We start from the raw sequence: 60,948 nt of genomic DNA on the forward strand, positions 1-60,948 counted from the left end.
CGCACAGACAGTGACCCAAGCCGGAATCGAACCTGGGACCCTGGAGCTGTGAAGCAATTGTGCTATCCACAATGCTACCGTGCTGCCCTGTGATAGATTTAAAAATGCATTAACCACATATGTGTGGTCCTAAAAGACACCCTTTATGTGGTTCCTGAACAGGACAGGAATCAGCTTATTTGTTTGTTCCGTGACAGTCATGGTCATCAGGGAATTGATCCCACTACAGTCCACCTCAGGCAGCTCTGTTGGTGGCCAAGTTTAAAAGAAGACATAACGCACTACGTTGAAAATTGCCTTATCTGTGCCCCAAACAATCTGGACAGATACGCAAAGAAAGCTCAACATCCGCCCCGTTAATGGTCCCTGGACTAACCACCAGATTGAATTTATAGGACCATTGCCCCCTTGCAGGAATGGTTACAATGACGAATTAGTCATCATAGACACTTTTACGAAATGGGTAGAGGCATTCCCATCCAGAACTAACACAGCAAAGACCACAGCCAAGTTCTTAACCCACCACATCTTTACGAGATGGGGACTCCCCCGCAGCAGTGAATCCAACCAAGGTTTCCATTTTACGGGACGTGTCATGAAGAACGTCCTCACGATATTTGGCATTACCCAAAAATTCCACATCGCATACCACCCCCAGTCAAGTGGTATCGTGGAGCGAATGAATCGGACCCTAAAAGCAACCCTCAGAAAAATGGTCCAACAAAACAAAACTGCAAGTGTTGGGCACACTGGATACGTGGAGCTTGTTCAAGGATCAGCTACTGCGTGTTCTTGATAAGTACGTACCGGTCAGGCAGGGAGGAAGGCGTCGATCGAGGGAACCGTGGTTTACCAAATAAGTGGAATCTCTTGTTAAGAGGAAGAAGGAGGCCTATGTGAAGATGAGGTGTGAAGTTTCAGTTGGGGCGCTTGATAGTTACAAGGTAGCGAGGAAGGATCTAAAGTGAGAGCTAAGACGAGCAAGGAGGGGACATGAGAAGTATTTGGCAGGTAGGATCAAGGAAAACCCAAAAGCTTTCTATAGGTATGTCAGGAATAAAAGAATGACTAGGGTAAGAGTAGGGCCAGTCAAGGACAGGGATGGGAAGTTGTGTGTGGAGTCTGACGAGATAGGCGAGATACTAAATGAATACTTTTCGTCAGTATTCACTCAGGAAAAAGAGAATGTTGTGAAGGAGAATGCTGAGACCCAGGCTATTAGAATAGATGGCATTGAGGTACGTAGGGAAGAGGTGTTGGCAATTCTAGATAGGCTGAAAATAGATAAGTCCCCGGGGCCCGATGGGATTTATCCTAGGATTCTCTGGGAAGCCAGGGAAGAGATTGCTGGGCCTTTGGCTTTGATTTTTATGTCATCATTGGCTACAGGAATAGTGCCAGAGGACTGGAGGATAGCAAATGTGGTACCTTTGTTCAAAAAGGGGAGTAGAGACAACCCCGGCAACTATAGACCGGTGAGCCTCACGTCTGTTGTGAGTAAAGTCTTGAAGGGGATTATAAGAGACAAGATTTATAATCATCTAGATAGGAATAATATGATTAGGGATAGTCAGCATGGCTTTGTGAAGGGTAGGTCATGCCTCACAAACCTTATCGAGTTCTTTGAGAAGGTGACTGAACAGGTAGACGAGGGTAGAGCAGTTGATGTGGTGTATATGGATTTCAGTAAAGTGTTTGATAAGGTTCCCCACGGTAGGCTATTGCAGAAAATACGGAGGCTGGGGATTGAGGGTGATTTAGAGATGTGGATCAGAAATTGGCTAGCTGAAAGAAGACAGAGGGGGGTGGTTGATGGGAAATGTTCAGAATGGAGTTCAGTTACAAGTGGCGTACCACAAGGATCTGTTCTGGGGCCGTTGCTGTTTGTCATTTTTATAAATGACCTAGAGGAGGGCGCAGAAGGGTGAGTGAGTAAATATGCAGACGACACTAAAGTCGGTGGTGTTGTCGACAGTGCGGAAGGATGTTGCAGGTTACAGAGGGACATAGATAAGCTGCAGAGCTGGGCTGAGAGGTGGCAAATGGAGTTTAATGTAGAGAAGTGTGAGGTGATTCACTTTGGAAGGAATAACAGGAATGCGGAATATTTGGCTCATGGTAAAATTCTTGGAAGTGTGGATGAGCAGAGGGATCTCGGTGTCCATGTACATAGATCCCTGAAAGTTGCCACCCAGGTTGACAGGGTTGTGAAGAAGGCCGATGGTGTGTTGGCCTTTATTGGTAGAGGGATTGAGTTCCGGAGTCATGAGGTCATGTTGCAGCTGTACAAAACTCTGGTACGGCCGCATTTGGAGTATTGCGTACAGTTCTGGTCACCTCATTATAGGAAGGACGTGGAAGCTTTGGAACGGGTGCAGAGGAGATTTACCAGGATGTTGCCTGGAATGGAGGGAAAATCTTATGAGGAAAGGCTGATGGACTTGAGGTTGTTTTCGTTAGAGAGAAGAAGGTTAAGAGGAGACTTAATAGAGGCATACAAAATGATTAGAGGGTTAGATAGGGTGGACAGTGAGAGCCTTCTCCCGCGGATGGAAATGGCTAGCACGAGGGGACATAGCCTTAAACTGAGGGGTAATAGATATAGGACAGAGGTCAGAGGTAGGTTCTTTACGCAAAGAGTGGTGAGGCCGTGGAATGCCCTACCTGCAACAGTAGTGAACTCGCCAACATTGAGGGCATTTAAAAGTTTATTGGATAAGCATATGGATGATAATGGCATAGTGTAGGTTAGATGGCTTTTGTTTTTTGACTTCCCATGTCGGTGCAACATCGTGGGCCGAAGGGCCTGTACTGCGCTGTATCGTTCTATGTTCGAAAACAACACCACTTGGGGTTCAGTCCTCCCTTTTGCGCTGATGTTTTTGAGAAATACTGTTTTGACATCCACAGGATACACCCCACACACTCTCATGACCGGACGCCCCATGAAAGGCACAGAATTTTCATTAGGACTTGACTTGACCAGCCTCGAAGTGACGGCCCTCACACACGAGAACGCAGAAAAACAGTTAGTCAAAAATGTAAAAATGGCTCAGCTAGCAGCCGCAGTAAGATTAGGCACTAGAAAGAAACAGAGCAAGGTCTGTTTTGACAAGACAGTGCATGCGACTGAGTTTGAGGTAGGACAGCAGGTCATGCTCCCCATCTATAACCCCAGTACATTCCTGTCACCTAAATATTCGGGTCCGTACTCCATTGCGGACAAAGTAAGCCCCTCCGTTTATAAAATTATGTACCCCAACGGAAAGACTGCGTGGTTCCATATTAACCAGCTTAAGGCATATGGCCCACAGTCCAACCACGCACACCACGTCATGCTCGACGCAGCAAACCACACCCCGCCCACAGCCAACGTATCCCTACCCTCCCCCAACACGTCCACCCCATCCACGGACTCACCCTCGACTCCACCCCCAAACTATAGACTCCGTCCCGGAACGCCCACAGACAGCAGCAGCAGAGACAGCGACTGTGACACAGACAATAGCCACAGCACACCTCCCTACTATCCCCAGGCAACAGGCCCCACACCCAGCGAATCTGAACACGATTCGAGTGATCCCTTCCTGATCACATTCCTCAACAAACCCCACCAAAGACCACCGTCCTACAATTACGACCCCGACTCCGTCCCCACAGAATTCGATACAACTTTTTGGCACCGCGATAATTCATACAGACTCGTCCGAAACGACGAGATGGACCCCAAATCGCACCATGCAGCCCTATCAGCCCTTGTACATTTGAGAGTATGGCATCCGGGAGAAGAGGATGACTTTGAGTCTGACTGCCAAAACGAGAACCCCTTTGCGACCCTGTTCGCAACTGATAACTGAGGTGTCCAGATGATGTTTTAAAAAGGAACCGCTGGAAAAAAAAAACGGTGTCCTTTCTGATGGAACCTGCAGCATGTTGTTCAATGTTGTTTGTTAGTGTTATTGTTAAGTGTTGTTTGTACGGCCCCACGCCATATTTGTCGGCAGAAACCTATGAGAACTTGCCAGCACGCTTATCGGCAGAAACCGCTGAGAGCTTGCCAGCGCCCGTTCATAACTACTCTTCTGGTTTGACGGTAGAACCTTTACAGCAACCCCCCCACGATGACTAAATTTTTGCCCGTTCTTGCCGGTTGCTCAGGCAGTGGAGAAACGGCATTGGTCTCCGCCCTGCCTGAGGACCCCCCTCTGGTCAGCTATGCTCGGGTAGAGCACATACGGCATTGGTCACCGTCCTACCCGGGGATTCCATCCAAATCTTGCCCGTCGCAGCCCATACGCACCTCATTTCGGCAAGTTTTGTTCAAAAAGTTTTGTTTTGTTTTCCGGCAACCCTTAGGTTGCTATCCCTATGCTATTTACATCCTCAAACAATTGGATGGTAAATCGCACAGCCTGCGAGACGGCTCGCACTGTTTCAGTATTTTTAAGTGTGTCTTGCCCCGAATATTCGGTTTTAAAAAAAAAATGAGGGAGTGACACATGGTGACAAATTGTAAAGGGAAATTGGCACTAAAGGACAGACATGCTAACGTACGAGATATTAACCAAGATAGTAACAGAAACTATGCTTGATCCCACAGAACTCCAGAAGCCCCAAGGAAAGAAAAGAAGAGAAGGGAAAGAAGAAGAACAATGAGGACATCCTCCATGTTGATCACCATCATTATAATGTGTATTCGGTTGCGCGAGAACGCGAACACCCTGACCCCCAACACCCCCCCCCCCGGCCGTTAATGATTCACTTCCCTATAGCACCCAGAGCCCAGTAACAGGCGGCATCACACCATCATGGTGTGATAAGCTCACAACATGGTACTCCCTATCATACGAAATTGAATCCCTTCTAGTATTGGCGATACTCTGCAGCATCGTGCAGACTATCCGCATGAGGAAATGGTGAAGGAGAGGCTACGGTATACAGGATAAGATCCCCTATGTCTCACACCCCGGTATACAGGATAAGATCCCCTATGTTTGGTCATCACCAGGACCCCGAACCCCTCGATCTATAATAAAGGACAATAAAGAAAAAAAAAAAATGTGTTTCATTTAGGACGGAAAGGTTGTACAACCCTGTGCTTGACTGCCAAGCCAGGAAAAATGGGAATGCTGCTTTTACTTTTGTATTGTTAGGAAGTTAGTATGATTTGATGTTTGAGTGAGTGTAGTTTATTGAGGATATGATGTGGAGATGCCGGCGTTGGACTGGGGTGAGCACAGTAAGAGGTCTTACAACACCAGGTTAAAGTCCAACAGGTTTGTTTCGATGTCACTAGCTTTCGGAGCGCTGCTCCTTCCTCAGGTGAATGAAGAGGTATGTTCCAGAAACACACACATAGACAAATTCAAAGATGCCAAACAATGCTTGGAATGCGACCATTAGCAGGTGATTAAATCTTTACAGATCCAGAGATGGGGTGACCCCAGGTTAAAGAGGTGTGAATTGCATCAAGCCAGGACAGTTGGTAGGATTTCGCAGGCCAGATGGTGGGGGATGAATGTAATGTGACATGAATCCCAGGTCCCGGTTGAGGCCGTTCTCATGTGTGCGGAACTTGGCTATAAGTTTCTGCTCGGCGATTCTGCGTTGTCGCGCGTCCTGAAGGCCGCCTTGGAGAACGTTTACCCGGAGATCAGAGGCTGAATGCCCTTGACTGCTGAAGTGTTCCCCGACTGGAAGGGATCATTCCTGCCTGGTGATTGTTGCGCGATGTCCGTTCATTCGTTGTCGCAGCGTCTGCATGGTCTCGCCAATGTACCACGCTTCGGGACATCCTTTCCTGCAGCGTATGAGGTAGACAACGTTGGCCGAGTCGCACGAGTATGTACCGCGTACCTGGTGGGTGGTGTTCTCACGTGTAATAGTGGTATCCATGTTGATGATCTGGCACGTCTTGCAGAGATTGCCATGGCAGGGTTGTGTGGTGTCGTGCTCACTGTTCTGAAGACTGGGTAGTTTGCTGCAAACAATGGTTCGTTTGAGGTTGCGCGGTTGTTTGAAGGCAAGTAGTGGGGGTGTGGGGATAACCTTGGCAAGATGTTCATCGTCATCAATGACGTGTTGAAGGCTGTGAAGAAGAGGTTATCCGTGGGTTTGCGGTAAAGCGAAGTGCTGAGGTGACCGTCCTTGATGGAGACCGCCAAACAGATGAGACACCAATACTATGCCACCTATATGCACACCAAGAACAGAAAGCTTGAGAAACTTGGCATCACCACCGGCAGCAACCAAGCCACCCCCGGTGCCACAGCAGAAAACAATACAGAGAAATCTATTGTCAACTTGTCAGACTACACCCTTCAACCATACGAAATCGAAGTCCTCAGCAGAGGGCTCAATTTCTGCACCACCACCAAAATGGACCCCATCAGTCTCGCGGCAGACACGGAGGAATTCATCAGGCGAATGAGGCTCCGGGAATTCTTCCACAGACCCCAAGAGGCCAACAGCGAACCCAAGCAGACTACCAATGAACCGGAACAGCAGACCGAGAGATCTGCGGTGTGGCAACCGAAGAGGAAAGAGTCGAATTCGACCCCTCCGGAAGGCCGCTGCCTTAGACTCGACATGTATGCTCAAGCCGTCAGGAGTCGCGTCAATGCCAGATTCATCAGTCGCATTCACAAGACAGCCCCGAACGTCACCCAAGCACAACGCAATGCCATCCGCGCTCTCAAGACCAACCGCAGCATCGTCATCAAACCAGCAGACAAAGGAGGGGCCACTGTCGTACTGAACAGAACGGACTACTGCAAAGAAGTATACCGACAACTGAACAACCAAGAACACTACAGGCAGTTACCCGCAGATCCGACCAAGGAACACATCCGCCAACTTAACAGACTGATCAAGACCTTGGATCCAGATCTTCAGAGCACCCTACGTGCTCTCATCCCACGTACTCCCCGCATTGGAGATCTCTACTGCCTCCCGAAAATACATAAAGCCAACACACCAGGCCGCCCTATCGTTTCAGGCAATGGGACCTTGTGTGAGAACCTTTCTGGCTACATCGAGGGCATCTTGAAACCCATCGTACAAGGTACGCCCAGCTTCTGTCGCGACACGACGGACTTCCTACAGAAACTCAGCACCCATGGGCCAGTTGAACCAGGAACATTCCTCGTCACAATGGACGTCTCGGCACTCTACACCAGCATCCCCCATGACGACGGCATTGCTGCAACAGCCTCAGTACTCAACACCGACGACTGCCAATCTCCAGTCGCAATTCTGCAACTCATCCGCTTCATTCTGGATCACAACGTCTTCACCTTCGACAACAAGTTCTTCATCCAGACGCACGGAACAGCCATGGGGACCAAATTCGCACCCCAATACGCCAACATCTTCATGCACAAGTTTGAACAGGACCTACTCACCGCACAGGACCTTCAACCGACGTTATACACCAGATACATCGATGACATTTTTTTCCTTTGGACCCACGGCGACGAATCACTGAAACGTTTACACGATGACATTAATAAGTTCCATCCAACCATCAGACTCACCATGGACTACTCTCCAAAATCAGTTGCATTCTTGGACACACTCGTCTCCATCAAGGACGGTCACCTCAGCAGTTCGCTTTACCGCAAACCTACGGATAACCTCATGATGCTCCACTTCTCCAGCTTCCACCCTGAACACATTAAAGAAGCCATCCCCTATGGACAAGCGCTCCGTATACACAGGATCTGCTCAGACGAGGAGGAGCGTAACAGCCATCTACAGACGTTGAAAGATGCCCTCGTACGAACGGGATATGGCACTCGACTCATCGATCGACAGTTCCAACGCGCCACAGCGAAAAACCGCACCGACCTCCTCAGAAGACAAACATGGGACACAACCGACAGAATACCCTTCGTCGTCCAGTACTTCCCCGGAGCGGAGAAACTACGTCATCTTCTTCACAGCCTTCAACACGTCATTGATGACGATGAACATCTTGCCAAGGTCATCCCCACACCCCCACTACTTGCCTTCAAACAACCGCGCAACCTCAAACGAACCATTGTTTGCAGCAAACTACCCAGTCTTCAGAACAGTGACCACGACACCACACAACCCTGCCATGGCAATCTCTGCAAGACGTGCCAGATCATCGACATGGATACCACTATTACACGCGAGAACACCACCCACCAGGTACGTGGTACATACCAGTGCGACTCGGCCAACGTTGTCTACCTCATACGCTGCAGGAAAGGATGTCCTGAAGCGTGGTACATTGGCGAGACCATGCAGACGCTGCGACAACGAATGAACGGACATCGCGCAACAATCACCAGGCAGGAATGTTCCCTTCCAGCCGGGGAACACTTCAGCAGTCAAGGGCAGTCAGCCTCTGCTCTACGGGTAAGCGTTCTCCAAGGCGGCCTTCAGGACGCGCGACAACGCAGAATCGCCGAGCAGAAACTTATAGCCAAGTTCCGCACACATGAGTGCGGCCTCAACCGGGACCTGGGATTCATGTCACATCACATTCATCCCCCACCATCTGGCCTGCAAAATCCTACCAACTGTCCTGGCTTGATGCAATTCACACCTCTTTAACCTGGGGTCACCCCATCTCTGGATCTGTAAAGATTTAATCACCTGCTAATGGTCGCATTCCAAGCATTGTTTGGCATCTTTGAATTTGTCTATATATGTGTTTCTGGAACATACCTCTTCATTCACCTGAGGAAGGAGCAGCGCTCCGAAAGCTAGTGACATCGAAACAAACCTGTTGGACTTTAACCTGGTGTTGTAAGGCTTCTTACTTTATTGAGGATAGTTAGAGGTACCGTTTTTTTTTTTCCAATTTTGTAATGCATGCCCCTTTATGACATTGCAACACTTAGAATGTTAGTTAAAAATTTCTTGCATAGCTATGGTCAGTGTAGAGGCCATGGAAGAGTGCTCACTGGGTCAGGGAATGAAGACAACGCAGTTATGTGATCCTTCACGCTTCGCGTTAGGGATCACAAGGAGGGAGGGTAGCCATCTGGGTTGGCCACTTCCCGACTTAAAATGGAGAACCGCAAAGACTACAGGGAAATTCAGCCAACACAGGCTAAAACTAGCAAGTGCAGAAATCCTGTGTATTAGAACTTGCAAAAGCCTAGACAGCACTGAAACCAGCAGCCATCTGCATATTAATGAGCGATCCCCAGGCACAATTGAAACACTTAAGGTGAATAAGGCCAAGCCAGACTCCTCGGCGCCAGCAGGAGCCAAGACAAAGGAAGGCCAACGGACACTTAGGGACCGCCCAGCGATCAGGGAACCGCTCCAATATTGGAGAAATCTATCCAAGTGATCGGAAAGCAGTCCAATCACTTGGAACCAGGTACGGGGTCCGCCCCAAAGGGCGGGAAGCCCCTGGGGACTATAGAATAGAGGCCCCAAGTTCAAATCGGTCTTCTTGGCAGGGTCACTCAGCAGCGAATCAACCCTTGAGAGTGAACTGCCCAAGCTGCCGCATCAACCAAGTAAGTCTCCAGTTAACGCACGCTACGAGATAGGCGCTCCTAGCTACCAGTCCATACCAGCTTTTGAATCATGCAGTTTCAGAACCCGAACGAAATGCCATTTGTTCCCCTGACCTGGTGGGCCAGTCCAAAGCTAAGTATAGGCCTGTTCGTGATAGAGATAGTTCATTAAGTAGAATTTATGCATGAGTAGCGATTGACTGTGTATAATAAATGTGTTTTGATTTGAATCTTGCTAACTGGTGTGTTGAGTTATTGATCAGTACTTGAACTTGAACCTCGTGGCGGTATCATAAAGATACCTGGCAAATCTAGAGCAAAGATTATAAAACAGAGCAAATTGAACCAACCAAAAGTTAGCAACACAGGAACCTTGGATAATGAGGGGTATTGTAAGCCTTGTCCAAAAGAAAAAGGAAGCATTTGTAAGGGCTAGAAGGTGGGAACAGACGAAGCTGATAGGAATATAAGGAAAGTAGGAAGGAACTTAAGCAAGGAGTCAGAAGGGCTTAAAGGGGTCATGAAAAGTCATTGGCCAGCAGGATTAAGGAAAATCCAAGAAAATTCAAGGACAGGGGAGGGAATCTATGAGTGGATCCAGTGGAAATGGGTGAGGTATTAAATGAGTACTTTATGGAACATCGAACAGTGCAGCACAGAACAGGCCCTTCGGCACTCGATGTTTTGCCGAGCTTTGTCCGAAACCAAGATCAAGCTATCCCACTCCCTGTCATTCTGGTGTGCTCCATGTGCCTATCCAATAACCGCTTGAAAGTTCCTAAAGTGTCCAACTCCACTGTCACAGTAGGCAGTCCATTCCACTCTCTGAGTAAAGAACCTACCTCGGACATCCCTCCTATATCTCCCACTCCGAACCTTATAGTTATGCCCCATTGTAACAGTTACATCCACCCGAGGAAATAGTCTCTGAACGTCCACTCTATCTATCCCTCTCATTATCTTATAAACCTCTATTAAGTCACCTCTCATCCTCCTTCACTCCAATGAGAAAAAAGCCCTAGCCCCCTCAACCTTTCCTCATAAGACCTACCCTCCAAATCAGGCAGCATCCTGGTGAATCTCCTTTGCACCCTTTCCAATGCTTCCACATCTTTCCTATAATGAGGTGACCAGAACTCCACACAATACTCCAAATGTGGTCTCACCAGGGTCCTGTACAGTTGCAGCATAACCCCACAGCTCTTAAACACAAGCCCCCTGGTAATAAACACTAACACACTTTTGGCTTTTGTTACGGGCGAGGCGTTTTCAGAACCCCAAAATGTATCATGGAGTTCAATCAACCTCTTTAATGGATTTGTTGCTTTTCCTAGCGCACATCTTTTTCCCGAGGTGTGGGATTACAATTATGGACAAGTGGGTCTTTAAACACAAAACACTGTTTATTCCATGAACTCAACTTAACATTTTAACTAAACATTGGATCTCTTAACACCCCTTACTTCAAAGATAACTCAGAAAATATTGCAACAGTAAATAATTCCTTAAAATGTTCCTTCAAACATCCAAGAGACTTAACACCTTTAAACAAAATCACATCAGGTTAAAGGCTTCACTATTATCAGTTTAAATCACCCAAATGATCCAGAGGTAGTCTTTCATGGCAGAGATCCAGCTCTCTGCAAAACACAGACACACACCCAGCTCTTTTCAAAACTGTCAAAACTAAACTGCAAAATGGCTGACCTGAGCTCAGCCCCACCCACTCTCTGACATCACTGTTTTCTTAAAGGTAAATTGCTTAAACATCCATGTCTTAAAGGTACTCTCACATTACACCTCCCCCCAAGAAAAAAAAAGAAACCATCAACTTCAAGATGGTTTCATTTTTCACTTTTGCACCATCCACTAAGAAATGTACACAGTAAATATACCTTTTCGTTTTTAAAAAAAAACAACCCATGCAAGCAGGTATAATAATATAGTCCATTTTTCTTTGTTCTTCTTCCTCCAACCAAAATCCTTCTTGATTGACAGTCTCTTTGAACAAAGTCTCGGCACGATCCATCCAATTCATCTACTCCTCGGCATTTCTCTTTAGAATCAGATACTTTAGTTCAATCTGACCACAGGAACATTGGTTACCACAGTTTTCAGGCAGTCAAATGTCTGTTGAAAGTCCGCTGTCCCTTGAAATTTTTGACGTTTCTTTAGCAAGTCCAACAGTGGAGTAATCACGCCACAAAACCTTTGCACAAAGGTTCGATCAAATTCATTCATGTTAAGAAATCGCATTATTTCCCTTCGTCTTGAGGGTATTGGAAACTCCTCAAGGAAAGTGATTTAGGCTTCTCCAAATTCACTTTCGACTATGTTCATCACCAAACTCGCCACCTGAAGTCGATCGAAGAACTCCATACGATGTCTAAATGTTCTTTCCATGTCTGGAAGTTGGAAATAAAAGCAGATTGTCACACTTTCTCAATGCAATCCTCCAAACGTGGGATAGGATAAGAGGCTGTTCTTGTAACTGCATTCACCTTTCGATAGTCCACAGACAACTGTTGGGTACCATCTAGTTTAGGTACCATCACTATGGGTGAGCTCCATTGGCTGCAACCCACTTCAATTATGCCATTCTTCAGCATACTCTCAATCTCTCTGTTAACCTGTGCCAATTTTAAAGGATTAAGTCTATATGGATGTTGTTTGATAGGAACAGCATTTCCCACATCTACATCATGTATAGCCATTTTGGTACTTCCCAATTTATCTCTACAAGCTTGCCCATGTGATACCATAACTCTTTCATTTTTCCTCTGGAAGGTAACTTAACAATTCATCCTGATTTTTAAGAACATCCTCAGTTTCCAATTTAATTTGAGGTATGTCAAATTCACAGTCATCTGGATTTGGTTCGTCACTTTGAGTTAGAATCATTAAAACCTCCCTTTTCTCTCCTTCCCTTTCAAAGTACCTTTTAAGCATAGTCACATGACACACTCGATGAGTCTTCCTTCTAGCTGGTGTTTCTACCACATAATTCACCTCACTTAATTTCCTTTCAATCTGATAAGGTCCACAAAACCTAGCTTTTAAAGGCTCCCCTACCACTGTTAACAACATTAAAACTTTATCCCCACTGGCAAAACTACGAACTTTGGATTTCTTGTCCGCTACCCGTTTCATCATATTTTGTGCAACTTTCAAATGCTGTCTCGCCAATTCACCTGCGATATTTAATCGTTCTCTAAAATTTGACACGTAATCCAATAGTGTAATTTCCGATTTCTCACCCACCAATTTTTCCTTAATCAATTTAAGTGGTCCTCTTACCTCATGACCAAAAATTAGTTCAAAAGGATCACATTGAGAGCAAAAAGGAGGAGGTGTTGGGCACCTTGAAAAACATTAAGGTAGATAAGTCCCCAGGGCCTGATGGGATCTACCCCAGAATACTGAGGGAGGCAAGGGAGGAAATTGCTGGTGTCTTGACAGAAGATGATTGATGAAGATGGGCAGTGGATGGTGACATGGACTTTAGTGAGCCTTTGACAAGGTCCCTCATAGCTGACTGGTACAGAAGGTGAAGTCACACAAGATCAGACGTGAGCTGGCAAATTGATACAGAACTGGTTCGGTCGTAGAAGACAGAGGGTAGCAGTGGAAGGGTGTGTTTCGGAATGGACGGTTGTGACTAGTGGCTTTCCTCAGGGATCAGTGCTGGGATCATTGCTATTTGTAATATATATAAATGATTTATAAGAAAATCGAATTGGTTTGATTAGTAAGTTTGCGGATAGCACAAAGGTTGATAGAATTGCGGATAGTGATGAGGACCGTCAGAGAATACAGCAGGATATCGATCATAGAACAGCATAGAACATACAGTGCAGAAGGAGGCCATTCGGCCCATCAAGTCTGCACCGACCCACTTAAACACTCATTTCCACCCTATCCCCGTAATCCAATAACCCCATCTAACCTTTTTGGTCACTAAGGGCAATTTATCATGGCCAATCCACCTAACCTGCACGTCTTTGGACTGTGGGAGGAAACTGGAGCACCTGGAGGAAACCCAGGCAGACACGGGGAGAACGTGCAGACTCTGCACAGACAGTAACCCAGCAGGGAATCAAACCTGGTGTAGTGATATGCATCACTGTACATACACAAGGGGTTAATGTAAATACACTACAACTAAGTAAGGATGACATCCGGGCAGCAGTAAGGGATGACATTGGTGCTATGGATGATAAGGTTGAATCCATTTGGGTGGAAATCAGGAATAGTAAGGCAAAAAAGTCACTGATAGGAGTAATCTATAGGCCACCAAATAGTAACATTATGGTGGGGCAGGCAATAAACAAAGAAATAACAGATGCATGTAGAAATGGTACAGCAGTTATCATGGGGGATTTTAATCTACATGTTGATTGGTTTAACCAGGTCGGTCAAGGCAGCCTTGAGGAGGAGTTTAGAGAATGTACAAAGAACAAAGAACAAAGAAATGTACAGCACAGGAACAGGCCCTTCGGCCCTCCAAGCCCGTGCCGACCATGCTGCCCGACTAAACTACAATCTTCTACACTTCCTGGGTCCGTATCCCTCTATTCCCATCCTATTCATGTATTTGTCAAGATGCCCCTTAAATGTCCCTATCGTCCCTGCTTCCACCACCTCCTCCGGTAGCGAGTTCCAGGCACCCACTACCCTCTGCGTAAAAAACTTGCCTCGTACATCTACTCTAAACCTTGCCCCTCTCACCTTAAACCTATGCCCCCTAGTAATTGACCCCTCTACCCTGGGGAAAAGCCTCTAACTATCCACTCTGTCTATGCCCCTCATAATTTTGTATACCTCTATCAGGTCTCCCCTCAACCTCCTTCGTTCCAGTGAGAACAAACCGAGTTTATTCAACCGCTCCTCATAGCTAATGCCCTCCATACCAGGCAACATTCTGGTAAATCTCTTCTGCACCCTCTCTAAAGCCTCCACATCCTTCTGGTAGTGTGGCGACCAGAATTGAACACAATGTATCCGCGATAGTTTCCTAGAACAGTATGAATTGGAACCTACAAGGGAACAAGCGGTCCTAGATCTGGTCCTGTGTAATGAGACAGGATTGATTCAGGATCTCATAGTTAGGGATCCTCTCGGAAGGAGCGATCACAATATGGTGGAATTTAAAATACAGATGGAGGGTGAGAAGGTAAAATCAAGCACTCGTGTTTTGTGCTTAAACAAAGGAGATTACAATGGGATGAGAGAAGAACTAGCTAAGGTAGACTGGGAGCAAAGACTTTATAGTGAAACAGTTGAGGAACAGTGGTGAACTTTCCAAGTGATTTTTCACAGTGCTCAGCAAAGGTTTATACCAACAAAAAGGAAGGACGATAAAAAGAGGGAAAATCGACCGTGGATATCTAAGGAAATAAGGGAGAGTATCAAATTGAAGGAAAAAACATACAAAGTAGCAAAGATCAGTGGGAGACTAGAGGACTGGGAAATCTTTAGGGGGCAACAGAAAGCTACTAAAAAAGCTATAAAGAAGAGTAAGATAGATTATGAGAGTAAACTTGTTCAGAATATAAAAACAGATAGTAAAAGTTTCTACAAATACATAAAACAAAAAAGAGTGGCTAAGGTAAATATTTGTCCTTTAGAGGATGAGAAGGGAGATTTAATAATGGGAGACGAGGAAGTGGCTGAGGAACTGAACAGGTTTTTTGGGTCGGTCTTCACAGTGGAAGACACAAATAACATGCCAGTGACTGATGGAAATGAGGCTTTGACAGGTGAGGACCTTGAGAGGATTGTTATCACCAAGGAGGTAGTGATGGGCAAGCTAATGGGGCTAAAGGTAGGCAAGTCTCCTGGACCTGATGGAATGCATCCCAGAGTGCTAAAAGAGATGGCTAGGGAAATTGCAAATGCACTAGTGATAATTTACCAAAATTCACTAGACTCTGGGGTGGTCCCGGCAGATTGGAAATTAGCAAACGTGACACCACTGTTTAAAAAAGGAGGTAGGCAGAAAGCGGGTAATTATAGGCCAGTGAGCTTAACTTCGGTAGTAGGGAAGATGCTGGAATCTATCATCAAGGAAGAAATAGCAAGGCTCTGGATGGAAATTGTCCCATTGGGCAGACGCAGCATGGGTTCATAAAGGGCAGGTCGTGCCTAACTAATTTAGTGGAATTTTCTGAGGACATTAACAGTGCGGTAGATAACGGGGAGCCAATGGATGTGGTATATCTGGATTTCCAGAAAGCCTTTGACAAGGTGCCACACAAAAGGTTGTTGCATAAGATAAAGATGCATGGCATTAAGGGGAAAGTAGTAGCATGGATAGAGGATTGGTTAATTAATAGAAAGCAAAGCGTGGGGATTAATGGGTGTTTCTCTGGTTGGCACTCAGTAGCTCGTGGTGTCCCTCAGGGATCAGTGTTGGGCCCACAACTGTTCACAATTTACATAGATGATTTGGAGTTGGGGACCAAAGGCAATGTGTCCAAGTTTGCAGACGACACTAAGATAAGTGGTAAAGCAAAAAGTGCAGAGGATACTGGAAGTCTGCAGAGGGATTTGGATGGGCTAAGTGAATGGGCTAGGGTCTGGCAGATGGAATACAATGTTGACAAATGTGAGGTTATCCATTTTGGTAGGAATAACAGCAAAAGGGATTATTATTTAAATGATAAAATATTAAAACATGCTGCTGTGCAGAGAGACCTGGGTGTGCTAGTGCATGAGTCGCAAAACATTGGTTTACAGGTGCAACAGGTGATTAAGAAGGCAAATGGAATTTTGTCCTTCATTGCTAGAGGGATGGAGTTTAAGACTAGGGAGGTTCTGCTGCAATTGTGTTAGTGTTAGTGAGGCCACACCTGTGTTCAGTTTTGGTCTCCTTACTTGAGAAAGGACGTACTGGCACTGGAGGGTGTGCAGAGGAGATTCACTAGGTTAATCCCAGAGCTGAAGGGGTTGGATTACGAGGAGAGGTTGAGTAGACTGGGACTGTACTCGTTGGAATTTAGAAGGATGAGGGGGGATCTTATAGAAACATATAAGATTATGAAGGGAATAGATAGGATAGATGCGGGCAGGTTGTTTCCACTGGCGGGTGAAAGCAGAACTAGGGGGCATAGCCTCAAAATAAGGGGCAGTAGATTTAGGACTGAGTTTAGGAGGAACTTCTTCACCCAAAGGGTTGTGAATCTATGGAATTCCTTGCTCAGTGAAGCAGTAGAGGCTCCTTCATTAAATGTTTTTAAGATAAAGTTAGATAGTTTTTTGAAGAATAAAGGGATTAAGGGTTATGGTGTTCAGGCCGGAAAGTGGAGCTGAGTCCACAAAAGATCAGCCATGATCTCATTGAATGGTGGAGCAGGCTTGAGGGGCCAGATGGCCTATTGTTGAGTAAGTACCACTTGATAGCACAGTTGGTGACTCCTTCCATCATTTTGCCGATGACAGAGAGTAGACTGATAGGGCTGTAATTGACTGGGTTGGATCTGTCCTGTTTTTTGTGTAGCGGAAACACCTGGGCAGTTTTCCACATTGCCAGATAAATGCCAATGTTGTAGCTGTACTGGAACATTCTGAAGCACAAATTTTCACTCCTATTATAGATACATATAGATTCATCGAAGATAGGAGCAGAAGGAGGCCTTTTGGCCCTTCGAGCCTGCTCCGCCATTCATCACGATCATGACTGATCATCCAACTCAATAGCTTAATCCTGCTTTCTCCCCACAGCCTTTGATCCCATTCTCCCCAAGTGCTATATCCAGCCGCCTCTTGAATATATTCAATGTTTTAGCAGCAACTACTTCCTGTGGTAATGAATTCCACAGGCTCACCACTCTTTGTGTGAAGAAATGTCTCCTTATCTCTGTCGGAAATGGTTTACTCTGAATCCTCAGACTGTGACTCCTGGTTCTGGACACACCCATCATTGGTAACATCTTCCCTGCATCTACCCTACCTAGTCCTGTTAATCTGCAAATCGTCTTGCCAGAATATTGTGTCCCTATGCCCCTAAATGAATAGGGGCATGGAGTACAAGAGTAAGGAGGTTATGCTGAACTTACACAATACACTAGTTAAACCTCAACTGGAATATTGTGCACAGTTCTGGGAGCTACACTATAGGAAGGATGTGAATACATTGGAGAGAGTGGGGAAGAGATTGACAAAAATGGCTCCAGGAATAAGAAACTTCAGTTCTGAGGATAGATTGGAGAGATTGGGACTGTTCTCCTTGGAGAGAAGAAGGCGAAGAGGAGATTTGATGGAGATGTTCAAAATCATGAGGGGGCTGGACAGAGTAAATGGGGAGAAACTGTTGCTGCTTGTAAAAGGATCGAGAACAAGAGGACGCAGATTTAAAGTGATTTACAAAAGAAAAAAATGTGATGTGAGAAAAAACGTTTTCACACAGCGAGTGGTTTGGGTCTGGAATGCGCTGCCTGGAAGTGTGGTGGAGGCCGGTTCAATCGAGGTATTCAAGAGGGAATTAGGCTGTCATCTGAAAAGGAAGAATGTGCAGGGATTCCTGGGAGAAGGTCAGGGAATTGCACGAAGTGTATTACTCATTCGGACAACTGCTGCAGACATGATGGGCCGAATAGACTCCTTCTGTGCTGTAACAATGCTGTGACTTTAATTTTGTTCGGGTTCCTTGATGCCGCTTTCAGTCAAATGCTGGCTGGAAGTCAAGGACAGTCACTCTCACCTTGAGTTCAGCTCATTTCTCCACATTTGGACCAAGGCAGTAGCCCGAGCAGAACTCAAACTGAGGTTATCAGTAATGGTGCTTGCCAGCACTAATTTCCATCAATTTGCTGATGATCAACGTTTTAAAGCAGCAATTTTCAGACTACAGGAAAAGTGTAGGGACGGACAGCAGGCTATCCTGATTGTTTACTCAATCTGTCCTGCCACCTTCAATGGCTTCTAAACATCTGCACCCAGGGTGTCCCGTCCCCCCTTCTTCCTGCACTCCATTTGGAATTATACCCTTTATTTTCTATTGTTTCTCCAGATTCTTTGTACCAAAATGAATAATTTCACGTTTCTCCGCATTGAGAAACTTCATTTGCCACCTATCTGCCCACTCCACCTGTCTATGTCCTTTTGAAGTTCGACACAATCCTCCTCAAAGTTCACAATGCTTCCAAATTTCATATGATCTGTAAGTTTTGAAATTGTGCCCTGTACACTATTCCGATCCCAGACCAGACCCCAACAGTGGCCAGGATACTGAACTGAAACCCCAATATTTTAGGTTATTTTTTAAGACTGTGTGGAAACATTGAGTTGCTCCAGTAATGATTGCATAAACAATAAGAATTGGTTACTCTTGAAACAAACTTCATTATGAATTAGAATAGTATGTTACAAACCCCTGGACAAGTTTGTGGTCAATTCCAGCCCCACAGACTCTGGAGTCCCCACATAAATGAATTAATCAATGATTTGTGTATTTTCCTGAGATCTTTGACCCCCTGACGGCTCCAGTGAGCTACAGGCACCTGACTTGTAAGTAAAATATTTTAAAACATTATTTATCGCAAGGAAAAAGATGAATATATCATGGTAAGAATGGAAGATGAATTTGCTAATCTAACTATTCCCCAAACCACCGTCCACCCAGACACACACAACAAACATTGGTGGGGGTAGGTAATGGATTGAAAATAACAGGGATTAAAAGGGCATAGGTTGTTTCTTTGCTGCTGAGGTAGCAGTCTTTGTAGCCAGCGACCTTCCACGGACGTGAATCGTTGCAACCAGCGGTTGGTTAGGATCTTCTAATGTCAGGCTTCAGTTGGAACCAGCAGGCTGCAGAATTCTCTCTGAGGAGTTACTTCTACTTGACTGACTTCATTCTGACGGTTCCCCTCTGGTCTTGCATCCACCAGATGGACTATCAGCCTCACAGAGTTGAAACTACAGTTCTCAGCATGAAGGTTTAAGTCGGCTTTTAAACAGCCCGTGTCCTTATTCTGAATGTTCAAGAAGAATTTAACAGGCTCCAGGGTTCTTACTCAGGATAGAAATGTTTACTTGCCCACAGCTCCTCTCATAAGTCACTTTCACAGGCCAGCTGGAAGCATTAAATCATTCAGAGTTTTACACTTTCACCAACCTAGCTAGAGACATTTAAGGCAGAAGTTACCTCCTCCAAGCTGGCTGTAAGCATTCAAATCACCAGGCCCAAAGCTGATAGAGAGAAAATCTTGCTGTGTGCAGCTTTCTGCACAGAACTGAAAGACAAAATGGAGCTGGCCTGAGTTTTCAAGATCTTCCATAAACTCACTGACAAGCCCAAAGAGAACAGACGATGTCGCAGAATCTCAGGGGCACTGATTGTCTGCTTGCCAAGCCCATCAAATGACTTTACGGGCTATGCCACAGAACATCAAGGGGAGCCCTGGCAGTACATTAGACCCGGGCTGTTTTCAGTTTGACAATGTCTGCAGTTTAAAATCTGCAATGTTGCAGGACAGGGATTCAAAAGAAAAACACAAAACAGACAAGGATTTAGTCAGTTCCTCACAATTAAATCTTTTTAACACGAAAAGAGCAGTGCACCCGCACAAGTTGAAATTACCCATCAAACTTACTGCGGGGATTCGCGGCCTAGTCTCCAGGATGCAGTCTCGGAAGGCCGAGGATTTGAGCGGTAAGTATATAAAGAAACTTACTTCGGGGATTCGCGGCCTCGTCTCCAGGGAGCAATCTTGGAGGGCCGAGGATTAGAGGTATGAGTATACAAAGAAACGTAACTCAGGGATTCGCGCCTAGTCTCCAGGGAGTAGTCTCAGAGGGCCGAGGATCAAAGTGGTGAGCATATAAAGAAACTTACCTCGAGGATTCGCGGCCTAGTCTCCAGGAACCAGTCTTGGAGGGCCAAGGATCAGAACGTTGAGTATACAAAGAAACTTACCTCGGGGATTCATGGCCTAGTCTCCAGCGGGCAGTCTCAGAGGGCAGAGGATCAGAGCGGTGAGTATATAAAGAAACTTACCTCAGGGACTCGCAGCCTTTTCTCCAGGGAGCAGTCTCAGAGGACCGAGGATCGGAACGGTGGACATATATGAAGAAACTTACTTCGGGGATTCGTGGCCTAGTCTCCAGGGAGCAGTCTCAGAGGGCCGAGGATTGGAGCGGTGAGTATACAAAGAAACTTACCTTGGGAATTCACGGCCTAGTCTCCAGGGAGCAGTCTCGCAAGGCCAAGGATCAAAGCGATGAGTACATAAAGAAACTTACCTCGGCGATTCGCAGCCTAGTCTCCAGGGAGCAGGCTCGGAGGGCCGAGGATTAAAGCGGTGAGTATATAAAGAAACATACCTCGGGGATTCGCAGTCTCCAGGGAGCAGTCTTGGAGGGCCGAGAATCAGAGCGGTGAATATATAAAGAAACTTATCTCGGGGATTCACGACAGAGTTGCCAGGGAGCAGTCTCGGAGGGTGGAGGATCAGAGCGGTGAGTATATAAAGAAACTTACCTCGGGATTCGCGGCCTAGTCTCCAGGGAGCAGTCACAGAGGGTGGAAGATCAGAGCGGTGAGTATTTAAAGAAACTTACGTCGGGGATTCGCGGCCAAGTCTCCAGGGAGCAGTCTCGGAAGGCCGAGGATCAGAGCGGTGAGTATATAAAGAAACTTACTTCGGGGATTTGTGGCCTAGTCTCCAGGGAGCAGTCTCAGAGGGCAGAGGATCAAAACGGTGAGTATATAAAGAAACTTACCTCGGGGATTCGCGGCTTAGTCTCCAGGGAGCAGTCTCGGAGGGCCGAGGATTAAAGCGGTGAGTATATAAAGAAACATACCTCGGGGATTCGCGGCCTAGTCTCCAGGGAGCAGTCTCGGAAGGTGGAGGATCAGAGCGGTGAGTATATAAAGAAACTTACCTCGGGGATTCGAGGCCCAGTCTCCAGGGAGCAGTCTCGGAAGGCCGAGGATCAGAGTGGTGAGTCTATAAAGAAACTTACCTCGGGAATTCGTACTCCAGGGAGCAGTCACAGAGGGCCGAGGGTCAAAGCGGTGAGTATATAAAGAAATTTACCTCGGGGATTCGCGACCTAGTCTCCAGGGAGCAGTCTCGGAGGGCTGAGGATCAGAATGCTGAGTATATAAAGAAACTTACCGCGGGAATTCACGGCCAAGTCTCCCGGGAGCAGTCTCAGACGGCCGAGGATCAGAGCGGTGAGTATATAAAGAAACTTACCTCGGGGAGTCGCGGTCTATTCTCCAGGGAGCAGTCGCCGAGGGTCGAGTATTGGAGCGGTGAGTATATAAAGAAACTTATCTCGGGAATTCGCGGCCCAGTTTCCAGGGAGCAGTCCCGGAAGGCCAAGGATCAGAGCGATGAGTATATAAAGAAACTTACCGTGGGGATTCGCAGCCTATTCTCCAGGGAGCAGGCTCGGAGGGCCGAGGATCAGAGCGGTGAATATAGAAAGAAACTTATCTTGGGGATTCACGGTCTAGTCTCCAGGGAGCAGTCTCAGAGGGTGGAGGATCAGAGTGGTGAGTATATAAGGAAACTTACATTGGAGATTCATGGCCTAGTCTCCAGGGAGCAGTCTCAGGGCGTGGAGGATCAGAGTGGTGAGTATATAAGGAAACTTACCTCGGGGATTCACGGCCTAGTCTCCAGGGAGCAGTCTTGAAGGGCCGAGGATCAGAACGGTGAGTATATAAAGAAACTTACCTCGGGGATTCGTGGCCTAGTCTCCAGGGAGCAGTCTCAGAGGGCCACGGATCGGAACGGTGAGTATATAAATAAACTTACCTCGGGGATTCTTGGCCTAGTCTCCAGGGAGCAGTCTCAGAGGGTGGAGGATCAGAGCGGTGAGTATGTAAAGAAACTTACCTCGGGGATTCTTGGCCTAGTCTCCAGGGAGCAGTCTTGGAGGGCCGAGATTCAGAACGGTGAGTATATAAAGAAACTTAACTCGGGGATGCTGAAAAAAATGAAAAAGTGACGTGACAGTAAAGCTGTGACCTAATTGGTGGTAGGGAACCTACACAAATTTGTAAAAAAATTGACAAACTAATTTAAACTAATTAATTCACTGAGCAGTCTGCCTCCAGCATCCTATCAGGCAGCGAAATTCCAAACTCCCACCGCCCTCTGGGTAAAAAGAATTTCCTCACATCTCCTCTAAACGTCCTTCCCCTTACCTTAAATCTATGCCTCCTGGTCATGCACACCAAGATCACTCTGATCCTTGGTGCTTCCCTGGGTCCTGTCATTTATCATGTATTCCCTTGCCTTGTTTGACCTGTCCAAGTGCATCATCTCACACTTATCTGGATTGAATTCAGCCCATCTGACCAGCCTGCCTTTATCCTCCTGTAATCAAAGGCTGTCTCCTCAATATTTACCACCTCTCCAATTTTTGTATCATCTGCAAACTTACTGATCAACCCTCCTACATTCATATCTAAATCATTTATATAAACCCCAAACAGCAAGGGCCCCAACACTGATCCCTGCGGGACACCACTGAACACAGACTTCCAGTCAGAAAAACACCCCTCAACCATCACCCTCTGCTTCCTGCCACTCAGCCAATTTTGGATCAAATTTGCCAAATTTCCTTGGATCACAGAGGCTCATTGCCTATACTAGTCCGACATCCAGGTGCACTTTCTAATCCCACCTTCTTGCACCTGGTGCATAGCCCTGTAGCTTACAGCAATCAAAGTGCAGAACCAGGTACTTTTTAAAAGAGTTTAGTGTCTCTGCCTCCACCGCTAACTTGGGCAGCGAATTTCAGACTCCCACTACCCTCTGTGTAAAAACGTTCTTCCTCACGTCCCCTCACCTTCTGCCACTTATCTTGAATCTGGTTCTAGAATTCTCCACCAAGGGGAACAATTTTATCCTCTCCACTCTATCTCTTCCCTCATAATTTTGTACACCTCAATTAATTCACCCCTCAGTCTTCTTTGTTCCAAGGTAAATAAGCCCAACCTATCCAATCTCTCCTCATAGCCACATTTTTCCAGCCCTGGCAACATTCTTGTAAACCTCCTCTGCACTCTCTCCAGAATAACGACCTTTCTGTAATGTGGTGACCGGAGCTGCACACAATGCTCCAGTTGTGGCCTCACCAGTGTCTTCATAGAATCCTTACAGTACAGAAGGACCTCATTTGGCCCACCAAGTCAGCACCGACCCTCTGAAAGAGCACCCTACCTAGGACTTTGGACTGTGTAAGGAAACCGGAGCACCTGGAGGAAACCCACGCACGCACGGGGAGAATGTGCAAACTCCACACAGACAGTGACCCAAGGTTGGAATTGAACCCGGGTCTCTGGCACTGTGAGGCAGCAGAGTTAACCAGGGTGGAAAAGTCAATTACTGGGGTAAATAGGTTTAAGGTGTGAGGGACAAAGTTTAGAGGAGATGTGCAAGGGAAGGTTTTTTACACAGAGGGTAGTAGATGTCTGGAACTCGCTGCCGCAGGAGTTGGTGGAAGCAGGTACTGTTGCTAACTTTTGGTTGGCTCTGAGTAAATGTTGCTCGTTGTGTCTTTACTTAATTTGCTCTGTTTTATAACCTTTGCTCTAGAGTCGCCAGGCATCTTTATGATACCACCACGAAGTTCAAGTTCAAGTGCTGATCAATAACTCAATACACCAGTTAGTACGTTTCAAATCAAGACACATTTTTGTACACAGTCAATCACTGCTCATGTATAAAACTCTACTTACTAGACTATCTCTAACACTATAGGCCTATACTTAGCTTTGGAACTGGTCCACCAGGTCAGGGGAACAAATGGCCTTTCGTTCGATTCTGAGTCTGCAGGCTTCAAAGCTGGTATAGACTGGTAGCTAGGAGCGCCTATCTCATAGCGGGCATTGACTGGAGACTTACTTGGTTGGTGCAGCTACTAGGCAGGTCACGGTCAAGCGTTGTTTCAAGCTGCAGAGAGACCCTGCCAAGAAGGACGAATTGAACTTGGGGACTCTATTTTATAGTCCCCAGGGGCTTCGCGCCCTTTTGGGCGGACCCCGTACCTGGTTCCAAGTGATTGGACTAAGTTCTGATCACTTGGATCGATTTCTCCAATACTGGAGCTGTTCCCTGATCGTTGGGTGGTTCCTAAGTGTCCGTTGGCCTTCCTTTGTCTTGGCTCCTGCTGGCGCCGAGGAGTCTGGCTTGGCCTTGTTTACCTTAACTGTTTCCAATTGTTCCCGGGGATCGCTCATCAGTATGTAGTTGGTTGTTAGTTTCAGTGCTGTCTGGGTTCCTGCAAGTTCTGATGACAGGAAACTTTGCACCTGCTTGTTTTTCCTGCGTTGGCTGAATTTCCCTGCATTCTTAGCGGATCTCCATTTTAAAGTCAGGAAGTGGCCAACCCAGGTGGCTACACTCCCTCCTTGTGATACCTAACGCAAAGCGTGAAGGATCACATAACTGCATCGTCTTCACTCCCTGACCCAGCGAGCACTCTTCCATGGCCTCTACACTGACCATAACTATGCAAGAAAATTTTTACTGACAATTCTAAGTGGCGCAATGTCACAACAGGGACATGCAGTACAACATATATTTTTTAAAACAGTACCTCTAACTATCTTCCATAACCTACACTCACTTAAACATCCAATCATACTAATTTCCTAACAATACAAAAATAATGGCAGCATTCACATTTTCCTCTGGCTTGGCAGTCAAGCACAGAGTTGTACAATCTTTCAGTTGCAAATGAGACATATTTCTTTATTTACAAATGACACAAAACAAATATCCTTTATTGTAGATCAAGGGGTTCGGGGGCCTGGTGAAAACCAAAAATAGGGGATCTTATCCTGTATACCGGGGTGCGAGAGCAGTAAGCTCTCCTTCACCATTTTCTCATGTGGATAGTCTGCACGATGCTGCAGAATATTGCCAATGCTAAAAGGGATTCAATGGCATATGAAAGGGAGTACCACGTTATAAACCTATCACATCATGATGGTGTGTTGTTACTTGTCACTGGGCTCTGGGTGCTATGGGGAAGTGAATCATTGACGGCCGGGGGGGGTGGTTGGGTCAGGGGGTTTGCGTTCGCGCATAACCAAATACAAATTATATTGGTAACGAAAAACACGTATGATGTCTTCATTGTTCTCTTCTCTCTTCTCTTCTCTTCCTTTTTGTCTCTTCTCTCTTCCTGGAGCTTCTGGAATTCTGTGAATTAAGCATAGTTTCTGTTACTACCTTGTTTAATATCTTGTATGTTAGCATGTCTGTCTTTTAGTGCCAATTTCCCTTTACAATTGGTCACCATGTGTGACTCCCTCATTTTTTTTTTAAACCAAATATTTGGACTAGACATCTAAGGAAATACTGCCGTACTGCGAGCCATCTCGCAGCCTGTGTGATTTACCATCCCAGTGTTTGAGGATGGAAATAGCATAGGGGAGCATCCTAAGGGTTGCCAAAACCAAACAAAAGAATTTTGAACGTAACGAGCCAAAATGGGGTGCGTATGGGCCGCAGCGGGTAAGATTTGGATGGAATCCCCGGGTAGGACGGTGATAAATGCCGTATGTGCTCTACCCGAGCGTAGCTGACCAGAGGGGGGTCTTCAGGCAGGGCGGAGACCAATGCCATTTCTCCACTGCCTGAGCAACCGGCAAGAACGGGTAAGAATGTGGTCATTGTGGGGGGCTGCCTCTCGAATTAGGAGAGCAACTATGAGTCGGGTTCTGTCGACAGACTAGTTCCTCTGAACTATTGTCTGGGACATGTACCTTTAACAATTTTCTGTCGACAGACTAGTTCTTCTGAACTATTGTCTGGGACAAACTTGTTCCATTAACAGCTATTGGGCGTCAAAGGGGGTGGTGACATGGGGCCGTGAAAAACTTTTGAGTTTACCACAACACTTAACGATAACATTAACGAACAAACATTCAACAAACATGGTGCAGGTTCCATCAGAAAGGACACCGTTTCTCCCAAGCGGTTCCGTTTAAAACATCATCTGGACACCTCAGTTATCAGTTGCGAACAGGGTCGCAAAGGGGTTCTCGTTTTGGGAGTCAGACTCAATGTCATCATCTTCTCCCGGATGCCATACTCTTGAATGGATGAGGGTTGCTAAAGCTGCATGGTGTGACTTAGGGTCCATCTCGTCATTTCGGACGAGCCTGTGCGAATTGTTACGGTGCCAAATAGTCGTGTCTAATTCTGTGGAGATGGAGTCGGGGTCGTCATCGTAGGGCGGTGGTCTTTGGTTCAGGTTTGTTAAGGAATGTGATCAGGAATGGATCACTCGAATCGTGTTCAGATTCGCTGGGTGTGGGGCCTGTTGCATGGGGATAGTAAGGAGGCGTGCTGTGGCTATCGTCTGTGTCACATTCGCTGTCGCTGCTGCTACTGTCTGTGGGCATTCCGGGGCGGAGTCTAGAGTTCGGGGGTGGAGTCGAGGTCGAGTCCCTGGATGGGGAGGACGTGTTGGGGGAGGGTAGGGATACGTTGGCTTTGGGCGGGTGAAGGAATCTTTAATTTATGGGATCTTAACCTGTCGAACTACGCCAAGTTTGGGGGAAGCTTAATTGATGAATTAAGTCCTGGCGCAATATGACAAGTTGTAAGATTTGTACTATTTCTGGACTTTGCCAAGCTGTTCGATTCCTTGTATTATTCGACTGTGTACAGTTGAAGGAATTTATATTATCTCTGCTATTCGGTTATCAGTAGCACTTTGCGAATACTGGAACTCAGCAGAAATTTGCAGTTAAAACTTCTCAGGTGCCAAAAGGAATTGTTTTATTTGTAGTCGCTTGATTACAATTTGAAAGTCATTTAAAAGGCAATTCGTAGACAATTCGAAGCTTTCAGAGAATTACAGACATTATCTTTCTTTGCTTAGGCAGACAGCTCGAAAGTAACTTTTAAAAGGTCAAAGTCTGGCAATGAAACATGAAGAGAGAGAGAAAGCTAATCTTCAGCTAAACTCAAACTCAAAGTCAAAAGTGGACTAACATCACTGACACAGACTGGTAGACTGGCAGGCTGACAGAACCCCCAAAAGACATATCCTAAACTGGAGACTATTAAGGACAAAACTGACTAAACTAACAGAAAGGGGCCTTCTGGGAGGTGAGTAGTTAGTTTAAAAGCACTTACCTTTACAGGAGCAGCCCATTGGATTTCGGCGGCAGCGGTGCGCAGGGGCCTTCTGGGAGGTGAGTAGTTAGTTTAAAAGCACTTACCTTTACAGGAGCAGCCCATTGGATTTCGGCGGCAGCGGTGCGCAGGGGCCTTCTGGGAGGTGAGTAGTGAGTTTAAAAACCTTACCTTTACAGGAGCAGCCCATTGGATTTCGGCGGCAGCGGTGCGCAGGGGCCTTCTGGGAGGTGAGTAGTGAGTTTAAAAACCTTACCTTTACAGGAGCAGCCCATTGGATTTCGGCGGCAGCGGTGCGCAGGGGCCTTCTTGGAGGTGAGTAGTGAATTTAAAAACCTTACCTTTACAGGAGCAGCCCATTGGATTTCGGCGGGAACCGGAAGTTCGACCTCTGGCAAGTCCCCCCCCCCCCCCCAATAAATTCTGGTGGAGAGGAAACCCGAGACACTACACGTGTAGTGTCTCCCACCCACCCTCCTCCTCTAACCTAATAATAAGACCCATTGGTGTAAGGTAAGTGCCATATTATATTATATATTATTAGCATTGTGCAGGCCAAGGATTGGAGGTGGAGGAGCAGTCTCTGTCAGCGAGAGAACCTGAGAACATCTCAGACGGTAAGCTAGTGATTTTTACTTTTATACCTTTTTTCAAATTGTGTGTGTCGGGGGGGACAGAAAAGCTGTGACCTGAGTGGCTGGTTGGGATTCTAACCTAAATTTTTTTGACTATTTGGGAACTAATTAAACATAATAACTTAATTATAATTTAGAGGATATCTAAGCCAGAGATCGGAGGATATTATAGTTAGCTATCGCATTTCTATTAGAAATCTAGTGCTAGGTAACAGGTAGTTGACAGTAACTTTGTAATTTAAAAAAAAGTATTTATTAAAAAAAAAAGACAAATTTTAATTTTAATTAATTGACGCAATGTCAGTTAGAGGGGTGCTGTGCTCTGACTGTGAGATGTGGCAGGTCCGGGAGGCTTCCAGCGTCCTGGATGGCTTCATCTGCAGAAAGTGCACCCAACTGCAGCTCCTCACAGACCGCATGGTTCGGTTGGAGCAGCAATTGGATGCACTTAGGAGCATGCAGGTGGCGGAAAGCGTCATAGATCGCAGTTATGTAAGTGTGGTCACACCCAAGGTGCAGGCAGAGAAATGGGTGACCACCAGAAAGGGCAGGCAGTCAGTGCAGGAATCCCCTGTGGTTGTCCCCCTCTCGAACAGATATACCCCTTTGGATACTGTCGGGGGGGATAGCCTATCAGGGGAAAACAGCAGCAGCCAGAGCAGTGGCACCACGGCTGGCTCTGATGTTCAGAAGGGAGGGTCAAAGCGCAGAAGAGTAATAGTTATAGGGGACTCTATAGTCAGGGGAACAGATAGGCGCTTCTGTGGACGTGAAAGAGACTCCAGGATGGTATGTTGCCTCCCTGGTGCCAGGGTCCAGGATGTCTCCGAACGGGTAGAGGGAATCCTGAAGGGGGAGGGCAAACAGGTAGAGGTCGTTGTACATATTGGTACTAACGACATAGGCAGGAAGAGGCATGAGGTCCTGCAGCAGGAGTTCAGGGAGCTAGGCAGAAAGTTAAAAGACAGGACCTTGAGGGTTGTAATCTCGGGATTACTCCCTGTGCCACGTGCCAGTGAGGCTAGAAATAGGAAGATAGAGCAGACAAACACGTGGCTAAACAGCTGGTGTAGGAGGGAGGGTTTCGGTTATCTGGACCACTGGGAGCTCTTCCGGGGCAGGTGTGACCTGTATAAGATGGACGGGTTGCATCTAAACCGGAGAGGCATAAATATCCTGGCCGCGAGATTTGCTAGTGTCACACGGGAGGGTTTAAACTAGTATGGCAGGGGGGTGGGCACGGGAGCAATAGGTCAGAAGGTGAGAGCGTTGAGGGAGAACTAGGGAATATGGACAGTGTGGCTCTGAGGCAGAGCAGACGGGGAGAAGTTGCTGAACACAGCGGGTCTGGTGGCCTGAAGTGCATATGTTTTAATGCAAGGAGCATTACGGGTAAGGCAGATGAACTTAGAGCTTGGATTACTACTTGGAACTATGATGTTGTTGCCATTACAGAGACCTGGTTGAGGGAAGGGCAGGATTGGCAGCTAAACGTTCCAGGTTTTAGATGTTTCAGGCGGGATAGAGGGGGATGTAAAAGGGGAGGCGGAGTTGCGCTACTTGTTCAGGAGAGTATCACCGCTATACAGCGAGAGGACACCTCAGAGGGCAGTGAGGCTATATGGGTAGAGATCAGGAATAAGAAGGGTGCAGTCACAATGTTGGGGGTATACTACAGGCCTCCCAACAGCCAGCGGGAGATAGAGGAGCAGATAGGTAGACAGATTTTGGAAAAGAGTAAAAACAACAGGGTTGTGGTGATGGGAGACTTCAACTTCCCCAATATTGACTGGGACTCACTTAGTGCCAGGGGCTTAGACGGGGCAGAGTTTGTAAGGAGCATCCAGGAGGGCTTCTTAAAACAATATGTAAACAGTCCAACTAGGGAAGAGGCGGTACTGGACCTGGTATTGGGGAATGAGCCCGGCCAGGTGGTAGATGTTTCAGTAGGGGAGCATTTCGGTAACAGTGACCACAATTCAGTAAGTTTTAAAGTACTGGTGGACAAGGATAAGAGTGGTCCGAGGATGAATGTGCTAAATTGGGGGAAGGCTAATTATAACAATATTAGGCGGGAACTGAAGAGCATAGATTGGGGGCGGATGTTTGAGGGCAAATCAACATCTGACATGTGGGAGGCTTTCAAGTGTCAGTTGATAGGAATACAGGACAGGCATGTTCCTGTGAGGAAGAAAGACAAATACGGCAATTTTCGGGAACCTTGGATGACAAATGATATTGTAGGCCTCGTCAAAAAGAAAAAGGAGGCATTTGTCAGGGCTAAAAGGCTGGGAACAGACGAAGCCTGTGTGGCATATAAGGAAAGTAGGAAGGAACTTAAGCAGGGAGTCAGGAGGGCTAGAAGGGGTCATGAAAAGTCATTGGCAAATAGGGTTAAGGAAAATCCCAAGGCTTTTTACACTTACATAAAAAGCAAGAGGGTAGCCAGGGAAAGGGTTGGCCCACTGAAGGATAGGCAAGGGAATCTATGTGTGGAGCCAGAGGAAATGGGCGAGGTACTAAATGAATACTTTGCATCAGTATTCACCAAAGAGAAGGAATTGGTAGATGTTGAGTCTGGAGAAGGGGGTGTAGATAGCCTGGGTCACATTGTGATCCAAAAAGACGAGGTGTTGGGTGTCTTAAAAAATATTAAGGTAGATAAGTCCCCAGGGCCAGATGGGATCTACCCCAGAATACTGAAGGAGGCTGGAGAGGAAATTGCTGAGGCCTTGACAGAAATCTTTGGATCCTCGCTGTCTTCAGGGGATGTCCCGGAGGACTGGAGAATAGCCAATGTTGTTCCTCTGTTTAAGAAGGGTGGCAGGGATAATCCCGGGAACTACAGGCCGGTGAGCCTTACTTCAGTGGTAGGGAAATTACTGGAGAGAATTCTTCGAGACAGGATCTACTCCCATTTGGAAGCAAATGGACGTATTAGTGAGAGGCAGCACGGTTTTGTGAAGGGGAGGTCGTGTCTCACTAACTTGATAGAGTTTTTCGAGGAGGTCACTAAGATGATTGATGCAGGTAGGGCAGTAGATGTTGTCTATATGGACTTCAGTAAGGCCTTTGACAAGGTCCCTCATGGTAGACTAGTACAAAAGGTGAAGTCACACGGGATCAGGGGTGAACTGGCAAGGTGGATACAGAACTGGCTAGGCCATAGAAGGCAGAGGGTAGCAATGGAGGGATGCTTTTCTAATTGGAGGGCTGTGACCAGTGGTGTTCCACAGGGATCAGTGCTGGGACCTTTGCTCTTTGTAGTATATATAAATGATTTGGAGGAAAATGTAACTGGTCTGATTAGTAAGTTTGCAGACGACACAAAGGTTGGTGGAATTGCGGATAGCGATGAGGACTGTCTGAGGATACAGCAGGATTTAGATTGTCTGGAGACTTGGGCGGAGAGATGGCAGATGGAGTTTAACCTGGACAAATGTGAGGTAATGCATTTTGGAAGGGCTAATGCAGGTAGGGAATATACAGTGAATAGTAGAACCCTCAAGAGTATTGAAAGTCAAAGGGATCTAGGAGTACAGGTCCACAGATCACTGAAAGGGGCTACACAGGTGGAGAAGGTAGTCAAGAAGGCATACGGCATGCTTGCCTTCATTGGCCGGGGCATTGAGTATAAGAATTGGCAAGTCATGTTGCAGCTGTATAGAACCTTAGTTAGGCCACACTTGGAGTATAGTGTTCAATTCTGGTCGCCACACTACCAGAAGGATGTGGAGGCTTTAGAGAGGGTGCAGAAGAGATTTACCAGAATGTTGCCTGGTATGGAGGGCATAAGCTATGAGGAGCGATTGAATAAACTCGGTTTGTTCTCACTGGAACGAAGGAGGTTGAGGGGCGACCTGATAGAGGTATACAAAATTATGAGGGGCATAGACAGAGTGGATAGTCAGAGGCTTTTCCCCAGGGTAGAGGGGTCAATTACTAGGGGGCATAGGTTTAAGGTGAGAGGGGCAAAGTTTAGAGTAGATGTACGAGGCAAGTTTTTTACGCAGAGGGTAGTGGGTGCCTGGAACTCACTACCGGAGGAGGTAGTGGAGGCAGGGACGATAGGGACATTTAAGGGGCATCTTGACAAATATATGAATAGGATGGGAATAGAAGGATACGGACCCAGGAAGTGTAGAAGATTGTAGTTTAGTCGGGCAGTATGGTCGGCACGGGCTTGGAGGGCCGAAGGGCCTGTTCCTGTGCTGTACATTTCTTTGTTCTTTGTTCTTTGTTCTTTGAAAGACAAACTGACAGAATCAAAGACAACGCCCAAAAATGGTGGGCGGAAACTTTTCAGTTATACACTTTCATATCTGTCTTTCGTCATCTAATCACACCCCAATATAATCCTAATTGGTTTGGGTTAGACTCAAACACATTTGATTTGATGGCAAGCCGTCCATCTTCAATGTGCAACATCAGTTTTTTAATTGTTTCATGTCTACATGTTATGGAATGTGATAGTTTGCTAATCTTTTAGCTGGCTTGGCTAATATAACAATTGAGACTTCATATCGAAAATATATATATGATTCAATGCCCTTACAAACTGCATTGGACTCTTGCCACCTAGTTGCCATGGAACTCAGTCCTTGGCCTTGACAATCAGCACAAGCAGTGTCAAATTGTTTTGCAACTGTGCTGTTTTAATGTCACACTGTCTTTGAAAATATGCATTTGCTAGAACAACGGACTTCAGTAAAAGTGAATTATGCTGTATAAATGGGTATTTAAAACTGGGGCTCAACATTTATGCTTAAACAGCTATCTTTTACCTATACTAGTTGTATTCGAAATACCTGGCTTCTACAGTCGGCCCTTTGCTAAATCGAAAAATTAAGTGAGATATATCAGGAAAGATTAAAATACATCATTAATGCGATAGGATAGGTAAAAGCGCAAAGAATCATTGCAGTTTTAAACAATAAAATGGACACTTAAAATACAAGAGGCATTTCAAAATAATTATTATAATTAATAAATTAATCAAATTTGACCCGACTGATTCAGTATTAATAAATTATACAATATGTTAATAATTGTCAAATAGTTGATTGATCCGTAATATTTGAATAATAGTATTTCAGCTCAAGTTCATCAATTACGGGTACCGTTGGGTTAGTTTGAATCATTCTGTTAGTTGGTCCCCTGCGCTTAGCGAATAGTTTTTTTATGCACTTAGCACATTGGTATGTTATGTAAATGATGAATGCAGCTACACAGGTGAATGAGATTATTCTTATTGTGGACATTCCAGTGTGTCCAAGCCACCAACAAATTTTATCCCAGAGAGAGATAAATTGGGGTGGATCAAGTTTTTTGATTTCGTTTTGGATATGTAATGCCAAATCTTTAACTTCTTTAGAGTTATCGGGAATGAAAGTGCAACACTCTGCACCAATCAGGGCGCAGGTGCCACCTTTTTCAGCTAGCACATAGTCAAGTGCCATTCGATTTTGTAATACCACGGTTCGAATTGCTTGCATTTCGTCAGAAATTTTATCTAGGGCAGTGGCGGTGTAATCTGCTACGTTTTGTATGATGGTTGTTACTTTATTCAATTTATTCTCCATCCTCATTTCCTGATAGAAAGGAATCATTCTATCAAAAATTGCATCTCTTAAGAAAATGGAACGTTTATTCCTTCGAGCAACTGCTTCTGAAGCATGAGGAAGATTAATCACATGACGAATGGCCGGTACAATGTATCCTAAATAGCAAGATCCTGACCAGGATGTTGGGAGCCAGGGATATGCTTTATTACCACAAATAAAATAAGTTCCATTATAAGCAAAAGACAAGTAAATATTTTCTAAGAACCATCGGTCTTCGAATGTTTTATTATTTTTGAGATTAGGTATACCTGTTATCTTTGAGGACCGCAGAACTCTTTGTAAGAGATCGTTTGTACATTTATAAGCTGTGTTAACATCTACATAATTAGTACAAATACTATTACCCATTTGTATCCCTTTAGGGTTCTTACTCATGAAGCAAATTGATCCGTTTTGTTTACTATTAGTTGGGAGGTTAAGATGTTGAGGTTTTTGGTCAGGGTTATATTTAAGTTGGTGCCATCCTAAAAAGGTATTTAGTGGATAACCTGCAGATTTCCATAAGTTAATATATTTTTGGATGTGAATCTGGAACCTTCCTTTTTCACATGAATATGCTCCAGAACGGATCACCACAGAGTGAGGGACACTTTGATAGATGTACCATTCTGCCGTTTCTGAAGCATTAAAGGGAATAGTTAGAAAGGGAATACCCTCCCCTGAGTTAGTAGGGGTTGCAATGCATACCCAACAATTGGAAATATTAAAGTTTTTAGCATATATCGTAGATGTGTAAAGGAATGTGTTCTTTAGCCAATCAAATAACTGAAAATTAAAATTGCGGCAAACATTTTACTTGTATGCGCGCTTCACGTGTGATGCGTGAATCCAACTTTTCTTTCCTTTTAACTTCACAGCGGATTGGGTGGTGAGAAGGATTACGAAAGGACCTTCCCACTTTGATCCTAAGGATTCCTTTTGCAGCTTTTTAACGTACACTTCTTCACCAGGCACCAGGTCATGCCCACCTTCTGGAGGATCTCCCCACGCAGCTAACACCTGTTGAGAAGCAGAGCTAACAGCATTTGTTAGATCTTGACAGTAAGACAACAAAGCATCACTCATTAAATGACAGTCTGCTTTCCGCAAGTCAATAGTTCCTGGCAGAGACATTGGTCTGCCTGTGATGATTTCAAATGGACTCAGGCCTGTTCTGCTTGGTGCAGCTCTAATACTGCATAACACTATTGGCAAAGCTTGGACCCAGTTCATGCCTTCCTGGCTGTATTTAGACAGTCTTTCTTTCAAAGTTCGATTCATGCGTTCCACTTGTCCTGACGATTGTGGATGATAAGGACAGTGTAAATTCCAGTCAATGTTTAGTAGTCCACAGACTTCCTTACAAACAGCACCTGTAAAGTGGGATCCATTGTCTGAGTCAATGCTAGCTGGAACTCCCCATCTAGGGATAAAGTCTTTGCATAGCACTTTGGCTGTGTGGGCAGCCGACCCTCTTCTAGCTGGAGCAGCTTCCACCCATTTGGAGAATTTATCCACTATTACAAGGGCGTCATTGTATTGTTGACATTTAGGAAGGCTGATGTAATCTACCTGTACATCCTGGAATGGACCTGCAGGAGCAGGAGCTCTTAATTGAGGCATTGATGTTATGGGTCCCAAGTTATTCTTTTGACAGGTTACACAGCGGTTTGCTACCAATTGTGCATGTTTTTTGAATCCATTACCACACCAACTTCTATGGAATCGATCCATCATTTGTTGAGGTGATATGTGTACCCATGAATGAATTTGTTGAGCTAAAAAAGGCATTAGCGATTGTGGTGCGACTGGTTTACAAGTTTCAACTTCTCTCCAAATTTCATCATCATACGGTTGAATACCTGATTCTAACCATGTCCATTTTTCTTCCTTTGTACAATCATTCTGCATTTCACGTAAATCATGTAATAAGGTAGTTACTCCCAATTTGTAAATGTGACTGGATTCCTGATGCCACTGAGAGGCACAAAGGGAGGCAGCTTCCCTTGCTGCTTGGTCCGCAAGAGCATTTCCTCTTGCTTCCATAGAGTCCCCATGAGTATGGGCTTTGCATTTTAGAACTGATACTTCTTTTGGTAAGACCATAGCTTCTAGAAGATCTTGTACTTCCTGTCCATTTCGGATAGGTGTACCTGCCGTTGTGAAAAATCCTCTTTTTCTCCACAGATGGCCAAAATCATGTGCTATTCCAAAACCATATCTGGAGTCATTATAGATGTTAGCAGTTTTATCTCTTGCCACATGACATGCTTCTGTTAATGCCTTTAATTTGGCCTGCTGAGCTGATGTACCTGGGGGCAAGCTTCCTTCAGCTAATACTTCGTATGGGCTTGTTACAACTTTTCTGATACCCTTGTCAATAAAAGAGGAACCATCAGTGAATAGGATTAAATCTGGGTTCTGTAGTGGCTCTTCTTCTACTAAGCGTACTTCTTCCATTTCCTCTATTATTTTCACTCAGTCATGCCCTTCTCCCTCCCCTCCCTTTTGCTCCTCGGGAAGCGGGAGCAAGGATGATGGGTTTATAGGACTAGCTTTGTGAAAATATAGGTTGGGAGCTTCCAGTACTGCTGTCCATCCAGTCCATCTAGCTGATGTAACTTGTGACACTCTGTTCATGGATAGTAGAGAATGGACTGAGTGTGGACATTTAATGGTTAATTTTTGGTCTAGAACAAGGCCTGATGTCATCATTACAGCCCGACATGTGGCTTCCATGGCTCGTAAACAACTGCCAAATGCCAGTGCCACATTGTCATGTTTAAGGGAATATTACCCAACCGGTCTTAACTGATCACCATGTTCTTGGGCTAGTACTGCAGTCATGTAACCCTCTCTTTCATGAACAAACATGGTAAAAGGTTTTCCATTGTTTGGAATACCTATGGCTGGTGCCGAACACAAGGGCCGAACACAAGGGGCGTCATTCTCCGACCCCCCGCCGGGTCGGAGAATGGCCATTGGCCGCCGTGAATCCTGCCCCCGCTCCCGCCGAAGTCTCCGGTACCGGAGATTGGGCGGGGGCGGGAATCGGGCCGCGCCGGTTGGCGGGACCCCCCGCTCAATTCTCTGGCCCGGATGGGCCGAAGTCCCGCCCAGAAATTGCCTGTCCCGCCGGCGTAAATCAAAGCTGGTATTTACCGGCGGGACCAGGCGGCGTGGAGGGGGGTCCTGGGGGGGGACACGGGGCACTCTTTCCATTCCGCCTCCGCCACGGTCTCCACCATGGCGGAGGAGGAAGTGACTCTCCCCACTGCGCATGCGCGGGAAACTGTTGGCGGCCGCTGGCGCTCCCGCGCATGCGCCGCATTTCCGCACCAGCTGGCGGGGCAACAAACGCCATTTCCGCCAGCCGGCGGGGCGGAAATACCTCCGGCGCCGGCCTAGCCCCTCAATGTTGGGGCTCGGCCCCCAAAGATGCGGAGCATTCTGCACCTTTGGGCCGGCGCGATGCCCGTCTGATTGGCGCCGTTTTTGGCGCCAGTCGGTGGACATCGCGCCGTTGGGGGAGAATTTCGCCCAAGACCTTTTTCAAATTCAGAAATGATTGTTTTTGTTCTGAATTGAGTTTAACTTGATCTTTTGATTTTCTGTTTCCTTTTAAAAGATCATTTCATGGCTGGCATAACTGAATATAAGAATAAATCCAATTTCTGTTAAAATTACAGAGTCCCAAGAAAGATCTGACTTCCTGTACAGTTGAGGGTTCTTTAGCTGCTTTGATAGCAACTGTTCTGTTCTGAGTAAGTTCCCTTTTGCCTTTGGAAATTTTCTGACCCAGGTAAACAACTTCTTCCTGGGCAATTTGTGCTTTGACAAAGCTAGCTTTGTGACCATTTGTACTGAGGTTGTTCAAGACCACCCGTAAGTCTTTTTCATGATCATCTTTATTGATGGAGGCTCTTAGAACATCATCTACATACCGAATAATGGTGGAAGGCAGATCAGGCAGTTGCCTGAGATGATTCTGCAGAGTCATGTGGTAAACAGTTGGGCTATTATGAAAACCTTGCGGTAGTCTAGTCCATGTGTACTGTTGCTGATTGACTGTAAAAGCAAACCATGGTTGTACTTGCTTAGCTAGTGGTACTGACCAGAAGCCATTTGCCATGTCAATGACTGAAAACCATTGAAGGTCAGGAGTTAAAGAGTTAAAGATTGTAGATGGATCTGCCACTAAAGGAGCTTTTCTGACAATGAATTGGTTTGCCTTTCTATAGTCAATAGTGAGGCGCCATGTGCCATTAGCCTTTTTTACAGGCCACACAGGGCTGTTTGATGAACTGTGAACGCGCACTAAAATACCCCTCTCTTCAAGTTGTTTTATTATAGGTAGAATGCATTGAATTGAAGTTTTATTAATAGGGTATTGTTTGGTACAAGGTGGAGCGGATCCCATAAAAGTGACTGGTTCCATTTTTAAAAGACCACAATCATTTTTATCTATTGCCCAAATTGGATGATTTTGTATTTCATCTTTTTTGATGTGTCTAATGGACCAGGTGATTTTTCCATTATTCAAATTGAGTGAAGAATTTAGTTGTGATAAGATGTCCATACCTAGAAGTGCTTGTGTTACCGGACCTACCCACATTGATGTCATCAGTTGATGTGGTCCAAATTCTAAAAGCAGTGGCTTAGTTTGTCGAAGAGTAATAGAATCTCCTCCTGCAGCAAAAGCTTCAATTTTTTCTACAGTTCGGGGAAAGAAAGCAACACTCTGTTCAGTAACACAGGTAAGTTCAGCTCCAGTGTCAAATAAAAAATCGATATAAATGCCTCCCACTCTTAATGAAATATATAGTCCATCATTTTTTTTGTTCCACGAGTGCATGTCGAGAAAAATGGAGAGACTCATCAAGAGTGGGTTCTAGTAGTTTTTTGAATTATCATACAGAGAACTTCTTTGAGCTGGAGGACAGCTGTTTAACATTTCATTCATAGCATTGTCATCATTGTATAGATTCCTACGTGGGTACAGCTCGTCCCTACGTGGGTACGGTTCCTCCCTACGTGGGTAAGGCTGGGAGGGTCTAGAATCCCTGTACGCAAGTCTGGGTGTGTCTTGTTGGAACGTAACCCTAGGTGCGTCTGGTTTGTGCGAGTTACGTAATTGACCACGAGGTGGATATGTATTGTAATGAATATTTTCTACTTCATTATCATCTCTTGAATCCATCCGTTGTTTTTGATAGCATTTTGCCATCCAGTGTCCTACTCTACCACAGAAAAGACATTGTGGTATTTCCTTATGTGATTTTAATGGAGCAAGGGTACATGTTTGCTCTGGCGCTGGTGGTGAAATTGTAGTTACTGCTGATATTCCTGCAGGTGCTGCAACAGCCGCCGCTGGAGCAGCAGGTAACATGGGCTGGATTTGAGCAATAGGCTGGATTTGAGCAGCTGCAGTGTTAAAAGTTGCCTGATTGTGCAAACCACAATCTATCTGAATGCATCGGTCAACCATGTCTCGGTATGTGCCAGCTGTGGCCCAAGCCGGTAAAATCAAATTCAAGGCAGCAGAAACTTCAGGTTTAACACTGGCTATAAAAGCCGTTTTTAATGGACTTAAAGTGCTTGCATCCCATGTGTCATTTTCCTGGTCGAGTGTCATCCCTGAATATTCCATCCAAGTATGTAAAAATCTTTCCTCAAAATCCTGAATATCTTCATTATTTTTTTGAATGCAAGATGTGATCTTAGACCAATTGGTCTTTGGGGGGCGAAATTTTAATAGCCAATTCTTGACTATTAGCCAACCAGCTTCTAAATTTTGCAAATCGTCTCCAAGAGCAACTTCTACTTCATTTCTAAGGGTTGAAATTACATGAGTACCTAGCATGATAGTCAGAATTTGTACTCCATCAAATGGGTGGAGACTGTAAATGGCTTGTAATCTGTGAATTCCATCCTAAAATTCCTTTTTAGGGTGTGGAAGACCTTTGGACCATTCGTCAATTTTAGAAGGATCAATTTGTTCATGAACCCATTGGTGGTCAAATATGTTTCTAGTGATAGTTTCACCATCTTCTTCTATTTTTTTGCTTCCAACTCTAACCCGTTTGCGTTTTAAAGGGGCTAGTCGAATTACTTTAGTATTTTGTATTGTAGGAACACTATCTTCGTCTGATTCATCCGACAGAGAAAATGATTTATTTTTAACAATTGATCTCGGCTGTGCAATTGCCGATTGTGCCACTAGGCGGGGTGCTTGGGCTGCTTTCTGAGTTTGTTCAATTTTTTTCCACAGAAAGCCTGTTTGTCAAAGAATTGCAGTGTTCACTTACATTGTTTATATCTCTTTCTAAAACACATCTTTCTTTCATTAACTTGCAATTTTCAAGTTCAATTCGCTCAGTTTTTAATTGCAATTGTCGGTATTTTGACTCCACTTCAAAGACTTGATTTTGGAATTCTGTTATTTGAAAAGATAACTGCTGGAGTTCAGAGGTTTTGTTTTGCAAATCTGTTTTAATTTCATCATAATGCTCAAGTTTGGATTTTGCAACTCGCAATTCTGTTTTGATTTCATCATAATGCTCAAGTTTGGATTTTGCAACTCGCAATTCTGTTTAATTTCATCATAATACTCAAGTTGGATTTTGCATCTTGCAATTCTTCAACAACTGTAACTAGTTGGTTTTTAGTGGACCTATACTCATCATCACTTCGCTCAGTATTGAATTGCAACTGTTGGTATTTTGACTCCACTTTAAAAACTTGGATTTGAAATTGCTGGAGTTCAGAGGTTTTGTTTTGCAAATCTGTTCTAATTTCATCATAATGCTCAAGTTTGGATTTTGCAACTTGCAAATCTGTTTTAATTTCATCATAATGCTCAAGTTTGGATTTTGCAACTTGCAAATCTGTTTTAATTTCATCATAATGCTCAAGTTTGGATTTTGCATCTTGCAATTCTTCCACAACTGCACTTAGTTGGTCTTTAGTGGACTGAAGCTGATGATCACTTTTATTTTTAACAATGATCTCTTGCTGACTGTGTATCTGTCCCGTAATTACCAGGGACCATTTTACACGTTCTGCACCGTGTAATCGTGTGCATTTTCCCCATGCTCTCTTGATATTATTGAAGGACCACTGTCCTCTGGGGATATCATACTTTGATTCAATTTTTTTTGAGGTTTCACATAGGTTAAAATGTCTACGAGTGAAAGATCTACAATCCCCCAACATATCTTCAACAGAAACATCTGGTATTCCAGTACCCCCCTTGGATGTAGTGGGGAGTAATTTTCTGTCTGCTAAAGGCTCTGAATCTACACTTTGATTTGGATCAGCCATAACTTTTCTTGATCGTTGACTGCCGTTTTATTTTAGTTACTGCAGTGACTAATCTTGCAGTCATGTCTATGATAGTCTGAACGACTGGCACTTGATTTATTTAACACAGTCTATAAAAAATGTTCTTTTCAAGGGTCGAAATACTGATTGATGCGGCTTTAAGACTTTTAATGGGTGAAAAAGATATTTCTTACCCGAGTCTAGCCGTGGGTTCCGGCTGTCTTCTGGGCCTCCTCCGATTATCTCCAAAGCTTCCCGAAGGTTCCGGACCTCCTCCGATTATCTTCGAAGCTTTCCGTCGTCACCTGGGCCTCTGAAGGTCATTCAGTACTCTCCCCCCCCAGCTGCTGACTACGCCAAAATTAAGGAATTTTTAATTTATGGGATCTTAACCTGTTGAACTATGCCAAGTTTGGGGGAAGCTTAGTTGATTAATTAAGTCCTGGCGCAATACGACAAGTTGTAAGATTTGTACTATTTCTGGACTATGTCAAGCTGTTCGATTCCTTGTATTATTCGACTGTGTACAGTTGAAGGAATTTATATCATCTCTGCTATTCGGTTATCAGTAGCACTTTGCGAATACTGGAACTCAGCAGAAATTTGCAGTTAAAACTTCTCAGGTGCCAAAAGGAATTGATTTATTTGTAGTCGCTTGATTACAATTTGAAAGTCATTTAAAAGGCAATTCGTAGACAATTCGAAGCTTTCAGAGAATTACAGACATTATCTTTATTTGCTTAGGCAGACAGTTCGAAAGTAACTTTTAAAAGGTCAAAGTCTGGCAATGAAACATGAAGAGGGAGAGAAAGCTAATCTTCAGCTAAACTCAAACTCAAAGTCAAAAGTGGACTAACATCACTGACACAGACTGGTAGACTGGCAGGCTGACAGAACTCCCAAAAGACATATCCAAAACTGGAGACTATTAAGGACAAAACTGACTAAACTAACAGAAAGACAAACTGACAGAATCAAAAACAACACCCAAAAATGGTGGGCGGAAACTTTTCAGTTATACACTTTCATATCTGTCTTTCGTCATCTAATCACACCCCAATATAATCCTAATTGGTTTGGGTTAGACTCAAACACATTTGATTTGATGGCAAGCCGTCCATCTTCAATGTGCAACATCAGCTTTTTAATTGTTTCATGTCTACATGTTATGGAATGTGATATTTTGCTAATCTTTTAGCTGGCTTGGGTAATGTAACAATTGAGACTTCATATTGAGAATATATATATGATTCAATGCTCTTACAAACTGCATTGGACTCTTGCCACCTAGTTGCCATGGAACTCAGTCCTTGGCCTTGACAATCAGCACAAGCAGTGTCAAATTGTTTTGCAACTGTGCTGTTTTAATGTCACACTGTCTTTGAAAATATGCATTTGCCAGAACAACGGACCTCAGTAAAAGTGAATTATGCTGTATAAATGGGTATTTAAAACTGGGGCTCAACATTTATGCTTAAACAGCTATCTTTTACCTATACTAGTTGTATTCGAAATACCTGGCTTCTACAGCGGGGCATGGTCTGCTGCGTCGAGCATGATGTGGTGTGCATGGTTGGACTGTGGGCCATATGCCTTAAGCTGGTTAATGTGGAACCACGCAGTCTTTCCGTTGGGGTACTTAATTTTATAGACGGAGGGGCTTCAATGCTGGTCGGATTCAATGCTGCGGGGGAGTCCCCATCTCGTAAAGATGTGTTGGGTTAAAATCTTAGCTGTAGTCTTTGCCGTGTTTGTTCTAGATGGGACTGCTTCTACACATTTCGTAAACGTGTCTATAACAACTAACACATACTTGTGACCATTCCTGCAAGGGGGCAATGGTCCTATAAAATCAATCTGGAGGTTAGTCCAGGGGCCATTAACGGGGCGGGTGTGGCTAAGCTGAGCTTTCTGCATATCTGTCCGGATTGTTTTGTGCACAGATAAGGCAATTTTCAACATAGTGCCACCAACAGAGCTGCCTGAGGTGGGCTGTAGTGGGGTCAATTCCCTGATGCCCATGACTATCATGGAACAAACAAATAAGCTGATTCCTGTCCTGTTCAGGAACCACATAAAGGGTGTCTTTTAGGATCACACCGTCATGTGTGGTCAGTGCATTTTTAAACCTATCGTATGGGGCTGGAAATTTTCCTTTTAAAATCTCCCTGAGATTACTACCTTGCTTCTGGGCCTGCACTAAATCTTCGATATTTGTCTGTGAGACCTGAACTGCATTCACTAGGGCGCTTTCGGGGGGGTTCCCAAAATATCCATGTCTGGAACCTGCTTTAGCCAGTGTGTCGGCTTTCACATTTCCAGGTGGGGAGGAACAGTGGTGACTTGTACTTCAGTAAAACCAAATATCCTGTCCTGTGCTTTGTCCAAAATGTGCTGGAGGTATGGGGCTGAAGGGAGGGGTTTTCCGTCCGCGGAAACAAATCCTCTTGCTTTCCACAGGGGTAGGAATTCTGTGAGGCTGTTGCAGACATAGAGGCTGTCCGAGTATATGTCTGCTGGTTTGTGGAAGGAATCTGGGTGGTCTACAATGTATGCAATGGCTGCTAGTTCTGCCGCCTGCGCACCTAAGTGCCCTGGCGGTTTTAATGAGATTTCTTATAGGGCGCGTCCCTGCGCGTCCTCAACATAGATGCCGCATCCTGTAATGCGCTTCCCGTTTAATATAGTGGAAGAACCATCCACATATATTCTCAAGGGTCGCACGTGTCTGTGTGCTGGGGGCTCTGGGTGAACTACCTATCTTTTTGGGGGGGGTTTTCGCGATAAAGGGGCCTGTGTTGTGGTGCGGTGAGATGATTTCACATTCGTGGGGGGTGCCTGGGTACTGAAGGTTGTCGGCTAGGAAAGTGTGGGTCTTGGTCCTTTTAACAGTGATGTCCCATCCCTGCAAAAGAAGGGTCCATCTGGCTGCTCTGATCTGGCTTACAGTACCGTCCTTAAGTCGTCCGTCTAGTAAAAGTTGGGTGGGGGGTGTTGCGTGAGGATTGTGATGGGGTTTAGTTCGGTGATATATGAAAAGTATTGAACTGCCCAGAAAACTGCGAGCAGGTGCCTTTCACAGGCCAAAAATCCCTGCTCCACAGGATCTAAAACTCTGGAGGCGTAAGCTCCTGGAGGAGCACGGCCGAAAGGGTACGATCTGTGCTAGCTATCTCTATAGCATAGGGGGAAAGCGGGTCTGGAACCTGTAGTGCAATGAGTGCGCGCTTTAAAACATCTACAGAATCCGTGTGCCACGGAAGCCATTCCCAAGGGGCCCCTTTCTTTAGGAGGTCCGAGAGGGGTGCTGCCTTGGTGGCGAAACCGTCAATATGGTTTCGGCAGTAGCCAACCAGTCCGAAAAACGACCGGAGGGCTGAAACATTCTGAGGAAGGGGCAATTTGACAATCGAGTCAATTCTTTTATGCTCGATCTCGCGTTTACCATGCGGGATAATCGTTCCCAAATGTACCAATTTGTTTTCCAAAAGTTGGGCCTTCTTGGGGATCACTTTACATCCAATTCGCTGTAGGAGTTCCAGGAGTTTGGACAGAAGCGCGATGTGCTCTGCCTTGGTGTCTGTCTGCAGTAATAGGTCGTCTACATACTGGACCAGACATTCGGGGCGAGAAAATTTTGATAAACCATTGGCCAGCTGTTGGTGGAAAATGGAGGGGGAGTTGTGGAATCCTTGTGGAAGGCATGTACTGCTGACCTTTAAAAGTGAAGGCAAATTTGTACTGCCACGCTTTTGCCAATGGGAATGGACCAGAATCTGTTACTGATGTACAAAACCGTAAAACATCGTGAGTTGAGTACCTGTTTGAGCATGGTCTCGGGACTTGTTGCTACCGTGGGGGCTGCTGCGGGGGTGACCTTGTTGAGTTCCCAGTAATCGATGGTCAGTCGCCATGATCCATCGAGCTTTCTCACTGGCCAAATTGGGGCATTATTAGTAGAGGCTACTGATCTAAGCACGCCTTGTTCTAATAAACTATCAATAACTTTTCAGATTTCTCCCTCTGCCTCTTGGGGAAATCCATATTGGTTCTTGGGTCTAGGGTCAGGTCCTGTTATAGAACATAGAACATGGAACAATACAGCGCAGTACAGGCCCTTCGGCCCACGATATTGCACCGAAACAAAAGCCATCTAACCTACACTATGCCATTATCATCCATATGCTTATCCAATAAACTTTTAAATGCCCTCACTGTTGGCGAGTTCACTACTGTAGCAGGTAGGGCATTGCACGGCCTCACTACTCTTTGCGTAAAGAACCTACCTCTGACCTCTGTCCTATATCTATTACCCCTCAGTTTAAAGTTATGTCCCCTCGTGCCAGCCATATCCATCCGCGGGAGAAGGCTCTCACTGTCCACCCTATCCAACCCCCTGATCATTTTGTATGCCTCTATTAAGTCTCCTCTTAACCTTCTTCTCTCCAACGAAAACAACTTCAAGTCCATCAGCCTTTCCTCATAAGATTTTCCCTCCATACCAGGCAACATCCTGGTAAATCTCCTCTGCACCCGCTCCAAAGCCTCCACGTCCTTCCTATAATGCGCTGACCAGAACTGTACGCAATACTCCAAATGCGGCCGTACCAGAGTTCTGTACAGCTGCAACATGACCTCCCGAATCCGGAACTCAATCCCTCTACCAATAAAGGCCAACACTCCATAGGCCTTCTTCACAACCCAATCAACCTGGGTGGCAACTTTCAGGGATCTATGTACATGGACACCTAGATCCCTCTGCTCATCCACACTTTCAAGAACTTTACCATTAGCCAAATATTCCGCATTCCTGTTATTCCTTCCAAAGTGAATCACCTCACACTTCTCTACATTAAACTCCATTTGCCACCTCTCAGCCCAGCTCTGCAGCTTATCTATATCCCTCTGTAACCTGCTACATCCTTCCACACTATCGACAACACCACCGACTTTAGTATCGTCTGCAAATTTACTCACCCACCCTTCTGCGCCTTCCTCTAGGTCATTGATAAAAATGACAAACAGCATCGGCCCCAGAACAGATCCTTGTGGTACTCCACTTGTGACTGTACTCCATTCTGAACATTTCCCATCAACCACCACCCTCTGTCTTCTTTCAGCTAGCCAATTTCTGATCCACATCTCTAAATCACCCTCAATCCCCAGCCTCCGTATTTTCTGCAATAGCCTACCGTGGGGAACCTTATCAAACGCTTTGCTGAAATCCATATACACCACATCAACTGCTCTACCCTCGTCTACCTGTTCAGTCACCTTCTCAAAGAACTCAATAAGGTTTGTGAGGCATGACCTACCCTTCACAAAGCCATGCTGACTATCCCTGATCATATTATTCCTATCTAGATGATTATAAATCTTGTCTCTTATAATCCCCTCCAAGACTTTACCCACTACAGACGTGAGGCTCACCGGTCTATAGTTGCCGGGGTTGTCTCTGCTCCCCTTTTTGAACAAAGGGACCACATTTGCTGTTCTCCAGTCCTCTGGCACTATTCCTGTAGCCAATGATGACATAAAAATCAAAGCCAAAGGTCCAGCAATCTCTTCCCTGGCCTCCCAGAGAATCCTAGGATAAATCCCATCAGGTCCCGGGGACTTATCTATTTTCATGCTGCCCTCCACTTGTGTTACCGTGCTGCCCTCCACTTGTGCTACCGTGCTGCCCTCCACTTGTGCTACCGTGCTGCCCTCCACTTGTGCTACCGTGCTGCCCTCCACTTGTGCCTCCGTGCTGCCCTCCACTTGTGTTACCGTGCTGCCCTCCACTTGTGTTACCGTGCTGCCCTCCACTTGTTCTACCGTGCTGCCCTCCACTTGTGTTACCGTGCTGCCCTCCACTTGTGTTACCGTGCTGCCCTCCACTTGTGCTACCGTGCTGCCCTCCACTTGTGCTACCGTGCTGCCCTCCACTTGTGTTACCGTGCTGCCCTCCACTTGTTCTACCGTGCTGCCCTCCACTTGTGTTACCGTGCTGCCCTCCACTTGTGTTACCGTGCTGCCCTCCACTTGTGTTACCGTGCTGCCCTCCACTTGTGCTACCGTGCTGCCCTCCACTTGTGCTACCGTGCTGCCCTCCACTTGTGTTACCGTGCCGCCCTCCACTTGTTCTACCGCGCTGCCCTCCTCTTGTGTTACCGTGCTGCCCTCCACTTGTGTTACCGTGCTGCCCTCCACTTGTGTTACCGTGCCGCCCTCCACTTGTGTTACCGTGCTGCCCTCCACTTGTGTTACCGTGCCGCCCTCCACTTGTGTTAGCGTGCTGCCCTCCACTTGTGTTACCGTGCTGCCCTCCACTTGTGTTACCGTGCCGCCCTCCACTTGTGTTACCGTGCTGCCCTCCACTTGTGTTACCGTGCTGCCCTCCACTTGTGTTACCGTGCTGCCCTCCACTTGTGTTACCGTGCTGCCCTCCACTTGTGTTACCGTGCTGCCCTCCACTTGTTCTACCATGCTGCCCTCCACTTGTGTTACCGTGCTGCCCTCCACTTGTGTTACCGTGCCGCCCTCCACTTGTGTTACCGTGCTGCCCTCCACTTGTGTTACCGTGCTGCCCTCCACTTGTGTTACCGTGCTGCCCTCCACTTGTGTTACCGTGCTGCCCTCCACTTGTGTTACCGTGTCGCCCTCCACTTGTGTTACCGTGCTGCCCTCCACTTGTGCTACCGTGCTGCCCTCCACTTGTGTTACCGTGCTGCCCTCCACTTGTTCTACCGTGCCGCCCTCCACTTGTTATACCGTGCTGCCCTCCACTTGTGTAACCGTGCTGCCCTCCACTTGTGTTACCGTGCCGCCCTCCACTTGTTCTACCGTTCTGCCCTCCACTTGTGTTACCGTGCTGCCCTCCACTTGTGTTACCGTGCTGCCCTCCACTTGTGTTACCGTGCCGCCCTCCACTTGTTCTACCGTGCTGCCCTCCACTTGTGTTACCGTGCTGCCCTCCACTTGTGTTACCGTGCCGCCCTCCACTTGTGTTACCGTGCTGCCCTCCACTTGTGTTACCGTGCCGCCCTCCACTTGTGCTACCGTGCTGCCCTCCACTTGTGTTACCGTGCTGCCCTCCACTTGTGTTACCGTGCTGCCCTCCACTTGTGTTACCGTGCTGCCCTCCACTTGTTCTACCGTGCCGCCCTCCACTTGTTCTACCGTGCTGCCCTCCACTTGTGTTACCGTGCTGCCCTCCACTTGTGTTACCGTGCTGCCCTCCACTTGTGTTACCGTGCCGCCCTCCACTTGTGCTACCGTGCTGCCCTCCACTTGTGTTACCGTGCTGCCCTCCACTTGTTCTACCGTGCTGCCCTCCACTTGTTCTACCGTGTTGCCCTCCACTTGTGTTACCGTGCTGCCCTCCACTTGTGTTACCGTGCTGCCCTCCACTTGTGTTACCGTGCTGCCCTCCACTTGTGCTACCGTGCTGCCCTCCACTTGTGTTACCGTGCTGCCCTCCACTTCTGCTACCGTGCTGCCCTCCACTTGTGTTACCGTGCCGCCCTCCACTTGTGTTACATCTGCCGCCCTCCACTTGTGCTACCGTGCTGCCTTCCACTTGTGTTACCGTGCTGCCCTCCACTTGTGCTACCGTGCTGCCCTCCACTTGTGTTACCGTGCCGCCCTCCACTTGTGTTACCGTGCCGCCCTATACTTGTGCTACCGTGCTGCCCTCCACTTGTGTTACCGTGCTGCCCTCCACTTGTGCTACCGTGCTGCCCTCCACTTGTGTTACCGTGCTGCCCTCCACTTGTGTTACCGTGCCGCCCTCCACTTGTGCTACCGTGCTGCCCTCCACTTGTGTTACCGTGCTGCCCTCCACTTGTGTTACCGTGCTGCCCTCCACTTGTGCTACCGTGCTGCCCTCCACTTGTGTTACCGTGCTGCCCTCCACTTGTGTTACCGTGCTGCCCTCCACTTGTGCTACCGTGCTGCCCTCCACTTGTGTTACCGTGCTGCCCTCCACTTGTGTTACCGTGCTGCCCTCCACTTGTGTTACCGTGCTGCCCTCCACTTGTGTTACCGTGCTGCCCTCCACTTGTGTTACCGTGCTGCCCTCCACTTGTGCTACCGTGCTGCCCTCCACTTGTGTTACCGTGCTGCCCTCCACTTGTGTTACCGTGCCGCCCTCCACTTGTGCTACCGTGCTGCCCTCCACTTGTGTTACCGTGCCGCCCTCCACTTGTGCTAACGTGCTGCCCTCGTCTTGTGTTACCGTGCTGCCCTCCACTTGTGTTACCGTGCTGCCCTCCACTTGTGCTAACGTGCTGCCCTCCACTTGTGTTACCGTGCTGCCCTCCACTTGTGCTACCATGCTGCCCTCCACTTGTGTTACCGTGCTGCCCTCCACTTGTGTTACCGTGCCGCCCTCCACTTGTGTTACCGTGCTGCCCTCCACTTGTTCTACCGTGCTGCCCTCCACTTGTGTTACCGTGCTGCCCTCCACTTGTGTTACCGTGCTGCCCTCCACTTGTTCTACCGTGCTGCCCTCCACTTGTGTTACCGTGCTGCCCTCCACTTGTGCTACCGTGCTGCCCTCCACTTGTGTTACCGTGCTGCCCTCCACTTGTGTTACCGTGCCGCCCTCCACTTGTGTTACATCTGCCGCCCTCCACTTGTGCTAACGTGCTGCCCTCCACTTGTTCTACCGTGTTGCCCTCCACTTGTGTTACCGTGCTGCCCTCCACTTGTGCTACCGTGCTGCCCTCCACTTGTGTTACCGTGCTGCCCTCCACTTGTGTTACCATGCCGCCCTCCACTTGTGCTACCGTGCTGCCCTCCACTTGTGTTACCGTGCTGCCCTCCACTTGTGTTACCGTGCTGCCCTCCACTTGTGTTACCGTGCCGCCCTCCACTTGTGCTACCGTGCTGCCCTCCACTTGTTCTACCGTGCTGCCCTCCACTTGTGTTACCGTGCTGCCCTCCACTTGTGTTACCGTGCTGCCCTCCACTTGTTCTACCGTGCTGCCCTCCACTTGTGTTACCGTGCTGCCCTCCACTTGTGTTACCGTGCTGCCCTCCACTTGTGTTACCGTGCTGCCCTCCACTTGTGTTACCGTGCTGCCCTCCACTTGTGCTACCGTGCTGCCCTCCACTTGTGTTACCGTGCTGCCCTCCACTTGTGCTACCGTGCTGCCCTCCACTTGTGTTACCGTGCTGCCCTCCACTTGTGCTACCGTGCTGCCCTCCACTTGTTCTACCGTGCTGCCCTCCACTTGTGTTACCGTGCTGCCCTCCACTTGTGTTACCGTGCTGCCCTCCACTTGTGCTACCATGCTGCCCTCCACTTGTGTTACCGTGCCGCCCTCCACTTGTGTTACATCTGCCGCCCTCCACTTGTGCTACCGTGCAGCCCTCCACTTGTGTTACCGTGCTGCCCTCCACTTGTGATACCGTGCTGCCCTCCACTTGTGCTACCGTGCTGCCCTCCACTTGTGTTACCGTGCTGCCCTCCACTTGTGTTACCGTGCTGCCCTCCACTTGTTCTACCGTGCTGCCCTCCACTTGTGTTACCGTGCTGCCCTCCACTTGTGTTACCGTGCCGCCCTCCACTTGTGTTACCGTGCTGCCCTCCACTTGTGTTACCGTGCTGCCCTCCACTTGTGTTACCGTGCCGCCCCCCACTTGTGTTACCGTGCTGCCCTCCACTTGTGTTACCGTGCTGCCCTCCACTTGTTCTACCGTGCCGCCCTCCACTTGTTCTACCGTGCTGCCCTCCACTTGTGTTACCGTGCTGCCCTCTACTTGTGTTACCGTGCTGCCCTCCACTTGTGTTACCGTGCTGCCCTCCACTTGTGTTACCGTGCTGCCCTCCACTTGTGCTACCGTGCTGCCCTCCACTTGTGTTACCGTGCTGCCCTCCACTTGTGTTACCGTGCCGCCCTCCACTTGTGCTACCGTGCTGGCCTCCACTTGTGTTACCGTGCTGCCCTCCACTTGTGTTACCGTGCTGCCCTCCACTTGTGCTACCGTGCTGCCCTCCACTTGTGTTACCGTGCTGCCCTCCACTTGTGTTACCGTGCTGCCCTCCACTTGTGTTACCGTGCTGGCCTCCACTTGTGTTACCGTGCCGCCCTCCACTTGTGCTAACGTGCTGCCCTCCACTTGTGCTAACGTGCTGCCCTCCTCTTGTGTTACCATGCTGCCCTCCACTTGTGTTACCGTGCTGCCCTCCACTTGTGCTAACGTGCTGCCCTCCACTTGTTCTACCGTGCTGCCCTCCACTTGTGTTACCGTGCTGCCCTCCACTTGTGCTACCATGCTGCCCTCCACTTGTGTTACCGTGCTGCCCTCCACTTGTGTTACCGTGCCGCCCTCCACTTGTGTTACCGTGCTGCCCTCCACTTGTTCTACCGTGCTGCCCTCCACTTGTGTTACCGTGCTGCCCTCCACTTGTGTTAACGTGCTGCCCTCCACTTGTTCTACCGTGCTGCCCTCCACTTGTGTTACCGTGCTGCCCTCCACTTGTGCTACCGTGCTGCCCTCCACTTGTGTTACCGTGCTGCCCTCCACTTGTGTTACCGTGCCGCCCTCCACTTGTGTTACATCTGCCGCCCTCCACTTGTGCTACCGTGCTGCCCTCCACTTGTTCTACCGTGCTGCCCTCCACTTGTGTTACCGTGCTGCCCTCCACTTGTGCTACCGTGCTGCCCTCCACTTGTGTTACCGTGCTGCCCTCCACTTGTGTTACCGTGCCGCCCTCCACTTGTGTTACATCTGCCGCCCTCCACTTGTGCTACCGTGCTGCCCTCCACTTGTTCTACCGTGCTGCCCTCCACTTGTGTTACCGTGCTGCCCTCCACTTGTGTTACCGTGCTGCCCTCCACTTGTGTTACCGTGCTGCCCTCCACTTGTGTTACCATGCCGCCCTCCACTTGTGCTACCGTGCTGCCCTCCACTTGTGTTACCGTGCTGCCCTCCACTTGTGTTACCGTGCTGCCCTCCACTTGTTCTACCGTGCCGCCCTCCACTTGTGTTACCGTGCTGCCCTCCACTTGTGTTACCGTGCTGCCCTCCACTTGTGTTACCGTGCCGCCCTCCACTTGTGCTACCGTGCTGCCCTCCACTTGTTCTACCGTGCTGCCCTCCACTTGTGTTACCGTGCTGCCCTCCACTTGTGTTACCGTGCTGCCCTCCACTTGTTCTACCGTGCTGTCCTCCACTTGTGTTACCGTGCTGCCCTCCACTTGTGTTACCGTGCTGCCCTCCACTTGTGTTACCGTGCTGCCCTCCACTTGTGTTACCGTGCTGCCCTCCACTTGTGTTACCGTGCTGCCCTCCACTTGTGCTACCGTGCTGCCCTCCACTTGTGTTACCGTGCTGCCCTCCACTTGTGCTACCGTGCTGCCCTCCACTTGTGTTACCGTGCTGCCCTCCACTTGTGCTACCATGCTGCCCTCCACTTGTGTTACCGTGCCGCCCTCCACTTGTGTTACATCTGCCGCCCTCCACTTGTGCTACCGTGCTGCCCTCCACTTGTGTTACCGTGCGGCCCTCCACTTGTTCTACGGTGCTGCCCTCCACTTGTGTTACCGTGCTGCCCTCCACTTGTTCTACCGTGCTGCCCTCCACTTGTGTTACCGTGCTGCCCTCCACTTGTTCTACCGTGCTGCCCTCCACTTGTGCTACCGTGCTGCCCTCCACTTGTGTTACCGTGCAGCCCTCCACTTGTGTTACCGTGCCGCCCTCCACTTGTGTTACCGTGCTGCCCTCCACTTGTGTTACCGTGCCGCCCTCCACTTGTGTTACCGTGCTGCCCTCCACTTGTGTTACCGTGCCGCCCTCCACTTGTGCTACCGTGCTGCCCTCCACTTGTGTTACCGTGCTGCCCTCCACTTGTGTTACCGTGCTGCCCTCCACTTGTGTTACCGTGCCGCCCTCCACTTGTGTTACCGTGCTGCCCTCCACTTGTGTTACCGTGCTGCCCTCCACTTGTGTTACCGTGCCGCCCTCCACTTGTGCTACCGTGCTGCCCTCCACTTGTTCTACCGTGCTGCCCTCCATTTGTGTTACCGTGCTGCCCTCCACTTGTGTTACCGTGCTGCCCTCCACTTGTGTTACCGTGCTGCCCTCCACTTGTGTTACCGTGCTGCCCTCCACTTGTGTTACCGTGCTGCCCTCCACTTGTGCTACCGTGCTGCCCTCCACTTGTTCTACCGTGCTGCCCTCCACTTGTGTTACCGTGCTGCCCTCCACTTGTGTTACCGTGCTGCCCTCCACTTGTTCTACCGTGCTGCCCTCCACTTGTGTTACCGTGCTGCCCTCCACTTGTGTTACCGTGCTGCCCTCCACTTGTGTTACCGTGCTGCCCTCCACTTGTTCTACCGTGCTGCCCTCCACTTGTGTTACCGTGCTGCCCTCCACTTGTGTTACCGTGCTGCCCTCCACTTGTGCTACCGTGCTGCCCTCCACTTGTGTTACCGTGCCGCCCTCCACTTGTGTTACCGTGCTGCCCTCCACTTGTGTTACCGTGCCGCCCTCCACTTGTGTTACCGTGCCGCCCTCCACTTGTGTTACCGTGCTGCCCTCCACTTGTGTTACCATGCTGCCCTCCACTTGTGCTAACGTGCTGCCCTCCACTTGTGTTACCATGCTGCCCTCCACTTGTGTTACCGTGCTGCCCTCCACTTGTTCTACCGTGCTGCCCTCCACTTGTGTTACCGTGCTGCCGTCCACTTATGTTACCGTGCTGCCCTCCACTTGTGCTACCGTGCTACCCTCCACTTGTGTTACCGTGCTGCCCTCCACTTGTTCTACCGTGCTGCCCTCCACTTGTTCTACCGTGCCGCCCTCCACTTGTGTTACCGTGCTGCCCTCCACTTGTTCTACCGTGCTGCCCTCCACTTGTGCTACCGTGCTGCCCTCCACTTGTGTTACCGTGCTGCCCTCCACTTGTTCTACCGTGCTGCCCTCCACTTGTTCTACCGTGCTGCCCTCCACTTGTGTTACCGTGCCGCCCTCCACTTGTGCTACCGTGCTGCCCTCCACTTGTGCTACCGTGCTGCCCTCCACTTGTGCTATCGTGCTGCCCTCCACTTGTGTTACCGTGCTGCCCTCCACTTGTTCTACCGTGCTGCCCTCCACTTGTGTTACCGTGCTGCCCTCCACTTGTGCTACCGTGCTGCCCTCCACTTGTGTTACCGTGCCGCCCTCCACTTGTGCTACCGTGCTGCCCTCCACTTGTGCTACCGTGCTGCCCTCCACTTGTGCTATCGTGCTGCCCTCCACTTGTGTTACCGTGCTGCCCTCCACTTGTTCTACCGTGCTGCCCTCCACTTGTGCTACCGTCGTGCCCTCCACTTGTGTTACCGTGCTGCCCTCCACTTGTGTTACCGTGCTGCCCTCCACTTGTGTTACCGTGCCGCCCTCCACTTATGTTACCGTGCTGCCCTCCACTTGTGTTACCGTGCTGCCCTCCACTTGTGTTACCGTGCTGCCCTCCACTTGTGTTACCGTGCTGCCCTCCACTTGTTCTACCGTGCTGCCCTCCACTTGTGCTACCGTGCTGCCCTCCACTTGTGTTACCGTGCTGCCCTCCACTTGTGTTACCGTGCTGCCCTCCACTTGTGCTACCGTGCTGCCCTCCACTTGTGTTACCGTGCTGCCCATAACTTGTGTTACCGTGCTGCCCTCCACTTGTGCTAACGTGCTGCCCTCCACTTGTGTTACCATGCTGCCCTCCACTTGTGCTACCATGCTGCCCTCCACTTGTGTTACCGTGCTGCCCTCCACTTGTGTTACCGTGCCGCCCTCCACTTGTGTTACCGTGCTGCCCTCCACTTGTTCTACCGTGCTGCCCTCCACTTGTTCTACCGTGCTGCCCTCCACTAGTATTACCATGCCGCCCTCCACTTGTGTTACCGTGCCGCCCTCCACTTGTGTTACCGTGCAGCCCTCCACTTGTGTTACCGTGCTGCCCTCCACTTGTTCTACCGTGCTGCCCTCCACTTGTGTTACCATGCTGCCCTCCACTTGTGTTACCGTGCTGCCCTCCACTTGTGTTACCGTGCTGCCCTCCACTTGTGTTACCATGCTGCCCTCCACTTGTGCTACCGTGCTGCCCTCCACTTGTGCTACCGTGCTGCCCTCCACTTGTGTTACCGTGCTGCCCTCCACTTGTTCTACCGTGCTGCCCTCCACTTGTGTTACCGTGCTGCCCTCCACTTGTGTTACCGTGCTGCCCTCCACTTGTGTTACCATGCTGCCCGCCACTTGTGCTACCGTGCTGCCCTCCACTTGTGCTACCGTGCTGCCCTCCACTTGTGTTACCGTGCTGCCCTCCACTTGTGTTACCGTGCTGCCCTCCACTTGTGCTACCGTGCTGCCCTCCACTTGTGTTACCGTGCCGCCCTCCACTTGTGCTACCGTGCCGCCCTCCACTTGTGTTACCGTGCTGCCCTCCACTTGTGTTACCGTGCTGCCCTCCACTTGTGTTACCGTGCTGCCCTCCACTTGTGCTACCGTGCTGCCCTCCACTTGTGCTACCGTGCTGCCCTCCACTTGTGTTACCGTGCTGCCCTCCACTTGTGTTACCGTGCTGCCCTCCACTTGTGCTACCGTGCTGCCCTCCACTTGTGTTACCGTGCCGCCCTCCACTTGCGTTACCGTGCTGCCCTCCACTTGTGCTACCGTGCCGCCCTCCAGTTGTGTTACCGTGCTGCCCTCCACTTGTGTTACCGTGCTGCCCGCCACTTGTGCTACCGTGCTGCCCTCCACTTGTGTTACCGTGCTGCCCTCCACTTATGTTACCGTGCTGCCCTCCACTTGTGTTGCCGTGCCACCCTCCACTTGAGTTACCGTGCTGCCCTCCACTTGTGTTACCGTGCCGCCCTCCACTTGTGTTACCGTGCCGCCCTCCACTTGTGTTACCGTGCTGCCCTCCACTTGTTCTACCGTGCTGCCCTCCACTTGTGTTACCGTGCTGCCCTCCACTTGTGTTAACGTGCTGCCCTCCACTTGTGTTACCGTGCTGCCCTCCACTTGTGTTACCGTGCCGCCCTCCACTTGTGCTACCGTGCTGCCCTCCACTTGTTCTACAGTGCTGCCCTCCACTTGTGTTACCGTGCTGCCCTCCACTTGTGTTACCGTGCTGCCCTCCACTTGTGCTACCGTGCTGCCCTCCACTTGTGCTACCGTGCTGCCCTCCATTTGTGCTACCGTGCTGCCCTCCACTTGTGTTACCGTGCTGCCCTCCACTTGTGTTACCGTGCTGCCCTCCACTTGTGTTACCGTGCTGCCCTCCACTTGTGCTACCGTGCTGCCCTCCATTTGTGCTACCGTGCTGCCCTCCACTTGTTCTACCGTGCTGCCCTCCACTTGTTCTACCGTGCTGCCCTCCACTTGTGTTACCGTGCTGCCCTCCACTTGTGTTACCGTGCTGCCCTCCATTTGTGCTACCGTGCTGCCCTCCACTTGTGCTACCGTGCTGCCCTCCACTTGTTCTACCGTGCTGCCCTCCACTTGTTCTACCGTGCCGCCCTCCACTTGTGTTACCGTGCTGCCCTCCACTTGTGCTACCGTGCTGCCCTCCACTTGTGTTAGCGTGCTGCCCTCCACTTGTGTTACCGTGCTGCCCTCCACTTGTGTTACCGTGCTGCCCTCCACTTGTGCTACCGTGCTGCCCTCCACTTGTGTTACCGTGCTGCCCATAACTTGTGTTACCGTGCTGCCCTCCACTTGTGTTACCGTGCTGCCCTCCACTTGTGTTACCGTGCTGCCCTCCACTTGTTCTACCGTGCTGCCCTCCACTTGTGTTACCATGCTGCCCTCCACTTGTGTTACCGTGCTGCCCTCCACTTGTGTTACCGTGCTGCCCTCCACTTGTGCTACCGTGCTGCCCTCCACTTGTGCTACCGTGCTGCCCTCCACTTGTGTTACCGTGCTGCCCTCCACTTGTTCTACCGTGCTGCCCTCCACTTGTGTTACCGTGCTGCCCTCCACTTGTGTTACCATGCTGCCCTCCACTTGTGCTACCGTGCTGCCCTCCACTTGTGCTACCGTGCTGCCCTCCACTTGTGTTACCGTGCTGCCCTCCACTTGTGTTACCGTGCTGCCCTCCACTTGTGCTACCGTGCTGCCCTCCACTTGTGTTACCGTGCCGCCCTCCACTTGTGTTACCGTGCCGCCCTCCACTTGTGCTACCGTGCCGCCCTCCACTTGTGTTACCGTGCTGCCCTCCACTTGTGTTACCGTGCTGCCCTCCACTTGTGTTACCGTGCTGCCCTCCACTTGTGCTACCGTGCTGCCCTCCACTTGTGCTAAAATGCTGCTCTCCACTTGTGTTACCGTGCTGCCCTCCACTTGTGTTACCGTGCTGCCCTCCACTTGTGCTACCGTGCTGCACTCCACTTGTGTTACCGTGCCGCCCTCCACTTGTGTTACCGTGCTGCCCTCCACTTGTGTTACCGTGCTGCCCTCCACTTGTGCTACCGTGCTGCCCTCCACTTGTGTTACCGTGCTGCCCTCCACTTATGTTACCGTGCTGCCCTCCACTTGTGTTGCCGTGCCACCCTCCACTTGAGTTACCGTGCTGCCCTCCACTTGTGCTACCGTGCTGCCCTCCACTTGTGTTACCGTACTGCCCTCCACTTGTGTTACCGTGCTGCCCTCCACTTGTTCTACCGTGCCGCCCTCCACTTGTGCTACCGTGCCGCCCTCCACTTGTGTTACCGTGCTGCCCTCCACTTGTTCTACCGTGCTGCCCTCCACTTGTGTTACCGTGCCGCCCTCCACTTATGTTACCGTGCCGCCCTCCACTTGTGTTGCCGTGCCACCCTCCACTTGTGTTACCGTGCCGCCCTCCACTTGTGCTACCGTGCTGCCCTCCACTTGTGTTACCGTGCTGCCCTCCACTTGTGTTACCGTGCTGCCCTCCACTAGTGTTACCGTGCTGCCCGCCACTTGTGCTACCGTGCTCCCCTCCACTTGTGCTACCGTGCTGCCCTCCACTTGTTCTACCGTGCCGCCCTCCACTTGTGCTACCGTGCTGCCCTCCACTTGTGTTACCGTGCTGCCCTCCACTTGTGCTACCGTGCTGCCCTCCACTTGTGCTATCGTGCTGCCCTCCACTTGTGTTACCGTGCTGCCCTCCATTTGTGCTACCGTGCTGCCCTCCACTTGTGTTACCGTGCTGCCCTCCACTTGTGTTACCGTGCTGCCCTCCACTTGTGTTACCGTGCCGCCCTCCACTTGTGTTACCGTGCCGCCCTCCACTTGTGTTACCGTGCTGCCCTCCACTTGTGTTACCGTGCTGCCCTCCACTTGTTCTACAGTGCTGCCCTCCACTTGTGTTACCGTGCTGCCCTCCACTTGTGCTACCGTGCTGCCCTCCACTTGTTCTACAGTGCTGCCCTCCACTTGTGTTACCGTGCTGCCCTCCACTTGTGTTACCGTGCTGCCCTCCACTTGTGCTACCGTGCCGCCCTCCACTTGTGCTAACGTGCTGCCCTCCACTTGTTCTACCGTGCTGCCCTCCACTTGTGTTACCGTGCTGCCCTCCACTTGTGTTACCGTGCTGCCCTCCACTTGTGTTACCGTGCTGCCCTCCACTTGTGCTACCGTGCTGCCCTCCACTTGTGTTACCGTGCTGCCCTCCACTTGTGTTACCGTGCTGCCCTCCACTTGTGCTACCGTGCTGCCCTCCACTTGTGCTACCGTGCTGCCCTCCACTTGTGCTACCGTGCTGCCCTCCACTTGTGTTACCGTGCTGCCCTCCACTTGTGTTACCGTGCAGCCCTCCACTTGTTCTACCGTGCTGCCCTCCACTTGTGTTACCGTGCAGCCCTCCACTTCTGTTACCGTGCAGCCCTCCACTTGTTCTACCGTGCTGCCCTCCACTTGTGTTACCATGCTGCCCTCCACTTGTGTTACCGTGCTGTCCTCCACTTGTTCTACCGTGCTGCCTTCCACTTGTTCTACCGTGCTGCCCTCCACTTGTGTTACCGTGCTGCCCTCCACTTGTGTTACCATGCTGCCCTCCACTTGTGCTACCGTGCTGCCCTCCACTTGTGCTACCGTGCTGCCCTCCACTTGTTCTACCGTGCTGCCCTCCACTTGTGTTACCGTGCTGCCCTCCACTTGTTCTACCGTGCTGCCCTCCACTTGTGTTACCGTGCTGCCCTCCACTTGTGCTACCGTGCTGCCCTCCACTTGTGTTACCGTGCCGCCCTCCACTTGCGTTACCGTGCTGCCCTCCACTTGTGCTACCGTGCCGCCCTCCACTTGTGTTACCGTGCTGCCCTCCACTTGTGTTACCGTGCTGCCCGCCACTTGTGCTACCGTGCTGCCCTCCACTTGTGTTACCGTGCTGCCCTCCACTTATGTTACCGTGCTGCCCTCCACTTGTGTTGCCGTGCCAACCTCCACTTGAGTTACCGTGCTGCCCTCCACTTGTGTTACCGTGCCGCCCTCCACTTGTGTTACCGTGCCGCCCTCCACTTGTGTTACCGTGCCGCCCTCCACTTATGTTACCGTGCCGCCCTCCACTTGTGTTGCCGTGCCACCCTCCACTTGTGTTACCGTGCCGCCCTCCACTTGTGCTACCGTGCTGCCCTCCACTTGTGTTACCGTGCTGCCCTCCACTTGTGTTACCGTGCTGCCCTCCACTAGTGTTACCGTGCTGCCCGCCACTTGTGCTACCGTGCTCCCCTCCACTTGTGCTACCGTGCTGCCCTCCACTTGTTCTACCGTGCCGCCCTCCACTTGTGCTACCGTGCTGCCCTCCACTTGTGTTACCGTGCTGCCCTCCACTTGTGCTACCGTGCTGCCCTCCACTTGTGCTATCGTGCTGCCCTCCACTTGTGTTACCGTGCTGCCCTCCATTTGTGCTACCGTGCTGCCCTCCACTTGTGTTACCGTGCTGCCCTCCACTTGTGTTACCGTGCTGCCCTCCACCTGTGTTACCGTGCCGCCCTCCACTTGTGTTACCGTGCCGCCCTCCACTTGTGTTACCGTGCTGCCCTCCACTTGTGTTACCGTGCTGCCCTCCACTTGTTCTACAGTGCTGCCCTCCACTTGTGTTACCGTGCTGCCCTCCACTTGTGCTACCGTGCTGCCCTCCACTTGTTCTACAGTGCTGCCCTCCACTTGTGTTACCGTGCTGCCCTCCACTTGTGTTACCGTGCTGCCCTCCACTTGTGCTACCGTGCCGCCCTCCACTTGTGCTAACGTGCTGCCCTCCACTTGTTCTACCGTGCTGCCCTCCACTTGTGTTACCGTGCTGCCCTCCACTTGTGTTACCGTGCTGCCCTCCACTTGTGTTACCGTGCTGCCCTCCACTTGTGCTACCGTGCTGCCCTCCACTTGTGTTACCGTGCTGCCCTCCACTTGTGTTACCGTGCTGCCCTCCACTTGTGCTACCGTGCTGCCCTCCACTTGTGCTACCGTGCTGCCCTCCACTTGTGCTACCGTGCTGCCCTCCACTTGTGTTACCGTGCTGCCCTCCACTTGTGTTACCGTGCAGCCCTCCACTTGTTCTACCGTGCTGCCCTCCACTTGTGTTACCGTGCAGCCCTCCACTTCTGTTACCGTGCAGCCCTCCACTTGTTCTACCGTGCTGCCCTCCACTTGTGTTACCATGCTGCCCTCCACTTGTGTTACCGTGCTGTCCTCCACTTGTTCTACCGTGCTGCCTTCCACTTGTTCTACCGTGCTGCCCTCCACTTGTGTTACCGTGCTGCCCTCCACTTGTGTTACCATGCTGCCCTCCACTTGTGCTACCGTGCTGCCCTCCACTTGTGCTACCGTGCTGCCCTCCACTTGTTCT

The 60,948-nt window shown here is 48.7% G+C and overlaps 1 long non-coding RNA gene across 2 annotated transcripts; it reads right to left on the reverse strand.

Moving 5' to 3' along the window:
* Nucleotides 1-24,258: 24,258 nt before the first annotated feature.
* On the reverse strand, nt 24,259-41,803 carry LOC140384867 (uncharacterized). Of its 2 annotated transcripts, none has more exons than XR_011933180.1 (4): nt 41,375-41,803; nt 38,467-38,570; nt 34,675-34,877; nt 24,259-25,672 (listed from the first exon to the last, which is right to left on the reverse strand). It is a non-coding gene; the product is annotated as an uncharacterized lncRNA (long non-coding RNA). The 2 variants fall into 2 exon arrangements; XR_011933179.1 differs by having other exon boundaries at nt 38,439-38,570.
* Between the last annotated feature and the right edge of the window lie 19,145 nt (nt 41,804-60,948).

This window comes from Scyliorhinus torazame, chromosome 10, assembly GCF_047496885.1.
Source record: "Scyliorhinus torazame isolate Kashiwa2021f chromosome 10, sScyTor2.1, whole genome shotgun sequence".
Lineage (NCBI taxonomy): Eukaryota > Metazoa > Chordata > Chondrichthyes > Carcharhiniformes > Scyliorhinidae > Scyliorhinus > Scyliorhinus torazame.